Source organism: Parasteatoda tepidariorum, chromosome 2 (genome assembly GCF_043381705.1).
Source record: "Parasteatoda tepidariorum isolate YZ-2023 chromosome 2, CAS_Ptep_4.0, whole genome shotgun sequence".
NCBI lineage: Eukaryota > Metazoa > Arthropoda > Arachnida > Araneae > Theridiidae > Parasteatoda > Parasteatoda tepidariorum.
Genome location: NC_092205.1, coordinates 46,133,052 through 46,203,599, shown reverse-complemented (window position 1 = coordinate 46,203,599; position 70,548 = coordinate 46,133,052). Strand labels below are relative to the sequence as shown.

At 28.4% G+C, this 70,548-nt stretch overlaps 1 protein-coding gene and 1 long non-coding RNA gene across 2 annotated transcripts; both read right to left on the bottom strand.

The window, feature by feature from the left end:
• Window positions 1-12,302: 12,302 nt before the first annotated feature.
• Window positions 12,303-22,132, bottom strand: LOC107437291 (PWWP domain-containing protein 2B). Its single transcript, XM_016049230.3, has 2 exons — window positions 21,688-22,132; window positions 12,303-16,728 (listed from the first exon to the last, which is right to left on the bottom strand). The coding sequence occupies exons 1-2, from the start codon at window positions 21,861-21,863 to the stop codon at window positions 14,913-14,915; spliced, it is 1,992 nt and encodes a 663-aa protein (XP_015904716.1). The 5' UTR covers window positions 21,864-22,132; the 3' UTR covers window positions 12,303-14,912.
• Window positions 22,133-52,352: 30,220 nt separating this feature from the next.
• Window positions 52,353-54,875, bottom strand: LOC139424996 (uncharacterized). Its single transcript, XR_011636148.1, has 3 exons — window positions 54,736-54,875; window positions 54,523-54,633; window positions 52,353-52,704 (listed from the first exon to the last, which is right to left on the bottom strand). It is a non-coding gene; the product is annotated as an uncharacterized lncRNA (long non-coding RNA).
• Between the last annotated feature and the right edge of the window lie 15,673 nt (window positions 54,876-70,548).

Here is a 70,548-nt window from a genome sequence, read left to right as displayed (position 1 = left end):
GAGCATGTCTGGGATATAATTTTACATACTTAATTAGGTATGTCTGATTTGCGTATTGAGAACTGTTTTTTTTTTCTCGACCCACAATTGACCCTTCCGATTCGGATAAACCCCTATTCACCCCCCTGTCTCAGATCGACCCCCGCTTTTGTTAAATAGACCCCTGGGGGTCTATATAGACCACTTTGGCGACCTCTGATCTAGAGTAAGGAAAGATATAATAGCAGATGGTAAAGTGAAGTAAGTGACGGAAAAAGAATTCACTGTTTGCGTTTGGCGTGCATTAAGGGTTGTCTCAACTTTAAGCGCGGAGATGTTTCTCCTCTTACACTCGCGCTGAAATAAAGTCTGGGTCCGAGGAGGTGGAGCCAAGTGCCAACTCTTGATGAACGAACTATAGTTATAAATTGTTAACAGTTAAAGGCACAATGAAAACGCGCTAACATTGGACTTTTCGGAAGCGAAAATATTTAACGAATGGCATAAAATCGAGTGATCTTGGTGTAAATTTTTTATATTTTCGGTGTTTAGAGATTCCATATACCGTTTAAATTATGTATAAAAGCTTGATTTGGTGTTAACCCGAAAAAAAGTGTTCTTTTAATCACTTTTAAGGTTGGTCAACATAGAATTCGGCGAGATATTATACTCCAGATTTTAAAGTTTATAATTATTATATAAATAAGGTAAAATTGCAATGATAACTGATAAAAATTATAAGGTTTAAATTTTATCAATAGAATTGTAAACTAAATCTGTGAAACATAATTAGTTTCTGGTGGAATTAAATCAAATCTAAACTAAATCTGTAGAACCAATCTGAAGAACCAAATCAAAGATGAAACTAAATCTGAGGAACCAAATTAGAGTCAATACAAAGAAGAAAAGGATTCTTCAATTCAAAAAGTTTCAATTTGAAGTAACATATGATCAAGAAGCAAAAATCATTGATTCATTGTGGATTAATAATGTGGGTTGGTGAGCAAAACGAGCAGGAGTCTGGGCAACTTAGTATTTTAAAAACATGAATCATTGTCGTATTTATATGAATATCATTTTCAAACGTTTGCAAAAATCATACATTTCTTTGAAATAATATTTTGACAAGCATTAAGTTTCATTCATGCTTCAAAAAGGTAAATGGCAAAATCTGTTTTCAAATTTTTCAATACACCAAGCGAAAGATAAAATGCTTTTATATTGAAAAACTTGCTATCGTGAAATTTCAGAACCAATAACATTTCCTGTTTTTCATATAACTCTTCACGTAAACATATTAAATAAACAGGAATGAAAAAACAGTTTTCACATGGTAAACGTAACCACGGAAACACTTTTATTATTGAGCTCTGAAAATTTAATTCAAAAATTTCCTGCGTGTTCTGAGACCGCATATTCGAACAAAAATGTCAAATACATCTGGAGAGGTTTCATATGCCGTAGGTTTTCATATTTTCTTAAAAATTATTTTCCACGCAAGATACAACTCACATATTTGAATGTGAACAAAAATTTAAATATATTTTGAAAGGAATAAATTTGCATATAAGCGGAGGAAGAAATTCGAATTTATTCTGTACAAACGTTTTCTCTAAATATTGAAATTTTTATTATTCTGATTGGTCAAAGTTTTCTGTTCTGCTGATAAAAATTTTGTGCATGATAAAAATATTTATCCTTTAAACTATCTAATACTGTAAAACGAATTAATCTCCGTTGCTTGCAAGTTAAGAAAAGAACATTGAGGTATAGGATTTAAGTAATCATTCGCGACAGCATATAGTTCCGTTTTATTTAGCTATCAAATTATATAATTATACTTTCAAAACAATATAAAAGCTTTTAAAAGTTAAACTCGTCGAACAGAAACAGATTCGTGGTATTTTTTTATAAACTAAATGAAGGCCGTACTACGTCGTTTCAAGATTTGCGATGTTGATATTCGTTCGCGCTTGGATCTTGGCATCTATTTAGCGTGCACTTAGATGCAAACAGGCTCTCACCATAGGAATTAACTAATTTTTCTTCACTTGCAACAGATTATAGGAAGAGTTATAATTGTCTTTCAAAGAATCGTGAATACAAGGCTAATTCATAATGAAAGATGTTTAACATTGTGGTAATAAATCTTCGAATTGTTTGATTTTAAAGAAAAATTTTCGAATTGTGACATTGACCTTGACTTTAACGTAGAAATGCCTTTTTTCGCATAAAATCAAGTTTAGAAAATAGACCTTATTTAGGTTAAGAATGATGTATACTTGCAACGGAGATTAACTAATCATCATAGTTTTATGTATTAATATGCGATTTTCGTGGTTTGAGATGTCTATGTTAAACAACTGCTTACGAAAATTTAAATTACAGCATCAGGCATGAAAACGCACTTTCTGTGAATAAATATATTTATTGAGTTGTTCGAAAAGTTCAATCCGACTTTCAGTTGACAGCTTTTGGACATCCCTGAAAGCTGATGGTAGGACAGAACTCTCAAGTAGCCGGAAAGGTGCGAAAGGTTGTGGAACGGAATAGCACCTGTATATGAATAAAATCAAAATTTAAATAGGCTGCGTTTTTCCCCAAAACTGAACTTTCTTTCAAAATAACGTAATGTTTTTTTTTTCTTCCCCGCGGCAGATTTGGATTTTATACGATTAAAATATACGCACGTAGCCAAGTTCTTGAAAATTCAGTAAAATACGTCCTTCAATATCGTTTTTATATTTTGTGTATTTCGCTTTATTTATTATTCTCGAAGAAGCTTTATAACTCAGTTGTTTCGAATTTTTTTACTATTCTGATTTAGCCGCTATCTGGAAAACTGGGACCATATTTTTCCGAGCACCCACCCTACATCTCTAAAAATAAAAATTACACTCTATAACAAAAAAATCGAAGCACCAAGAACGCACTAAGACGCGCAAAATCGACGCTCGATCAGGCTGATGATGCCAACTGTGGGCGTTTAGTCTTTAGCGACGAATCCCGCTTCCAACTGTGTCCTGACGATCATCGAAGACGTGTTTGGAGACGCACAGGGCAGAGGGGGGATCCTGCCTTCACTATTGCACGCCACACCGGCCCTCAACAAGGCATTATGGTCTGGGGTGCCATTTCCTTTGACAGCCGGACCCCTTTGGTCGTCATTAGAGGTACACTTACTGCACAGCGGTACGTCGACGACATCCTAAGACCTGTTTTGCTACCGTTCCTTTTGCAGCGCCCTGGGCTGGTTTTTCAGCAGGACAATGCCAGACCACATACGGCACGTGTTGCTATGAACTGTCTGCAAGCTTGTCAAACTCTTCCTTGGCCTGCCAGATCACCAGATCTCTCTCCCATCGAGCATGTCTGGGATATGATGGGAAGGCGATTGCATCTGGCACGGAATGTTGATGACCTCGTTCGACAATTGGATCGAATTTGGCAGGAAATACCGCAAGAGACCATCCGGGAGCTTTATCGGTCTATGCCACGCCGTGTGGCAGCTTGTATCCAGGCTAGAGGCGGGTCAACACCTTATTGAACTTGTTACTGTAACTCTGCAATAAATTATTCAATTGTTCTGAAATTTTAATCATTTACTATTCTGTACATTGTCTTCCTATCCACCATTTTTCGTTTCAATCGGACAACTCCTTCTTGGTGCGTCGATTTTTTTGTTATAGAGTGTATTTAATTGAAAGATCCCATCATTTTTTGTTATCTTACATACATAGGTTTAGTTCCATAGATTTACTCACAAAATAAGTATAATTTATTTACCGTTTAAAAGCTGAAAAACAGTAGCTATCATTATTTTTATATTAAAAAAATATTATCCTTAACGACATAAAGTGTTGCATATAAGGTAATATGTCATGCAATTACTTTTTAATGAAGGAAAAACACTTAATAAAGGAATAACACTATTAATTTCGAATAATAAAAATTAAAAACAGGGCAACAGAGGATAATATTACGAAGGAGTGATAGATAAATATAACTGGTAAATACTGTTATGAAATAAATCAATTAATCACTTAACTATAGAACTGTGTATTGATTTTATGCTGACAACAGTCAAAGATACCTGTAGCATTTTTCACTTGTGATCATATTATGGGAATCTTTTTGTTCAATCACAGTGAAATAAATGGTAAAATGCCAATATTCTTTTTATGATATATAGAGACACGTAATCAAATTCTGAAAACATTGAAGCGTAGGAATTTTTTATACCTCTAATTTTGAGTTGCTCATTAGTTTCAAAACTAAGCTTTTTACCAAACTTTTAACGCTTATAAAATATTCATAAATAGAGATTTAAAAAAACTACTTAAGTTCCATAATCAAAAAATTCTTGGATTGTGAAGCGATTGATTACAGGAAACGGCAATGAAAAAGTAAAAAATGCTTTAAACCATGTATCAATCTAGTTTTTTTCGTCAATACCTTCACATGGAAGATATTATTTTGTTTTGTGTTAAGCAACTGACCCAATTCTGAGTTTCCGACAATCAATGCTCAACTCAACGGAGCCTTGTAACTTGGAGCCAAACTCAGAAGACAAGGAAATTCTTGAATCAGACATTGGGATAAGCTAGTCTTTGTGGAGGACTTTTAGATGCAATTAAGAAGCATTTATCTTACCTGGAGAGGAAAACCTCGCGTGGTTAGCCCGATGGCAAAGAGATTCTAACCTATGATCCGTCTACCACTGAGGATATTTTACATCAGCACTGTGGGCGATGCGAGCCGGGAGCAAGATTTGCCTTAATCAGTCACTGTTGGGATTCGAACCTGGGAAACCTCATTGGGAGACGAATGCTCTATCTATCTCCTGAGCCATGGTGACTCTCACAGGACAAAATTCCATCTAGCATCAAATATAAAATGTTTTAATTTAGAGTCTTAGTTTTTAAGATTGCTAACTGACTACCACAGTGAGGCAATAGAGGTAAAAGCAGTCAACGTTTAACTAGAGAAAATCGCAGATATTTTCTATAAAAAAAAACAAAAAACAGTACAATGGTTTTATTAGTGAAATATTGGGCAATTTTTTTCAAAATAAATAAAATTTATGTAAAAGTGAACCTATAATTAGAAACAAATTCGAAAATGAATTAACTGAAATCTTTAGGGAATTTAAGATAGCTGTAATGAAGACATTCTGAGAGCCTATGAAAAAATAATTTTACGTTATCAAATTATTTGAAACAAGATGGTGAAACACGCGTGTTTATACGAACATCAATTCAAAAAATCACTTCTTTCTTCTTTGGCATTATCGATAATAACAGGGAAGGAAACGCACGCATCTTTTGTTGCGCTTGAATTTTATAAACTTCTGCGTTTTTATCATCGAGAAACAATGTAACTATTTTCCTCACTCGATATTGATACTTTCTATCCTTGAAACATTTTATATAACTATAGTAATCGAGAGAAAGGAAATAAATAAATATTTTTTTAGTCAAATTAAATAATAAATATTATGAGTAATTGAAGCTTGTATCCTTTTGTTTTTCTTTTACGGGTATGTGTTTTTGATGATAACACAATATTTTAAAATTTTTACTAGACTTAAACGAATTACTTTTTAACTATTGTCAGAAAAACTACTTTATTACAAATGTAGTTAACTACAACTTAAACTATACTTTTCAAGCTACTTTCGAATTGTAGTCACCACTTCACAACTTTCAGTCGACAAACTTTGCAGAACTTAATTCACACCCATGCTCACAGTGGTTTTGAATTTTAAAAAAAAAAATTAAATTATTTGGCTTACTTAAACATGAGGAATTATTTAGAAATATTTATTTATATTTATCCGAGCCAATTTTTCAGTCTAAACCATTTTTTTTTTAACCAATTCGTTCTATCAACCTTAAATTTTTATACCTCTCTCGACTACGAATATCGAATTTAAAAAAATACTCAGAAAACATAAAATATTTTGTGTTCGCTGTTTTTTCTCCTCTAAGAAATTTAACTATTTGTTCTAGTGACTTGTGTATAGTTTCATTCGATTCAACAAGAGAAAATACCTAGAAAACAATGCCTCACTTGTTTAGGCAGCAATTTCAGTTGCGCAATTAGTACTTTTTCTAAATAAAACCCTTAAATCTTATAAATTGTTCCTTGGATAGTTTCAAGATTGGTCAATTGGTTAGGATATAAAATTAAATGCAAACTTAAATTTAAAAAAAAAACATAATTGTTTATTTATTTAAAATAGTTCTATCATTCATAATTGGTAAATTTTTTTACACATAATTTTATAAGTAAAGGTCATTTTTATTAACCCTAAATTTTACTCATCGATCCGGTTTTCATGACGCCAATACAAGTGTCATTTCCGCACCAAGAAAATGAGACTGAGTAAAATTGAAATAGCTTAAGCGCTAGTGTTCAAGCAATAAATTTTTATTTAAAAATTAGCATATTTACGGAAAATTAAATATTTTAATTACCAGTATTCTATCAAAAAATACTTGGTTGAAAAAAAAATACTTTTTCTAAATAATTTTCTCTTTTATCAATAACTGATTCAGCAAATATATATACATATGTGAAAAGCGATTATTCAAATTCGAAAATCACACATCCTACAATCGTATTAAAAATTACGTTTTTTAAAATCCTTCAGAATTTCGTAGTAAAAACCATTGAAAAGACGATGGAGATACAAAATAGACTTACAATGGAAATTGTGCAAATTGAGAGCATTAAAAAGTGATAACTCAAATTTGCAATAACATTTTTTTTATTGTTTTAAGAAAACAAAAATCATGTGTTCAGGATTATCAACCCAATTTATGCTAAAAAAAAATCATTAGAAGCACAGAAAAGTCTCCCAATAGTCTCTTTTTCCTGAAAATAGTTGCTCTAACCTTTTCAGGCAAAAAAAGTTGTCATAGTTGCATTTCAGTCACCTGTGACAACCCTGCTTTTGACGTCATTGATAAGTGAATGTTAATTTTAATAAGGAGTTGTAACTTAAGGAAATACGCCAGCATAATAGATAAGTAAGCAACAAAAGGCGCATTCTTTTAAAATGTTCTGCAGGAATTTAAAAATAGCAATAGAATTTTTCCTTAGTTGGTAGAAGATAACTTACCAGATGATCGTACACGCATTGCTTTATTAAAATAATGTGTTAAGTTAGAAACACAAATTAAGTAAAGTTTGAAAGATACGATTTTTGTATTGATAGTATTGTGACGACTAGAAAATTTGTCGTAATAGCGGATTTATCGTAATATGCCGCACTCGTTATATCGAGCTTTTCTGTTTGTTTATATATAGTCTTGTAGAGTTTAATCAGCTCAATTTAAAGTTTGCCTCTTGATTCATTGAGGTAGCATCATAGTGCGTAAAAATCCGATCTTAAGGTCAAAAAATATTTAGGATATTCTATTTTTCATTTTGTTAGAAACTTTTATATCTCTTAATTTTTTAAAATTCCCAGTTTCCGTGATAAAGCGCCCAGAGTCAGTTGTAAAAGTCTTCAATTTTCGTATGCGACAGCTAAATTTAATATATATATATATTTTAATTTAAAAATATACCGCTGCAAAAACTGAAATGCTAATTAAAAAATATTTTACACGTGAAACCAAAACCAAATGGAAGAAAATTTGCCCGACACTTTTGAGCATTTTGTTTATAAAGTGAAAACTAATGATTCCAATAAATTTATTTAAGTTATAACTTTATACTTACAATTGAAAGTAATGTTAATAAATATTTGAACTCATTACACAGTAAAGATTTTGTATCATTTTATTAAAACTAACGCAAAACTCGTAACTTAGTACAAGAAAATCCAGTTATTATATTGAAAATTAATCAGGCTGTTTGATTTCTATTTTGTCAACTACAGATATTCTAAACCTAGAATCACGGAAATACTAATGCAAATAACACGAGACTTGGGCCCTTTTTTGCGAATATTTTTTATTTAATTGAGTTAAAAAATATTCAGCGAGAAAAAACGCTTTTCCTTATTTCAATAAACATTTTGCCCTACCATCAGATTGCATAAAATTAGGTAATTGCATACTTCCAAAGAATTATTTACCTACCAACATATATTAGATAGATATTTTCTAATTTAATAGTATGAATTCTAGAGACTAAAAGGTTAATTAAAAAAAAAAAAATCTTAAAGCAATTTTATTGAGGCGGGGTCTAAAAAAACGAAATCCAACTTTTTTATTTTCGGATTAAAAAAAAAGTGATGAAAAAGAAATTTATTTACTATCAAGAAGATAGATATTTTCCGAAGAAAAAAAAATGCTGACTCAATAAGTTTTTTCCTTCAACTTTTTTAGGCAAAATTCTTCAGCTAAAAATTTATTTAACCCGGCATTGAAGTGGTATTTTCAGGCGTTTCAAAGATTAAAACTTACAGTTTCTCTAACAAATTGAAATTCTTTCTAAATTTCAAGAAGATTTGGTCTGAAATCACCCCAAATGTATTACAGTACAGAACCCGTTATCCGGAAATCAGAAAACCAAAAAACCGGGACAAAATTCCAAAAATTTTCCCGCCACTTAAAAAAAATTTTCTCATAAGATTTTAGAATTCTTCTTTCTTTTTTGAAAGATGTTTACCTTACCATCGTTTTGGACAGCGTTTTTTTCTTATTTTTAAGATTATTTCCAAATATTTTTTTTTTAGTTTTTAACAATAAAAAAACGGCTTTTTGTAGCGATTCAGAAAACCGGAAAAACCAGTTATCCGGAATAGCGATGGTCCCGATCGTTCAGGATAATCGGTTCCCTACTACTACAAAATAATGTACTAAAATAAGCTCAATAAATATAGTTGTATAAGTTTCAATAAAATTTATTCACAAAAGCAATATTGAAATTTCAAAATATTTTGCAACAAAGGTACTAATGGAGAAAAACAAAAGTTGACTTAATGATTGCTCGTAAATGTAGTATGATTAAAGACTGAGGTAACAATAATGAAAATTTAACAAAAATTACAGTTTTATTAAAAGAGAATGAAGAATCCAATGAAGTTGAAACAACATTAACGATTGGAATAAAAATTATACTAGCTATTAATACACTAGGAACCACTGTACAACCAGTGGGATCAAGTACAAAATAATGCCCATGAAAAATAGAGCACTGTGAATTAGAAAATTTATTTTACAAAATGTACAGTAATATGTAATTCTTTCAAAGATAATATAATCATCTCTGTACAATTGTCCTTGAAACAAACAATTTGTGCTATATATATACACATTTATAAAAGAACAAAAATAGGGTTCAAGCCAGCCAAGAACAGAGTAAATAGAATGCTATTTATTTTATTGAAAAATACAGTATAATGAACTTACCATACATAAAAATATCCCAATAAGTATTTTTCATTTGTACTTTTCACGTCAATATTACTGATGTGGAAAATATCTTTAAATGACCGGAAAAATTTTTTGAAGCCAAGACCTGATTATTTTACAGACGAATGGGGTACTCACATAAGTTATCAGATTTCAGAGCACCACTAATTTCATTATTAGCCAAGAATTTAACAGTATTAGCACTTAAAATACTTTTAAAATATTAGCTCATAATGAACACTTTGTAAATTGATGTTTACTTAAAAAGGCCATGGCATGGCAATTTAATCAGGCCCTGGTTAATATGAAAAAAATTGCTGGACAAGACTGATCAAAATTTCCGAAAAAAATAATAAAAAATTAAAGCATTTAGAGCAATCATTGTAAACTTTTAATAGTTAAAAATTATTTTTAAATGCTTAAAAAATTATTAAAATGTAGAAATAAAAAGTGTATCAACACTCGACTTGCGACAAATTTATTCAAAAAATATTTTGATGCTTCTCTAGTATGAAGAAAAACACGTACTCAATCACTGTTATACATAATGATAAAGTGAAAACTTAAAACAAAGATTTTGTTCCATAAATAATAAATTGCTCTCATGAGAAATGATTTAATTATTATACCTCTTAAAGAAATACCAATATTTAAATCAAACAATCAAAGCGATTTACTTGGGAGATACAAATGAAAAAGATGTATTATGAAAATGAAAAGAAATGTAGGTCAGAATATACTGTGATATGCATACACACACATATATATATATGCATACACATATATATATGCAAAAAATAATAAATATAAAATGACTAGCAGATTCTAATAATTACTTAATAATGAATATTTTTACAATGAAAAATGAGGGGGTTAAGTGAAAGCGTTATATTATAATTTAATGGAAAAAAAATTAAGTTTTTAAAACTTCAAAAATTACGATTCCAGTCAACCAAATAAGCTGGAAGTGAAAATCAAGTTTGCCTTGGTTGGAATAAAATATGTTTTCCCTGGCAGAGTTAGATAAATATAGACACATGCATATACACATTTGCAGTTTTAAAAATTTTGCAGTTACTTTTTTAAAAACAACTATATTTTAATACAATTAAATAATTTCATTTGGTACTATTTTTACTTTTGTGCTGTTAATATTTATTTTCCTAGTATATAAATTTCATTTTTATGGGTACCTGAGGTACTTAAAAAAATTTTCAATTTTGAAGTCATTTTTGGAATGTGTGGATAAATAGCCTTCTTTTTTCCTAAATTTTCTTTATCTTTCTATGAATTCTATACTGTTGCAAGTTAAGAGGAAACCATTATCCTGATGGAGTGAGCCTGTTTGCATCCAAGTGCACGCCAACTGGATACTAAGCTCCTGGTGCCATCATCGCAAACTCATGAAACGTTGCATTGCCTTCTTTTTGCTTGCTTTCTTAAATCAAGTGAAATGATATCAAAAAATCATAACAAATATGCATCTTTCTGTGCATATTTAAAGAATATGAATGATGAATATTCAATATTACTCTCATTCCTTGCAGACCATTTTCTTCAGCGAAACAAAAATTCTTTATCTCGCTTTTGATTTGTTAAAGAAATTTCAGCATAAGATGTGCCATTTTAAGTGATCCAATCAAACCCAATGCTCTTGCAACGTTATATAGTTGTTTCTTATTCCAAAAACGATTGTTTTTATTTATCCAAATGTGTTGTCAAATCTAGGATTTCAGTAAGGCTACAAAACTCTCTTTTTTTGTAATTCTATGATATATATCATAAAAGATAGCACAAATTAAATTTCTGATCGATGAGTTCAATTTCTAAATCTTTTATATTGTTTTAAACGCACACTAAAATAATTTAATAACTAAATAAAAAGGAACTATGTGTAGCACAGATGATTACTAAAATCCTATATCGTAAAATCTTTTAGTTACTTGCAACGGAGTATTGGTAATAGCATAGTTGAGGATATGAAATAGTGAGCTTACAAAATAAAAAATGCATAGGGAAACAATATATGAATAAAATGTACTTAATGTAAATCCTCAGGGAGTTTTTTTAAAAATCCAACTTTTTGAATTTGTACAAATTATTTCGACTGTAACTGAATGTAGATACATATTTTTTAGTTTTCATGGGAAAAAAAGAAAACATTTTAAAATTACAATTTTCTAAACTAATTTTTTAAAAACATATTTTCACCAAAATTTAAGCTATGATATGATTAAAAATTGTCTTTCCAAAACAAATGGAATATTTTAAATTTAAAAAATATATTAAACCTTGAATGTACAACACATTACATGACACATATACAATATCAATGAATAACAACAAATCTATTTAATGCACAAAAATATAAATTGATAAACTCCTTTAATATATTTCTCTTTATGAATCGAAAAATAGGGTGTGAATAAATTTCTATATCACATGTATATGATATCAATATCATGTTTTTTTTCTGGCAAGAACCCTACTACAGAGCCAGTCTACTCTTTCGCACATCAGCTTTGCAATTTGTAGTTATGACAATATATATCGGATGAACATCAATAATGTACAACAGAAGATAAATTCCAATAACTCCTAAGCTCATCAATGGTGACAAATACAAGAATAGATAGTTCTTGCATGAACACTTGCATAGTATTTATTTATATATTAAGAAATGCTCTGTTACTTTGTATAATTTTTAAGGGAAAAAACAGAGAAAATGAAGGGAAATTGATTACTGGCTCTGTACTTGATCTTTTATGCATTTTTAAATAATAATTTAAATGAATAAAATATAAATTTATTGTGTTATGAACATTTTTCATTTACAAAATCACACAGTTTCTTTGTTTTTTTTATGATGGTAAAACAATTAAGTTTTATTAGAAAGAAATAGTGAAAAAAAAAAAAACTTTTATAAGTGACAGGAAAAAATATTTTTTAAAGGCAGCCTACAAAAAACACATCGTTTTTACACAATCAATATTATCAAGTGTGAATCCAAGGCTAAATACCAAATATTCAGCAATTACACCAATTATAGAATGTTAGATTAGAACTGATTTCATTATGTGATTCAAATGCGAGCAACAAAATAATCATTATTTATTAAGTATAAAAAAAATTGCTTAATCAAACTAGAATTTTTTTTAAAAATAACTGCTTAAAAAATATAATTTAAAAGACAATATGGTCTAAGACAAATTTTAACCTTTTTTCTATTTTAATACATTCAGCGGCATTTGTTTAGTAAATTAACTTTTAGTAGTAGAATATTAAATAAAGTATTACACGTATTTTCAGGAACCAACTAATTCCATAAAGTCAGCCAGACGAATAAAAAAAAATTTTTTTTTCAACATATTTTTCTGTAACTTATGTTTCAACCATTATAAGCAGGAGGATGAGGATTTATTAAGCAAAGAAATCAAAATTGATTGCTTTCAATTTGGCAGAAAATTGTATCAAATTATAGATTTTTAACACTATAACTAAGGCAATGTTTAAATTTATATACAATACAATGTTTGTATTAAAGGAAACAATATTAATTTACCAACTGCTTTAATGTTTATTTTATAGTTTGTATTATTTATTTATAGAAATTACAACTTAAAAGATTTATTTCCTTAAAATTATTGCTGAATTTGATCTTTTAATTTAATATGTTACTCCTTGACATTGAAAAGATACAGATTTTTAAACTAAGTTATACACTTTTAAGTTTGCAAATATGGCAATCTTAAATGGTGGAATTGCTAATTAGTAAAAAATTAGGAGCTTAGTAAACCTGTTGCTGTAACATGAATAAGTAAAAAGGAAAATTAGAGATTTTTTCACATGTAAATACACATTACTAATTGTGTAAGTTGAAATAATAATAAATAAAGATTTAAAGATAATAAACAAATTCTTTATAACAAATTGAAGCTAGTTAGAATTAATGCAAAAACATAAGTATATATTTATTTTTCTTAACAGATTTCGTTTTTCACTGACTGGATATATTTTAAAAGGAAGTATGTAATTTCTAAACTAAAGAATAAAATTTCAAAATATGATTATAGAACATTACATAACAGAATTAGCAGTTACATTAAAAGCCAATATGAACTGTGCTAAAAAGAAAATTAGTGCATTTTTTTGGAACACATGAGATTTAGCTAGCACAAGAAACAAGCATGATAGAGCAGAACTAAATAAACTCTCAAAATCAACAAAACAGAAAATCCAACCATTTATCAAATTGAAGAAAAAAATAGGAACATTTTTTTAATCTAGCACTGTTAATACAAATATTGGATATTAAAAAAAAAAATTATGACATAATTGTGAATATACGAGTGCAATCATTTTCAAGAATAAAATGAGTATAATTTATGTTTTTACACTATTATACAAAAGAAAATAGAAGTTCAATCAATGTAAATATTAAAAAATTAGTATGAAATTAAAAGAGAAAGCAATGCAATTAGCACAAACAAAATAATTTGGAGCAGTGATAGTTAATTATTTTATTTGTGCTTAGATTGCTTTCAGTTTCAATTACCTTAGGTCAATTCAGCAATTTACAAACGTCATATTTAAAGACTAACTCAGTTATGACATTAATACTCATTCTAATAAAAATTATATTAGAGCTGCTTAATTTTTTAAAACTGAATTAAATACTTTTTAAGTCTTCAAATATAACATTTCTAAATGGTGAAATTGCTAATATCTTTCATAATGCATGCAAGATTTCAAGAGTTACTAGTAAGGCTGAAGATCTCACATATGTGAGGTTGATTTTATTAGTCCACTCAATTTAATACAAGTAAAATAAACATTTTGAAGGACTTGGCAGTCAATGGCTTAAGTTTGAGATTATTAAATATACACATTTGGTATTTTAAGGAGAGTGAAATTTTAATTTAATTATTTATGACAATTACTTTTACATAAATTGAAAAAAGAATGTTAAACAATTTTTTTTTCTCAACAAATAATAAAAAAAAATTCCCAATTATTAAGTATGAAGGTAGTATGACATGAATTTTTTTGAAATTATATAGCAAGTGTAACAAGGGTTTTCTATACAATTAATAAAAAGTTAGTACAGCATATTTTCTAAATGTTTATTGCCTACTAAAAAGCGTGAAGAAAATGCTTATAAAACAAAACAAAGCAGACTTCATCCATTTAATCTCTATGGTGATTAAATAATTTAAGAGCAATTTAGTACTGAGAGTGTTAACATGTATATCAAAAAAAAAAGTTATAAATTAAATTACATATAAGTTTAAAACAATTACTTTCATAGAATTTTTTTAAAATTATTTAATAAAATTTTTGCCAAAATTGTTAGAAAGTGTGTGGTCCATAAAGGACAGAAAAATATTCACAATTAAAGAGCAACATAGAACAATATCTCTTGACAAGATTCGTGACTGCAATAAAATATAATTTTGAGTCAAGCAAATAATGATCCTATGGAGTAATGGTGAGAATTGCACTAAAGCTATTATTGGCATCAAAAATTGATGTAAATTACAAAAAACTAAACAAAAGCTTATGCTAAGAAGGCATAAGCCCTAATTCACTAATATCACTATGAGGTTTCTGAGCCTCTGAAATAGCTTGTTTTATAGCTTCCTTGTAAGGACCTCTCTTCTTTTTATTGAACCTAATTTTAAAATCGTCCAAAAATGGTGTTAATTGATTACAAGGCATAAAGGAGGATGTTGAAGAACCAAACCAAGTCACGTGCGCTTGCTGATTAACAGGTGCACCATTGTAACTTTGAGAAACAGTAAGAGCTAGCACTTTTCCAGGCCACCAAGGAAAACCATGAATTTTACCCCATACAATATCACCTACTGTCATTTCACGACCAATGTCTAGAATACACTTTTTAACACTTTGAGTTCTTATCCTCATTGTTAATGATTTAACTTTGTCATTGTCCCTGAGTGGTGATGAATGCTTCGGAAAATCTGGAACATCACCATAATCACTCCCAGAACCAGAACAAACACTATTATTGCTAGCACTGCTAACATCACTAGCAACTGAGTCTTCTTCAATAGAATATTTGGGACTACATCTCATATAAGCTTTGGCGTTCAGACGTTTTAAGCTAATTGATAGTTTTTTATAACATTTGCTTTTGACTTCATCAAACACACTGGTCTTGTTCAATTCGGCAGAAACAATGTCTCCTGGAAAAGAGGTTCTTAGACACCAGCCATCGTTTCCATTTGCATTGAAAACATTTCGCGTATCTGTATTTTCTAAATCACACTTTTCAGTTTCAGTCTCGCCATTTTTATGTTTCCGCTTTCGTTTCACTTTATGCTTATGGTGATGGTGTTTTTCTTTGTCAGCAGCATGAGTATCTCCATTTTCATTACTGGGGCTCAAGACTGCTGTTGTTGGAGAGTTCGCTGTAGTCACTGCCCGTTTCTGAGCTTCTTTCTTAGCTCGTTTAAGAGCTTTTTTAGCAGCTTTTGCACTAGAAAAGTTTTTGGTGCTGTAATCAGAATTTTCTTGCAAAGACCAATTGCTGTCTTCTTCCGTATCACTAGCATTTTTGATTCTGGCAGGAATTTTTAGAACAGATTCTTTGCCTTGAGGATTAGCAAAAGAAATTTTGATCACAGGACTGGTTTTAGCAAGACCTTGCTTAGATGTTGCATTATTGCCTCCAGTAGTAACAGAACCAGAATCAACTTCTTCACTTTTTACTAAATCGATTCGTTTAAGTTTTTCTGGTGGTGCAGCACAACAAGAAGGTTCAGTATTTTCTATGTCCGTAGATTTTCTTTTACGCAACACCATTTTTTCAGATCTATTTAATTTCAAGTCTCCTGTTTTTGATTCACTATCATGAACACAGTCATTTTTTGTATCACTAGATGACACTGTATTTATAGAGGCACTATCACATTTATCTGAAGAGTCAATTTTTGTACTTCTGGTAGATATTCTTTGATTTGAATTTACTACACTACCCGTATTAGCACCACTTTTGGAGTTATTGACAGCACCACCTTGTTGCAGTATTTTATTAGCAGAATTTCTAGTAACGACCCCTGGAAATTTCTTTTTATTGGGATCATTTTCAGCAACAACTTTTTGACACTGAGAACAGAGAACCTTACGAGGTCGAAGTCTTCTCATACGGACATTTTTATCTTTAGCATTTCGTGCAAATCGATAACCAAAGAAAAATGGAGTTGCACCAGGGGTAACTTGGTAGTAGGTGTGTCTTTGCTTTAGTGCATATAATTTATCCACTTTTTCTTCGGTAGTGTCTGCAGTAGTACTGGTAGGCCCATTTTCATCTTTAGGGACTTCTGGAGCAGGAGGTACTATTCCATACGGTGCATTTCTAAAAGAAAGTAAAAAACATATATTTCTTCAACTTTAGTGAAATTAACATTTAAACAGTATTTTTTATTTAAGGTTCCAAATCAAATGTTCCATTGTATAGGAAAAGTGTTTCAGTAGATCTATCCTAAGTATTTGAAGTTCAAGGTTTTGATATCCAAAAAATTTTTGATCACCTAGAACATTAATTTATTACAAAGCTGGTGAAATTAAAAAATGATGTGTGGTACAACACCTTGCAAAGGCTTATGACACACTTCATGCATCAGAATACAGTTGTATATTTTAAGAACTCATTTTATGAAGAAAAAAAAAAGCATTTTTTTTTTTACGCATTAAATTAAGAAAACGTATATCGCAGATATATTATATAGAGTATAGAAGTTGTGGGCTTGTATCCAAAAATAGTTGCAGTGGTATTGTGGGAACTTATAATTTCTGATAGCATTTATTGCAACAAGAATCATGACTTACTACTAAGTACTAAGATTCAAATAATTAAGTAAAATTAAGGTTCTTTTTTCTGTTAGCTGGTTACTAGAATATTTGACCCTCCTAAGATTTAATTTTAATTTGGAACAATTTTTGAGTGGGTTCTGATTATATCAACCGCAATCGACAAGTCACCATAACAATTGCTCAATTCGTTAACTTGCTATAAATTCTAGTATAATAATGGCTTGCCCAGTGGTGCCTCAGAATTTTTCCATGAGTTAGTATAAATATTTTTTTTCAGTTAGTTACTTACTCTTTTGCCACAGCAAGGTTCTTACAAAATATCAGAAACTATTATGATTCAAGATCCAATACGGATTTTTGCTCGTTACTCAGCTAATGCAATAGTACCAAAATTTTATATTTCTAATTATTGCTTTTAAAATGATAAAATTTTGAATAAACTGTATATAATAAATAAACTTCCACTTTAACATTTCTGTTACTATATATGTTTAAAAAAACAAAGTAAAAATTCTTTCAAGGCACTATTAACCTACAAGTGGCAACAAATGATATGACATGACTGTTGATAACAATAGATTTGGAATTTTCCACAAATTTCCCAAGAAAAAAAAATTTTTTTTTTACGTGAGCATTACACAGAAATTAAACTAAATCAAAAATCATGAAGTTAGATAGTTGATGCTGGGATTAGATTTGAAACTCTCTGTACTCCAAGGTCATTTTTCAGTTTTGTATGAATAAGATCGAAATTTGAAATGATTCTTTCAATTAAATGCTGAGCTACATAGACTAGAATGCATACATATTAAACTATTATAATAATAAGATAACATTTAACCAAGAAATTTATTCTAACAACTGCAATAAATAATAGTAATTTAATTAAGCCCTTGAAGTGATTGAAATTATTTACTCATTTAAACAAACATTTACATTTTTTGTAAATTATAATTAGTTCACTAGTTGGGTAATATATTAGAGTCGAGATTTATTGGAAATATTCATGTATACATATAAGCAGGATAGCAGAAAATTCTCAAAACCTAATATTCCCTATGAACAAATTTTCTTTTTGGTTCACAATTTCCCCGAAAATTTTAGTTTTTTTTAAAAGTACAATAACTTTTTCAAAAATATAGTTTAAATAAGAGAAAAATTCATTTGATTTTACATGATTCTTGAAATCAAATCATATTGAAATAGTACCTAATAATTTATCAAATTAAATTTAAGGTCCTAATTATAAACTTAAGTAATTCAAACTAATAATTACACAAATAGGCATGTTGAGAGTCAATAAAAAAAAATATAAGTTGAGATCAGAAAGTTATTGGCAAACCCTTTATTTTACTTCATCTGAAAAGTCTGCTTAAATTGCAACATGAAAGAATTAAAACCAATATTTAGATTGATAATAATTAATAACTCATAATAATTATCAGTACTAATATAAACCAAATACTAATTATAATGTGGGTCTTAAAGTATTAAGAATTAGAAAAACTATTTAATAGATTCACTAATTTTGGCTATATCTTTTCTATATGATAGATAAATAATATAAAAGATATTTATTATAGTATATAATGCAAGTATTGTGCATGATTTAGTATCGAATAAAATGTCTCCTGACAGAAATAAATGAAAAAAAGCTCAAAAATTATTATTAATTTAACAGTCCAAAGATCAAATGAAAATTACTTTGGAAAACCATCTTTTCTTGTAGCATCAAAAAATGGCTTGCTTCAAACAATATTCAATGATTTTGAAAAATCACCCACTTTTAGCCTAGACATTTATATATAAAATATAAAAGCTAAAAAAGTATCAGAAAAAATCCAGTTTAAAGACATTCTCAGAGTATCATATTGCAATAATTTTGATGTATGAATTTTGTTTAAAACAATGGGTTGGTTTTAGCAAATTTTTTTTTTTATAAATTAGTAAAAAAAAAAAAAGAAAATCCTTAAGTGGAAAAGAAATTAAAAAGAAAATTTCTAAAAAATGGGCAGATGAATTAAAAAATATATGCACCTTATTTCAAAATTACAACAATCATCACCTTCATCTTATGCTATATTAGTAACAAATTACATTTTCTCAATAACAGTATAAGTAACTTCTTTAGGATAATTTAAGTTTATTTCTTATTGTTTTATTCATTTTTTTTATAACTATTATTAATTAGTCATAATGATATGCTTTTTTCTCTAGTAATTTTCATTTTTAGACTTACTTGAATTTAATATTTTTATTTATTTATTTCATCAATTATCCTAACATTACTTTCAAATATAATATAAATGTGTCTTGCATTTTTAAGATTAGCTAATATTACTCCCAATATTATATTGAGATATTTTTAGCCTCCCTCCAGCACATTAAATGATCATTCAAATTAAATGTGATTTTATCAAAGAGTTTTATGTAAATTTTAAACCTATACTCAAAATAATTAAATTTATTACTATTTTTTTTAAAAATAATTTACACTAGTACTAAAAAGATTTTTTCATTTATTTACTCAAATTTATATTAAAAAATTATCATTGAATTCAATTATAATTTTAAAACTTTTAATTTTTTCTAAACTTCTATCAAGAGGAAAAGTTATTTAAGTAACAATTTGATTTATGTTAAATAAAATGCAAAACTTAAAAAAAAAAATTAATAAATAAATATTCAAGCAATACGTATTGATTAGTACTTATATACTATCATAATTATTTTCTTCATTATTCAACAATATTTATAAAAAAATAATTGAACTAGTTATAAAATATTTAATTGAACTACTAAATTTACAAATTTCAACTCAAAACAAAAACAATTATTTTAAGTTCTTAACTGTAGGTAAAATCTAATTTAATTTAATATGGAACCTCAATTTTTTAACAATGACTTTCTAAACATTTTAATGATGTGTTTGCATACACTTCTCCTAACCTTAACAAAATCCAAAGCAGTAGTGAAAAGTGAATATAATAACTATTTTACATGTATTTGTTATAAGCAATATATTGCTAAAGAACATTAAAAAAAATCTTTTAGAACAAAATAAGCAAGCTTTATTTTTTGATATACCATTTGTGAAACACTAATTATCACATTTTCACACATGTGGCTAAAACTAAACTAGGGGTTAATTAATAGTATATAATCATTAAAATATACTATTGAAAAGTAATCTAGAAAGATTTCCAATGTTAAGGAATAATTCAGAAATTAATGATTCTTAGAAATTTTATATTGGCTACTATTTACATGATATATTTTTTAAAAAAATACTTTTATGAGAATGCAAAACAAAACTTGAATACAATAATAGCTGGTGTAAAGTAGATGATAAGAGTATGAAATTAAAGAAATAAATATGTAAACAAATGATGTATAGATACAAAGAATCTAGGTAAACAATGTATTTTAGAAATTGTTAAAATGGAGAACCAAAACATTATAAATTTAATAAGATGAATATAGAATAATTTATGGTTACTAATATACTTAGAAAAGCTATAAAAAATATCTAATTAAAGAAATTAACAATAATAAATTACAAGAAGCTTTCCATTCTATTAATTTATTTTGGGTACTATTATAGGTACTTACAATGCAAGTTCACTTGTAAGTAATTTTTAGGCACTTTTTAATAGCTAATTAAATTGGTCCTAACATAAATAAAAGTTTAAATAACGTTAAAAGAAAAAAATATATAAATTATAGCTCTTTAAAATAAGAATATGCTTGACAATGACGCAAATGTAAAGAAGCGTCATTGTGAAGAAGTATTTACATGTACATAAATATAACGCATAAATTTATTGAAACAAAATAAAAATCAATCACTTTCATAAAGAATCATGCAGGATAAATAGTTTCATTAAAAATATGTTACAAATAGAATCGGCAACATTGAACAAAATAATTTCAAGGGCGTTGCACAATGATATTATTATCAAAATTTAACTAGTAATATAAACAATAACTTAAACAAAATTGATAAATAAAACATTTTAATGATTATATTACGTAAAATAAGTTCTAAAGAATTAAAAAACTTGATATTGGCTAACTTAGAACACTAAGAAGAATCCATTAGCATATGGAAATTCCATAACTGAAACAGATATTTTTATTTTAAAAAATATGTATGATATTTCTAAGTAATTTGAAAGAATATACAGATAGACTTTATAAAAATACATATATTTCCAAAACCATTAGGCAGAAATAAGCTTTTATTTACACTAAAAAATAAAATTTTTCTGTTCATATGATCATGATTTTCACAACTGATACAAAACTTCTAATTTCTTAAATATTGAAAAAAATAGCAAGTATTATATATCAATAGGTTCGTAAAAATGTATATTTTTTAGATATACTATTTAATTTTTATTTTATTCCATCAAATTTGAGAAAAAGAGAGCAACAGCTTGCACACCTTTGTGTGTTCTTGTGTTAATGAAATTATTTGAATTAACTTATTTTTACTTACTTTTTCGTGATGTCCAGCAATGCTCCTTGGTATATTTTGGTCCCTACATTAAATGACACGACTAAAACATCAATAAGAGCATCTTCCACTAATACTAAAATTTTTGTCCCCTTCAATTTTGTGACATCAGAGTCCGTATCGGTCGCCATTTCTGATATGCTAGGCTTACCCTCCATGGCTTTGGAAGGCAAACGGAGACGAAGAGGCTAACTGCGCTTGCGCAAAAGCAAATCTTCTTAAAGCTTTTTCTAAGCTTTATAAACATGTAAAACTTTTAATATTATCTTCCAATTCTTTTACAAAATGTTTCTATAAACATTAAGCTTTATGAATTTTAAGTTCATAAAGCATAATACATATTTTATCTTTACAAATTAAACGAAAATACCAATCATCCCCCCAAAGGGCCACGTTCCCAATCTACGATTCGTTACGGGAGACAAGTGAATATTTTTAACCCACTATAGTTGGGGCAAGGCCTAAGTGATTTCTTAGTAATTTTATGTCTATCTATTTTAATTATGTACTTGTGTTTCACATTTAAAATTAATTTAGAACAATTTTATTGGGTAGGAAGAATCATTTTTATGTTTTTTGAATTACAATTAAGTGATTTTTATAAAAGAATGAACTTCCAACTACATGATACCATAACCTTATTTCGCGTGGTAAAACAATGAGAAATCTTTATATTTGTTAGACGCCATTTTGAGTGATCTTTCGAGCTGTAAATAAGTAGAAGGCCTACTAAATAACTATTTTTTAGCTACACATGATAATTATTTTTGCTTGACATTCAATCATTTATTTCCCTGATTATTTAGTAGTTATTTCGGCCGACAATACAGACTGAAAAATACATTATGATACTATATAATGAAACTAAATTATAGTAAAAATATATAAAGATACATAACAAATATTTTATTCACAGCAATTTAAGCTAAAAAATAATAGTATTCATTCGTCCATATACATAATAGTTTATATATTTTATTCATATTATTTTATTGCTAAAAAGCTAGGAATTAAAAGTTCAGAACAATAAATATAAACAAATGAATTTCCTCTACTTATAAGTGCGTGTTAAAAATAAAAATCTTTCTTTTACGGTATAATGTAAGGAATATCTTAACTAGACAAACAAACACACATTAATCCTTCATATAAATAAATTAATATGAGAATGATTGATTAATTTATTTGGACTAACTGTTTACAAGGAAAGAATTCCACGACATCTCAATGAAATATAAAATTTACACATTAAAAGTTTTGATCTTTATATTAACTTGAAATGTTTTGATAATAATGAATGAGTGCATCTTTTATTATTGGATATTTTTCAGATAAATAACAATAATAGTAAGAATAAAGTAAACCAAATTCACTTTGTAATTGATTGATTGAGTATTTTATTTGAAATCGAGATAATGACAATTATGGATGGTTAAAGGAAATTTCATTTGTTGCTTAAAGTCACTATATAAATGTTAAAAAAATATTTAACATCAGCCACTGGTAAAAAAAGAAGGTTTAATTAATTTTAACTATGCAATTTTGTTAAAATTTAAGCTTTTACCCATACGAATGGGAAGAATCATTTTTATATTTCAGATAAACTTTTGCTACGACAACGACTTTAATAAACTTTCTATCTTTGCGAAGTTAAGTTTATTTATGCAACTGCAATTTAGTTAAAATTGCGTTTAATGTAACTAACCAATAATTTTATTTTTGCTTTTATTATTCACTTTTTTTATTAGATGCAAAGTATTCCGTAATAGTCGCCTTTATTTCATATTTTTGGAATTCTTGTCAAAAATGAAGCCAAAATAAATAAATAAAAGCATTAGAGTTCACAAATTAATATTTATTCGAGGAAAAAAAAGAAAATCTCATTTAAATTATCTAATGTTATCTAATCTTAACGAATCACTCGAGAGGAACACGTGAGAGAAAAATCAAAACCTGTTTGATTGCTGGAAGAGACAAGAGATTAGAATGGTGATTATTAGAGATACTTCGTCTGACAATCAAACTGGTTTTGATGTTTTTCATGTCGTTTTCCTCGTTAGCGATTCGACATATTTTAATGGTGTTTTGTTTTTTACTAATTTACATATTAATCTGGGTCCCTTTATGTTTATTTTTTTTTACGTATTTTTTTTACAAGAAATTTATAAATAAATATTAAGGTAGTCATTTTGGGACAATCTGTATATGTGCTAATTTTATAGCAAAGGTTTGTATTCTTTGTTCTCCACACTGTGTCCAAAATTATGACTGGTGTTTTGCGTCGGAATTACATATTATTACATTGATTAAATTAAAAATATGAAGAATTCCTTTTTTGTATCATAGAATATTTTTTCTCGGGAATTACTACAATAATTACAATGCAATTATGCAATCGTTCTTCTTAATTTAATATTTAGCAACTCATTTAGCATCCTTATTAAAAAAATAAGTCGGAATACAATAATTGCCAAAAATATGATTATGTAATGTATGAACGACCCCTAGGGTAAACTAACCAGTGAAGGAACACTTAAGCTTCGCTTGCCTTTTAAAAAATCATATTAATTTCAAAATTCGTAATTTTAGTTAAATGACAGTGTCAACATATTTGTTACTAATTGCAAATTATGTAAAAAAATTGTAGAGAACTTACATAATATTGTTTTAAAGTTTTGGAGGTTCAAATAACAAGTAGTAAGAAGACCAAGTGAAGGAACAGCTCTTACCAGTGAATGAACACCCAGTAAAGGAACACTTAATTTTGGTTATTTTTTAATGCTCTTTATGAATTTATAAGCCATACAAATATTTAAAAACAAGCCTATTCTTGAAATTATAACATATAAATACTTGGAAAATGTTAACTTTTTTTTGTAATCATGAATTGAAAATTAAAGTGTCAACATATTAACACATACTGTTCATTCACTGGGAAATCTATGCCCAGTAAAGGAACATGCCTGTTCCCTCACTGGTTAGAAGTTGTTTTTCGTATTTTTAACATACTTTTGATGCGGAACATCACTAAAGGTACAAGAAAATTAAAGTTTATCTTTTATTTTCATTAACTTAGAAAAAAAACCAGTAAAGGAACACTTGTTCCTTCACTGGTTTTTCATCGTTTGGTGATCCAGTGAATAAACACCCCCTTATCTCAGTACTTTATTATGCTATGATGCTTAAAAAAAATAAAACGTAACTTCAATAACTATATTTTGAATTCTCTTTTTCACAGTGAGAAAAATAAAACTATTACATGCAATTAATTCCACTTCAAACATATAAATACAAACACTCACCTTATAATTTTTTCAAAGAAACAAGGTGTTGCAGAGATAATAACAAATTCAAAAATTTTTCCAGAGAAGTCTATTTGACCAGGTAATCCAAAACATTGCTAGATGACTTCCTATTGTTTGGCAGTAAGCTATTGTTACCAATCAATCTAAAGAAAAACTTTCAAATTCTTATTTTTAATGAATATATATGAAATGTTCCTTCACTGGGTAGCGTTCCTTCACTGGTTGGTTTACCCTATATATCTGATTGATTACTGTAACAATTTATACTCATAAAAAAAAAGTATATATTTTTTTAAAAAAGTTATATTTTAAATGATATTTACTTTTTTTTATCATGCTAACAATTTACTTTTTAATTTTTATTATATTACTCAAATTTTAGTTCAGTAAAAATAGTTCATTTTGAAAGCTGTAATTTTCTTCTGTTGTAATTCAAGCATTTTTCTTCCTTTTTTTCCACTCTAAAATAAATATTAAAAATACATATATATATTCCTCTTTGAATACCTTCTCGAAGTTTTAAAAAGCGTAATAAGGAAAACAATGTCATGTAACTCAAATGGCCAATGGAAGAATTGGAAAAGAAATTCGTAGTTTTAATTTTCCTTTCGCAACGAACTGAATTTCGGTGTTACTCTTGTGTTATACTTACGAAATACTTATACTTACTTATGAAAAACTCAAATCGAAATGTTAAGTTGATATCTATTATGCATATATATTATGTATAGCTATTATGTATATCTATTATTAACGAGCCACATGTAATCAAATCAAATACAGAGTGCGTAACTAAATTTTTCAACAAAAAATAAGCACCTTTTAAGCCCTTTTCAAGCACTTAAAAATATTTTCCAGCACTTATAAAAAATATAATTAGCCAGGGTAGGGCCAATTTTTGACAATTGACGGTTTAATCGTCACGTCAAAAAAAAAAAAAATGTCTGTATAGTTTTTGACAATTGTTAAATATCATGAAATTTTGAATTATAAAACGAATGGCGTTTTCATACGCTGCGGACCGACGGTACGCCGAAATAGATTGGGGTTGAATTAATTGCGAAAACGTCGAACAGAACAATACGAACAGTGTCTTTTTGCATAATACATGGCAAAATCAACAGGGTAAAGGAAAAATTAAGCACTTTTTACAAACACCCAATGAAAGAAGCACCTTTAAGAGCTTTTAAAAAACGAAAATCGAAAATACGCACCTTTAGCGCATTTTAAGAACTCTTACGCACCCTGAAATAGGAATATATTATTTGTATTACTTTTTTGTTCATCATATACAGTTGAAAGGGATATTTTTAAAAGTTTTCACTAAATTACATTACGTGGCCCGGAAAAAAATATTTGATGCAAAATAACTTAACTAAAACTTATTTTACAGGCTAAGCTTTCTGTTCGATCGTTCTATCAGAGTTCACTTTGTTCGCTTATTTCGTCTGTCCTTAAATTTGAATAACCTAAATATGCTTAAAATTTCATTACAAAATTACGGTTACTGTGGTTAACTGTATGAAGCTAAACATGTTGGGTGGCTGAAGAAAATTAAAGTGCTTTCCGGGTTGCTATTTTCGATGAATTTTCGCACCAAAAATTGATAGTTTACGTTACAAATTTCAAGGTCGTATTGATATATTGCATGCTTATTCATTCTGACTTTTTAAACATTGAGATGCACAAATAAAGAGTAGAAAATAAAATAATTTCAGATAGATATAATTCAATATTGAAACAAATAAATAGTCAAAATGAGCTATATTGCTTAAAATATAACAATTCATTGATTTATTTATTGATTGTTTCGAATAATTTTTAGTTCAATTTAAGTCTCGCGATCTCAATAAATAAAGATGTCCAAGCCAGAAGCTGAACTATATCACTGAACGGAATAAATCAATCAATTTTCATAATTTTGTAGCCGTGTATGCCAAATAGTTGTTCACACTATTCCTACTGATCGTATTCCCATTCCAATAGAAACGTATTCCTATTGGTCAATCATGAATTCATTGATGGATTGCTAGTTGACCAGTAAGTGAAGTGATATCAGCTTAGACATTTCTATATATAAAACTAGGAAATGTCTTTTAAATATCCTACAAATTAAGCTTTTAGATTTTATTGACTTCTCATTATAGGTCAATATAGATCCGATCAATCGGTTAGTGGAAATACGCTGAGATCTCCACAATATCTAGCATCTTTTAAACATTGATATTAGTTTAAAACATAAATTCAAATATATTTATTATTATTTATATTCAAATGTTCAGTTCCACTAAGGTTTATAATAACAATAAGATGTCTGTAACAACAGTTTTGATATCAGAGTAATTCCTTGGAGTTATGAACACTGAAACAAGAGCAGAAATATTCTTTTTCATACTTTTGGTGTAAAGTAGTTACCACCATTTTTCTGGTGCTCAGTTGCACTGAAATTTATTATGACAACAAGATGTCAGTATGAAAAGAGTCAGGATATCAGAGTCGGTAAAAGTATTTTTGCGATACAATTTAAAATAAGATTAGTTTAGTTGAGGAAGCATGCGCTCACTAATTCTTAAAGCAAAATGAATTTGTAAATCAAACATACGCATGCACACAGAGAGAATATTAAGACGAATTCGAATTATGCTTATTAGATTAGAAGCAGATAGAAATTATATTATAAAATCATTTAATATAATTGATAAAAATTTGAGACGTAAATACAATTTTTCTTACAACACAACTAAAAATCCGTTTTTTAACGGCGAACTTTAGATTCAGTTGATGTATAGTAGCAAGTAGCGTGCAGAAAACAACAATGCCATTTTGTACTTGATTGTACAGTGCGGCTTTGAGGAGAACTCCTCCAGACTGAAAGTCTGGGGCTGTCTGCTGCTATAGTAACAAGCGAGAGCACATTTCTAATGGGGGTAAAATAGAGGAAAGAAGGTGTCGATTGGTTTACTCACGACGACCTACTTTAAGATTAAAAGAAAACTATTCACCCCACACCCCTATTCGAAGTGACCTTTCCTCGTAATCATAGTACCCGCCACGACGCGAGACGGGTGTCTGGAGGAGTTCTCCTGAAAGCCGCACTATAATTAATCTTTAAATGATATCCTAATACCCTCAGTTTTAGACGGATCATGGGTTAGATTTCCCTTGCCGTCAGACAAACCATGGGAGGTTTTGTGGTTTTCCTCTCCGTGTAACGCAAATGCGGGTTAGTTCCATTAAAAAGTCTTCCACGAAGGCAAATTTCTCCCAATACTTCCCTTGTCTTCTGGATTGGGTTCTAAATTACAAGGCTACGGAGTTGAACATTAGTAGTCGTAAACCCAAAAAATTGGGTCGGCTGTTCAACGACGGTTATAAAATAAAATAAGATATTCCAATTACTCTTAAATTGGTGTTTTTTAAAGTGAAAATAATTTCTGAATGGTGAGAATGTGTGTAAATTTGGAGCAAAGCATTCTCTATTATTCGTGTTAAGATTTAACTTAACAAACTTTAAAGTATATATACGAATGTATCATTTGATGTAAACTTGAAATTATGTATTCCTTCACACATTGTCTGGGTTGTTGAATTCCAAAGTAGGAGAGTTACCACTCCTCAGTTTTTACAGTGAATCTTTTAAAGAAAACGAGGTTTTTAAATAAAAATATGGTTTGTAAACATATCTCTGTAGTTTCTAGACGCTTTAAAGCTGATTTTCACAAATTGACTCAAATATTTCTTAACATATTCTTTCTGTAAGCTCTTCACTAGCATTTCGTTTTTCCTTTTTAGTATTATAATGAGTTTTGTACAATTTTAACTCGAAACTCCTTATTCTATTCAATCTTTTTTAAGCAATATATCAAATTATTATTATTTTAGTTTTGGACTATTATAGTGCTTGCATACATATCTTGTTGAGCTCTGATTTTCACAAATTCTTGTAGATCTCGAGTCTTCAAAATTGAGAAAGCATAGCAAGCAGAAGGACTTTATCGTATAAGCATAGCCGTGTAACTTGCCCTTGATCTCATGTTATTATTGGGATTATTAAGAGTTGATTTGATACTTTTTTTGATGCCATCGTATATAGCAGTTGTTTCCAACTTACTAGTGTGCAATTATAACAATTGAGACTCGCAATGTAATCAGGTCCATACACAGCAAATTTATTTATCATTATTACTTTTGGGGGGGGGGTGCTACCATCTTGATCAGAAATGGCTAACTTCCATCAAGTTATGAAAAAAAGTAAGCATTGAGTTGCAAGGCAAGTAAGATGTGTGTTTGTGTGTATTTTAACAGACGGTGCGAGTCCGTGCGGGAACTGCAACACAAATAAATAATGTGTATTTTGACATTTTTTATTGCATATTAATAAGTTCTTGAGAAGAGTAATTTTTGATAGAATTGTTTTAAAATGTGTGTGCAACCGTAAAAAAGAAAACTGACTACAAAATGGGTAATGCACAGAGCTCAAAAAAATTAAGCGAATTACCCTGAATAACTATTGATCTAATGATCAATAGATCAAAGATTTTCACGTACTAGGACTCAATTTTAATAGTTCGATGTGGTGACCTCAAATATGCTAATTAGTTAGTGCAGACGATATTTTAAGTTAGTAAATTAGACACAATATTGTACTTTCTCTGTATAAACAGACCTTTTTTTTTGGATTATGATTGCTAATCTCCTAAATATAGGGGTAGCAGGAAATATGGTCTCCATTGTGCATTTTCCAACCTGAGAAATATGTTGAAGAAACTTTTTTTTCCCTCACAATTATAAGTCCGTTTATTCAAAGACCAATAAAAAAAAATTCGAATGTAAAAAATATTTGCATAAATATTCCAATGCAATTTCCATGCAAAATATCATTTTTAATAATTATTTTTATATTTTTTATTATTTTATTCATTGATGGTCGAAAAAAAATTGAATTGTAAGGTATAAATTTTTTTTCTTCTTTTTAAAGAATGCAACTTTATAGAACGAATGCAAAATTTGAGCGAAATAGGTCTAATAGTATCTGAGAAATCGAATTTTAAATATTTAACTTTTCAAAGTTCTATTTTTCAGGAAATATTGAACTGGTTTCGTTCAAATTTTGCATTTTGCCATGTAAAGTTATATGCCTTAAAATGTTGTAAAAAAATTTATTTCTTTTAAATAAATTTTTTTTATTATCTTTAAATAAAACGGAAAAATAATAAATGACTTTATAAATATTTGTAAAGATTTTTTAATTCAGTTATAAGTTCTCGAGATATGGCGAAATACGCAAAAAGTTAAGCATTAAGGAATTTAAACTTTCGACCGCTATCTTTGACCAAACTATTGAAATTGTATTTCCCCGATTGAGGCCACATTCTATATTTTGAGGTCAGAAATCATAATCCGTAGAGAAAAAAAAAAGTTATGTTCATTCAGCGAAAATATGTTTTTGTGTCTAATTTCGTAACTTAAAATACCCCTGCACTAACTAATTAGCATATTTCAGATGATCCCCTCAAATCAGTAAGATTGAGTCCCCAGTATGTGAAAATCCAATCATTAGATCAAAAGTTATTTAGGATTATTCTTTTTTTTCTTTGCATTGTGTACATAAAAGCTAACATATGGTTCAATAGAGAATTGAAGACTGTCTCTCCATGTAACACAAATGCAGGTTAGTTCCATCAAAAAGTCCTTCACGAAGGCAAATTTTTCCAATACTTGATGAAGGAGTTCCCTTGTCTTCTGGATTGGGTTCTTAATTATAAGGCTACGGAGTTGAACATAAGTAGTCGTAAACCCAAAACATTGGGTCATCTGTTATAAAATGTCATCTGTTATCTGATCAACGAAGGTTATAAAATAAAATATACTTTATTGTTGTATTGGACTATTGGCGACCCCAACCGATTATTGGCGACGATCTGGGAAACATCCCTGAGGATGGCTGATCGGAAGATATGCCATTACAATTTTGATCCTCTGCTGAGGGATTAGCTCATCCGTTTCGGTAGTACTACGACCTGCACGAGGGAAATTGAGCACTTTAAGGCGGATCTATACCGCATACCCTCGGCCCCATCGCAGGCTAATCAAAGTGGTTACCCACCCTTTCAATGACCTCTGATCTAGTAAGAACTTTGTCTTTACGATCTGTGGGACAAGGATACATGAAGTTAGTATTTAATATACATAAAAATTTATAAATCGTTTAGCTTGTATCAGAAATTTATTTGCACTTTTTAGCTCAGCATTGTTATTATAGTAGTTTTGTTGTTAAAATTTTTCGTCTGTTTTTTTGAAAAGTTTCTAACGATGACAAAAAAATGTTGTAATACCCACTTAACGATTTTAAAGCAGGACGGCGTAATGATTTTCGGAAGAAGTAGACACATTTGTGCCCTAGCTGCTTTCCTAAATATCACTTCCTAATTAAAGGTTGATTCATTCTGAAACATAAACACGCCGTTAAGTAAAGAGTATTATTTGAAAAGCTTAAACTAATTAAATTTTCGTTTATTTTTCTTTCTCTTTTATAAAGAAGCCCTGAATACAATTTTAAGTTAATATTTTGCTATGTTTGTTTAATAACACTGAGAATCAATTTTTTTGTTGCATTTATACGAATACTTGATGATGCCTAATTGGAGTGGGAAATTATCAAATCTGAGATTAGTTTTACTCTTAAAGTTACAGATTTTTTTAAAATAATATTTTTAGTCTATTTCTGTTGAAATGTTTAAGTTTAAGGAATTTGTATACAACAAGGTGTCGTGTAAATGCTGCGTTCTTCTAGGGGAGTTATGCACATCATCAGAATTAAAATTGCATAGCAATCTATGCCCTGAAATACTACATACCCCTAACGGCATATGACGACATTTCCGTTAGGCATGAATTATTATGCAATTTTAATTCTGATAGTGCAGTCTTAGAAGTTTGTCGCAACGTTTATGTAATCTCTTGTTACACATAACGTTTTCAAACTATAGTTCATTTCGACAAAAAACAGACTTAAAATATACAGATTGCAGATTCGAAATCAATAAAACGAAAATTTCTAAAATCTGTTAAAAATCTCATGGAACAGAAGAAGAAAAAAATTCTCCCCCAGGTAATTTAAAGGGACATTAAAAATGTAAAATCAAAGCTGGATTTTCTGCAAAATAAATAAATTTCTGATCTAAATTCGAAGTATGTTTATAAGTCTAAGCTAAGGTTAAATTTGACATTTGCTGTAGTAAAAAACACTGGCAATTGATTGCTGGTTGTTGATTTGATTATATTTATAAATGACATCACTTATTTCACGTTTTTTTTTAAAAAATAATATTCAATTATTTATTTAAATTGCCTAGCGATGTGTTACATTTATTTTGCTGTGAAGAAAAATTTTACACATCAGTTAGTTTCGTTAAAATTAGCATAAAAACTGTTTTTAATGTAAGTACATTTTAATAACATGAAGGCTGGCTATAGAATAGTGTCATAACAAAAAGATTAAAAGTAAAAAAATTTGTTGTTATTATTAATATTTTTTTCTTCTTTTTAGCAATGGGGGATGTTGAAAATTTTTGACGTGCGAAGCTGTTGGTGATCCAAAAAAGGTTGTGAACCTATGGCGTAGCACAAGTACGTACTTCCGAATAATAATGTGAATTTCTGTTCCATATATCTTGCAGATTTGAAAACTTTCCTTTCGTTAATGAATGAAAAAAATTTCCCTCGTTTGGGTAATGATGAAATAGTTCATAAATGGATGCATTAATTTTCATAGAAATGTTTGTAAAAAGTCAGGGAGAAGGGTTGAATTGTGGAACCGATGAAGATCTCCACAAGAACAAATATTTTAATAAATATAGTTTACTTCGCGTGGCATAGAAATGTCACTGGTAGTGAGATTGAAGGAGATAAAAAGAAACAAGATTGTTTATTTTATTTGTTAACATCAATTCAAAGCTACTAATTACTATTATTCGTTCATAAAAATTTAACATTTATTGTAATGAATCACTCCTAAATATTGTGAGTTATATGTACAATATTTTCTAGATTACTGGTTACAAGCAAAATTATAATACTATTACGTTTAGAAGTAATATTTTAAATATAATATTTGAAGTAAAAATATTACTCTTAAGTGTAATAGGAATAGTACATTTAGGAGTAATATTTTAAATATAAAGTAAAAATCTTACTCCTAAATGTAATAGTTTTATTATTGTACACGGTATTCATAAACTACAAAACGTTAATCTTAATTATCGTAATTTTTATTCACTATTAATAATTAGAATTTCCTCTTACAACTATGAACTTTTGTTCACGTTAGTGTAATATCTACTTTTAACGACTTTTAAATCTAATTTTAATATTCTTCACGAATCATTAAAATAATAAAAATGTATTGAATTATGAAATACACAATTTATTATCAAATAACTTCTCGTCTGTTTTTATAGCAGAATAAATTAAGTAAGTTTTAAAAAAAATAATACGAAAAAAAAGATGATTAGTTACAATCAAATGCAACTTTTTTTTTAACGTATTTAAAACGGCATGTATTTTTTTAACGAAATAAATAAATAAATAAATATAATAAATAATAAATAAATATAATAAATAATAAATAAATATAATAAATAATAAAATTTTAATATTCTTCACGGATCATTAAAATAATAAAAATGTATTGAATTATGAAACATACAATTTATTATCAAATAATTTCTCGTCTGTTTTTATAGCAAAATAAATTAAATAAGTTAAAAAAAAAATCGGAAAAGAAGATAATAAGTTACAATCAAATGCAACTTGTTTTTTTTAACGTATTTAAAACGGCATGTATTTTTTAACGAATGAAATAAATAAATAATAGGAATGAAAAAAAAACTATGGTAATGATCTACATTTAAAAATACCTCTTCAAATACTTGAATAAATTAAATTTCGTTATTTTTTTTTAAATGAAAACATAAGCAAAACAGTTAACTATGCCGCTATTCCAAAGAAGAAAAAAAACCTTGCAATTTTGGATTTAAAATCTCCCCGTTTTAAAAACAATTATCTAACATTTTTTCAACATAACAATACCCTCCCTTCTTTCATTTCAATAACATAACAAAAACACTCATTAATAGAAGGAGATCTCCCGTTTTGAAATGATGTTAAAACATTTCTTCTTCTTGCATCAGATTTTTTTTCTTCTTTCAGCTGTGTTTCTAGTATTCTATCACTTGTCTCATTGAGTGGTTGCAGGGAAAAAGAAGGGGGAGGAGAAAATGGTGAAAATGAGAATGTATGGTTCAATGGTAACTTTTTTGACTCTTCAGACAGCTGTGCAGGATACCTCCTGGAGTTTCTCAGACGAAGGGGTCGTAGTCATATTTCACCATTTATATTAACACCTTGTATTTTTTTTTTTTTTAAATTTATATATGTGAATAATTTGATTAGTATATTTTGTATAATTAATATTAACGGTTGTGTTCAATATTCGAATTGAAGTTTAACTTACTTATCATAAAATAGGTAAAACATTAAGGGAAAGAGCGGCTCTAAAACAGCTAATAGACTGGAGACCTTGCCAAAATTGTGAGACACATTTTTCCGATTTAATCACTAAGTTTTTGGATTGAATAAGAATGTTACTATAAATGAATAAACTATAAATAAGTAAATTATAAATTATACAATAATAAATTACACAGACAAATTAGTTTCTGGATTGAATACGAATGTAATTATAAATGAATAAATTATAAATGAGTAAATTATAAATTATACACACAAATTAGTTAGACTATAAATATATTTATATTTTACTTGATTAAAAACTTCATTCGCTTCACAAATATATAAATTAGAAAGAGCGGTCAACATGTTTCAAACGCTCAAAAACAAACACCCGTTTTTTTTTTTTTCTTTAATTCTATTTTAAAGTTCGACAAGTCCTCAAAAATGGATTCTTGTTCTAGAGTGCTTGAAGCACGCCGACTGTTATTTCTAATTAGCATATTTTTGAAGCAAATGAAGTTTTTTTTTTATCCTAACGTTTCAGTTTCTTGGGATAACATTAGTTAATATAGTTAATAATTTATTCGTAAATTAAAGATTTTTTTTCATTAAACTACGACAATTTCATTATTACAAATGAAAAAATATATAGTTAAAAAGGCCCTGATACATTATGAATGAGATTATCTACGTGGTCTATTTATGCATCAAACACTGCGAAATTGCCAAGCCAAAGTGTCGATGAAAATTTTTCGGTATAAATACAAATAATTTTCTTATCAATTACAATAACTTGATACATTTTGTATCAAAAATTTGTCAACAAAATTTTGAAACTGAAGTATTGTATTTTTTAAGCCTATTTATCGTTGTCCCTTATGAATCGTTTTTATTTTTAATAGTGATTTACTGTTGCTTACAGAACTCTTTAATCAATTAAATATTTGAATAGTTAATTATAGTTTAATCTTAAGAAGATTATTAGAAATTTTAACTCAGACAAATCTAACCAAAATAATTAAATAAAAATTACTGAGTTTTTGAATACGTTGTGGATGCAAGATCATTGAGTAAAAATTATAATTTTTGATAGTTATTATCCGTCAAATTAAAAAAAAAAAAAGATTGCCTGCAAAATATGATTGCGATTGAATTTTTCGTAATGTTCATTAGGTTAAATCCAAAAAAATAATACATCGAAAGAAATTTAATTTAGATGAGATAATTGCCTAAATATTGTTATTCACGCCTTAATAACTAACGAATCATTTTCAGCATCTTTTTTGCCGGTTAACTTAATTTTATTAAATGCATTCATCCAGGTCATAAAAATATATGTCATATCATCCGTTGTATAAGTCAACTTTTCAAACTCCCAAAATTTTACAAAAATCAGTGGGTCGATTTATACATCCATAATAATTTATGTTTTTTTTTTCTCTCGTTGAAATAATACTTTACATTACGTTCAGAAGGAAAATTAAGAAAATTTAAGATAATTTATTCGAGAGTCTTTTAAAAAATATACTATAATGTAAACTTTTAAAATATACCATGAATCTACATATTTAAAGATTCCCGAACAACGTTTGTGTCGGAATCAGTAAAGTTAACGTTATACCTATCCCTCTTCACAATGGATTCTACTTCATCTTCATCTGTTGAGTCACAAAAAAAATCGTACCAGAATCGCATCAGAACAACATCCGTACCGAACCACAGTGTCGGAATCACTACCGAACAACATCTGTGTCGGAATCAATAAAGTTAACATCATACCGATCCCACTTCACAATGGATTCTACTTCATCTTCATCTGTTGAGTCATCGAAAAAATCACACCAGAATCGCATCAGAACAACATCCGTACCGAACAACATCTGTGTCGGAAACAATAAAGTTAACATCATACCGATCCCACTTCAATGGATTCTACTTCATCTTCATCTGCTGAGTCCCATAAAAAAATCGTACCAGAATCGCATCAGAACAACATCCGTACCGAACAACATCTGTGTCGGAATCAATAAAGTTAACATCATACCGATCCAACTTCACAATGGATTCTACTTCATCTTCATCTGTTGACTCATCGAAAAAATCGTACCAGAATCGCATCAGAACAACATCTGTGTCGGAATCAATAAAGTTAACATCATACCGATCCCACTTCACAATGGATTCTACTTCATCTTCATTTACTGAGTCCCATAAAAACGTATCAGAATCGCATCAGAACAACATCCATACCGAACAACATCTGTGTCGGAACCAATAAAGTTAACATCATACCGATCCCTCTTCACAATGGATTCGACTTCATCTTGATCTACTGAGTCCCATAGAAAATCGTATCAGAATCGCATCAGAACAACAACCATATCGAACAACATCTGAGTCGGAACCAATAAAGTCAACATCATACCGATCCCACTTCACAATGGATTCTACTTCATCTTCATCTGCTGATTCCCATAAAAAAATCGTATCAGAATCGTGTCAGAATAGAACTCAGAATTCCACACTTTTTAAAAATTATTACTATAACATTTGAATCTTTATTTTGCAACACACCCTGAATCATTTGATTCATGACATGACGTCTTTAATTGAGGGCAAATGTGTCATATTCGAGAGAAATTGTGAAACATTTTTAACTTAACAAAATTTCTCGTAATCAAAAATCGGGAATCGACATCTATACCGGAATATACGGTATCTTTAAATTATATATTTATAATATGCATTTATTTGTTACATATATGTAGTCTTAAGACATATAACTCATAAATTTATTAATAATTATATTCTATTAATAGTTTAAAAATCTGTATTTGGAAATGAAATAAATCAGAAAATTTTAATTTCTCTTTGAATTACGGTGGAGACTAACCATAGAAATAATCAGTTCAGTTTAAACAAAATTTGGTTCAACTATAGATTACTACTAACGAATACTGATTCCTAATGCAACTAACTGATAATGAAGGCCAATGTAATAAATGGAAATGATACAAGTTGATATATTACAGTAAAAGTAGGGTTTAAAATAGACACCTAATCAAATAAAATTTTAACCTGGGATAAAATGGAGGTACCCTCCTCATAGTCAGTGGTAAAAAGCTACAAAGTCTTGCTTTTTTTTGCGAAGGAGGGAAAAAGGAGTATAAAAGGGAAGAAACTCGCATACAACATTTTTAACTTACAAAGTATTGTAGTCTTGTAGTGTTTCACTCTGAATCGAAAGAGACCAATTCCAAGATGATGGAATTAATTTTGGATTCTTTTCCAAGGGAATGGAATTAATTTTGGAAGATGGAAGATTGAATTTAGTTTGGAAGTTGCAAGGATTTTTATGTCTATAAAGGAATTAATTTTGGATTCTATTCCAAGATAATGGAATTAATTTTGGAAGATGGAATTGAGATGGAAGATTGAATTTAGTTGGGAAGTTGCAAGGATTTTTATGTCTATAAAAAATGTTACTTTCAACCTGTTCACGCTTATGACATTGTTATCAAGACGAGTAAAGTATAACATTCCATGTATTTAAGCTGAATTAACTGAGACAAACCCCTTGTTGCTTGAGCAAATTAAATATGAGTGAATATTGCATCATAATAAACTTAATTTTTTTCATGATATTGTTTTGTTCTTTCAACAGCAATTTTTTCTAGCCTCTTCTATTGGTGGATAAATTTCTTCTGATAAAGGATGATTCAATGCGACAGAGCCAAACATTAAGTAAGCTGGTGGAAATTTAGTCACCGAATGTGGAGTTAAATTATATTCTTCAGTTACTTCTTTTAATAATTTAGGCCAAGGAATATTTGTAGAAGAATCATCAATTTTACATTTTAAACGTGTTACAATGGTTTGTCCTAAACGTTCAACCTTTCCATTAGTTTCGGGTCCATGGGCTGTGTTTAATAATTATTTGATTTTGCTATGTTTAAGAAAGTTTTTAAAATGGGAAGAAGTAATTGCTGCTTTTCTATCACTCAAGATACTTTTAGGAGTTTGAATTTGAAGAATTTAGTGTGTGCCCCAATATATTTTTGGAGTCTTGAGGACTATTTCTTTGATCTCCAATCGAAACGAATCTTTGTAAATGGTACAATATAAGATGTTACCGGCAAAATATGACGGTATTCTATATAATTTTTACACAAACTGCTAGACAGCTTCCCACAAGAGCTTCGCAAGTATGAAATATTGCGAAGTTCTTGTACAAACCTCAATGAGTATCTGGCAAATTCTGAGCCGAGGCTCGTGTTAAAATCACGTGCCTTACTATTTGTTATTCAGAACGAATTTGAAGTGTATTTCTTGCTTTGCTGATTTCTCATTTTGTAAAGAACTATTGCCCGGTATTCAATATACTGACATTTTTCATAATATATTTTAAAAGTAAAATTTACAACCTCCTCTGAAAGTAAATTAAAATAAAAACCTCATCTCTGGGCTATTTAAAAACTGAATTAATCCAATAATATGAAATAAATTAGAAAAAAAAAACATTACAAAACGTGACCAATTCGAAGCGTTAAAATGCATTTGACTAAATTTAGCCACTAGTAAGATTTTATTTTTTGCAATATTTTATTTTCAATTTCCAAATTTTGAAATCGAAAATAAATTCCATCTGCTGTTTTTAGCTCGGAGAAAAAAATGCTTACATGCACTCCCTACCTTTCCTCTCTTGCCAAACGAATGGAATAACCCACTACCTTAGGGAAGAAGCTTATTACTGAAGGTCTAGGCTAATCATTCAAATCACAAAATCAAATCACTATTCGAATCAAGTGATTCAGATCAGTGATTCGAATCGAGTGATTTAAATCACCATTTGTATCAAATGAATTGGATCACTGATTCTAATCAAGTGATTCAAATCACTAATTCAAATCATGAGATTAGGATCACTGATTCAAATCAGGAGATTCGGATCACTGATTCGAATCAAGTGATTCAGATCACTAATTCAAATCATGAGATTCGGATCAGTGATTGGAATTTAGTCTTAATTATGAGTTTTGTATATATTGAAGTTCAGTTTTGGTTTAACATAACAGTTATTTCAAATGTAAAATAAATATAGTAAAACAATCGTACATTAAAAATAATTTTTTAAATATTTTATTTAGCATCTTTTTACTGACACTCGTTTTGAAAACTGTTGTAGATGTTACAATTTTCAATCCAAATAAGATCAGAGTAAACATTGATTCAATCTTTCTTTTACCGTATTTATTTTTCTTTTGAACGTAAAATTTGTCTAGCCATTTTGAATAAATCATAAAAATTCTCTGCAACTGTCACTTCCTTATGGCATATGAAGTCTTTTGTGAATTTATTTATGGAGTCGAATTTTAGAATCTTTTTGAAATTTACTGTCAAACATGTTTAAATAGAATAGTTAAGTTAAACTGACATTATTTGAAAACTGTTTATGGAAATTTTGCTATGTTATTTGACATTACGTTTTATGGAGTGGCGAATAGAATTTATGAATATTAATGTGTTTGACAAACTTTATCATTAAAATTAATATGCTAAACGTTTATCAGAACAGCAAAGCTGCTTAACATACTCCACTTTTATACAGAATAAGATTTTATAATTTCCTTTCATATATGGGTTATATTACATGTTTTATCTGATTAAGTTTCATTAAAGTATTTTGTGATAAGAATAATAACGAAACAAGTTGAAAGCGATTAATAATCCCAAGAAACTGAAACGGTAAGATATTAATTGATTAAAAACTTCATTCGTTTCAAAGTTGGAATAACAGTAGACATGTTTCAAGCGTCAAAAAACAGGCGCCCATTTTCAAGACTTGCCAGACGTGAAAGAAAAGTGATTTAAAATGTAAAAAAGTGAAGCTTCCAATGAAATAAAAGTAAGAAACAAAACTAGAAAAACCACAGTAACCGAGAGAGAGAGAAAATATGGAAAACAGTGCAAGAAAAACAACTGTGCCCGAGAGGAGCAAATCAGGGTAGAATGCATTTCCATGCGCTATGGAGAGGTGGTGAGGAACTAATGTAGTTAACTAGGGAATCAGCATTCATATGAATAAAACAAGATTTCAAGGTATCAAGATAAGCTGATGTGACTTGTCTGGAAATAATTTTTGGCACTGTCGAAATTGAATTTATGCCCAAGATTCCAACGATGTGCAGCAATTCATGATTTTTCGAATTCTTGATAACGGACATATCTATAGTAGTGATTCTCAACCTTTTTTTTTTGTTGCGGCACACTTTTAACGATTTCGAAATTTGACGGTACACAATGAAAAAAATTAGATTAAAAGTTGTTTAATTACCTATTTTATACTGTGTTAAATAGTTTGTGATAATAATTTTGAATGTGAAATAAAATAATATGTACTATAAAAGCACATTTATTAAGGGATTAATTATTTCTTTCGATCAATTTCTTATTAGTTAGTAACCGTTATTTATTTTTTTACTAGTTTTTAATTGTTAGCTTGTTTTCTATAGTTATTAACTGTTAGTTTTTTTATATTAACTGTTATTTTTTTGTGATTTCTTCTTAACTAGTATTTTTGCTAATTATTAATTGTTAGCTTAATTTTTGTGAGTTATCCTTTGCTAATTCATTTTTTATATATTTGTTTTCTTAGTTATCCTTTGTTAATTTGTTTATTAATTGCATAGCTTACTTTAATGATTAGCTCTTATAACATTTTTTAAAATTGTGTGTCATATGCAATTTAAACACTTCCATCTTATTTTAAGATTGTCAGAGACAACACAATCGCCGACAAAGATGTCCACGCTAAGTGCCTCGGCGCATTGGTTGAGAATCACTGATCTATAGTGTTTCTTAAGTCTTAACTTCAAACCGAGTCTAGTTCGTCCAATGTATCCAAGGAATGTGGTAAATGCCCCTGCGATTATCAAAACTAATAGGATTTTTAAGAAACTAAAACTTAATTTTGAAGAGTATGATGTTTTTAGTCTAGTAAGCGTATAGTAAACCAAATAGACATGGTTAGTGATAACGTAGATCATGATGTCAAACATCATCCCCACCATCAAGACAACGTTTCAAAAGTGTCTTGAACTGAATCCTTAATATGGCGTTTCTCATTAAATGTAAAAGAATGTATGTTTCTCGTCAAATTTTTATAACTAAATAGTTCTTTTAATTACACTAAGAAGCTGATTTGGATAGAAAATGATAGATTTGATGCAATAGAATAGTTTAGTTTGCAATACGCCAATTTAGTTTGCAATAGCATCATTGATGCAATAGCATCATTGAGTTTTAGTTCATTTAGAATGTAATTGGGGGGGAAAAAGAACGCTTTCTGTAACTTATCACATTTTAAAACGATCTTACTATAACTGAATAATGTTTTTATATCAAACCAATTATTTTCTATCCAAAACAGACCCGCAAATATATTTAAATGAACTATTTTGTTTTAAAATTCAACGAAAAAAATATGTCACTTCAGTTTCAACAGGAAATGCCATGTTAAACTTCGCTTCCATCTTACTATTGGAAAATTTGGGGGGGGGGTTGCTGATGACGTCGTGAAGTGACGTCGGTCAAACCTTGTCTATAGTATGATGAGGCATGTAAAACTAAATAGAAAATAAAATTTGTTTGTAGCCAATCGTAGCCCCTAGCGAAGAAAACAGAATGGAAGAAGATTCTAAGGAAGGCATTGGCCCACAAAGGGCTGTAGAATCAGTAACGAAGTATAATACATAAGAAGTTATAATTAATTTTTATTTTAATGTTTTCTGCATTTCAGTTTCTTATGTGTTTGTTTGTGGCGGAAAATGGTAAAAATTTCTATTCCTACTCTTTTATAATTCTCTTGCTGATTTGAAGCCCAGGGTAGCTGATATAAAATTCTGATATGCTAACCAAAAAATTCGGAGATTAGGGTCTTTTTAGTGTGTCTTCTTATAATTTTATCTGGTTAAACTTTTGATGAATGTTTTGTTAACTTTATGTTTTGTTTATTTCGTGTGAATATGTTTTTTACTTACACACGTTCTTCTTACATTTTTCCGAGTTTTGTAAAAATTCTTAATAACGATATTTAGTGGTCTTACAATTATAGTTGTCGTTAGTTGTATCTTGACAGATAATTTATAATAGTTATTGGTGAAGCTAGATGGCGTACCTCTAATATGTAATAGAACAAGGCAAGGGTGCTCAGGTTGTAAAGCAATCCGAAACGAAATGCTAAGTCTGTTCCGAAGGCTGTCGAGCGACTGCTAGCGGGGAACAGTACAACCTTATTACTAGAAATAATTTATCTTATAAAGCATTTAAAGATCCTAAGTAGAAAATTCTAAATTTATGATTTTTTTTCTTAAAAATGAAGTGAGTAAAATTATTTTTCACTGGTTCTTTATGATATTTGTGAAAAGTGTTTTCACACACCCTCTAAAAAATTCTGCATCAAGTAACCGTAAAAAGAGCCCAGAGTGCCGGTGCCGGTACATTTTACCGCAAAATCAATTTTTACCATAAATTTTTACGGAACAAAGAAAAAATATTTGATTTACTCTAATTTTTATTCAGTAATATTTACTGTAAAATCATTGAATCACTATAATTAAATAAATAATACAGTAAACATTGCGGTACAAAATTTACGGTAAAAATGGATTTTGCGGTAAAATGGATTTTAGGGATGCTGCATTTAGGCAATCATTAATTTTTATCCTGATTTGATCCGTAGTTTTTTTACAGTGTAACTAAATTCACCACTACCACTATGCTTAGATTACTTTTAAGGCCTGAACATATGGTAAAGTTAAAATCTTTTTTTAGAATAAGTAATTTGAAAACTTCAAGCACACTAGTTTTAAGGTCATAACTTACTAGCGGATAGAAACTTTCTCACATTTACTTTTCTAATATTCGAAACCTAAGAAGGAAATAGATTTAGTGAGCGAAATGAATTTATTTATCTCATACGAAAAGATATTTTTGATTCAGATTTAGATAAATCAACAAGGTTTTATCGAAAAAAAGAACTTCAAAATCTGATATCTAGATAAGAAAAAAAAAAGAAAGCATACGTATTTGAGAGTCTCCCATCCATCCTTGCCGCGCCCTTTCAACATTAATCGCGCATGGCGAAAATCCGACTATTAGTATCCGGGGCACGTCCTAGACTTTTATGTTTCCAACTGTATTATAAGGTCCATGAAAGGAATTCTAAATGCTCGTTGATATAAAGTCGGCAAAGTTTATTACGAAGTTTAATCTTTTGGGATATTCAAGCTCAACCACGCATAGAATATAGCCGAAGATGTTGCACAAGATTTGTTGTATTTATACGGAGTTTAATGAATAATATTATACGAATAATTTTAGATTCAGATGTCAAAATATTCCTTACAATGTACGAGAGATTTAGTAGCTAAAATTGTTTTGAAAATCTTTTTTGACGATTTTCAAAAAATATATATTTTTTGTTATATAATATTTTTAAGCGTAAAAGCGTTTCTGTATTTACGAGTAGTTTTATGAATATTACAATAAAAATAATTTTACTTCTAGAGGTTAAAATATTCGTTGCGTTATTATGCAAAGAATAAAGCCGAAGATTTTCCCCAAGATTTGTTGTATTTATACGCAATTTAATGAATAATATTATAAGAACTATTTTAGATTCAGATGTCAAAATATTCCTTACAATATACGAGAGATTTAGTAGCTACAAATGTTTTGAGAATCTTTCTTGACGATTTTCAAAAAATATATTTTATTTTGCTATAATATTTTTATGCGTAAAAGCGTTTCTGTATTTACGAGTAGTTTTATGAATAATATAATAAGAATAATTTTAGTTCTAGACGTTAAAATATTTGTTGCGTTATTACTGATAATATTATACAGAAAATTTCTGTTCTATGAGCCAAAATATTCTTAACGGTTAAACAGAGTACAATTCAATTAGATTTGATAGTTAAAACTTTGTACAAAACGCATTGAATATCATTTTGGAGTATTTTAAAAATATATATTTTCTTTTTTAATGATTAGAAAAAATAAAGCAGTACATACTATGCATTTGACTAAAAATATTACAATAATAATTGTTGTTTTAGATTTCAAAGTATGTGTTAATGGAGCGCAGATTGAAATCAAATTTAGGTAGCAGTTAATACTTTGTCTAAATCGCACTGAATATTTTTTAATAACTTAGGAAATGCTAATAATAATTTTCTTTTTAATGTTAAAAAAAGGGTTTCTCAAAATTGAGAAAAAATTTGTCTAAATAACTAATAAATTTTAAATTTAATCTAATTTTAAAACCTCATGCATACAAAACTGAAACAGCATATACTAATTTTTGAGAAAAAAGCTCGTGGAAGGAGAACAGCGTGAGAGAGATGTTTGTTGAACGCCGGCAGGATTCGAACTAAAGACCTCCCGGATTGTAGCATAAGGCTCTAACAGTCATAGTTGTACACTCCAGTCCAAGAACAGTTCGAAAACTTTATAAAGTGGCCTCCACAATACCACATCATGACATACATTAGATTAGCTTATAAGTTTTTAAGATGTAGTGAATTAAGCAAAAAGGGAAATTAAAATCACCGATCCTCTGACTATGCTAATTGGGACTATATTTTACAAATAATAATCCCTTATACCACTTAAATTAAAGATTAGTTTGTCACGATGTGTCATTGAGGCGGTCGTTGTATACAAGCTTCCTAACTCTCCTTGATTGAGATATACAACTATGCTGATAAGAGCAACCTCTTACGAATCTGGAGGTCCTTGGTTCGAGTCTTGCCGGGAGCTAACGAACATCTCTCTCACATGTTGCTCTCTCTCTACATCACTTTTGAGGCTATGACGTTTGCTCAATATTTAGTATATGGTGTTTAAATTTTGAATACCCGGGGTTTTCAAATTCGACTCTATTTGTTTTGGAGATATTTCCACACATTTTCGTTAAATTTTTAGAAACCATTTTTACAGTGTAAAGCAGTTTTTACTCGTTTTTCAATTAATAATGTAACAAAATTTTAGTTATAGATGTCAAAATACGCTTGAAACAGTGATAATATTAATGTTGAGTAAATTAAAATCAAATATTGTTGGTGTTGCTTCGAATAACACTTGCCTGCTAACCAGTTATCCTGTTTGGTAAAACCACACTAATTTAAAGTTGAGGGTGAGCTTCTTGTTGTTCAGTAGCGCCAATTATGTCCAAGATTAAGTCTTCAGTCACACACACGCGTCATAGCCTGTTTTTAAAGAGCGGATCCATTCATATATTCATTCATTCATCCACAGATCGTAATTTTTACCTGAACCATAGAACAATCAATCTCCAATTCAGTACCCCAAGAGCAGTATTTCCCAAAGTGTGGTACGCGTACCACCAGGGGTACTGGAACAGTTTAACGGGTGTATGTGTTCTTATGGGAAATATCTTGCAACAAACGAAAATTTCAAGCAATTTTATTTAAAAACAAAGCTAGGCATGAAAATTTACGATTACGTATTTTTCTATTGGCCATTTTAGAGTTAACAGTTAATAATTAGTGGTGTCAACAGTCAGTTGTGATTTTTAACTTTTGTGCAATTTTTTATAGTAAAGGTTTGTAATAAGTTCTATTTATTTTGATTAATTTCATAAAATACAATTTTTATCTCTATAACTGTTATCTCAGCAAAAACAATATCATCCTTCTCACGGATGCAAATAAACTTATTAACAAATTGTACCAAAAAAGAAAAATAAACATTTTTAAAAAAAGTACATTCATTTTTTTATTAGTGGTACACTGCTTCACGAAAAATTTAGAAATGGTACACAAAAGTCATAAGTTTGGGAAACACTGACCTAGAGGTATTGATTTGTTGTGGGAACTTAGAGGAATTTATGACCCGACAGATTTAAGGTGCACCACTCACCATTTACTACACGGGGAAACTTCGAACGGCAGAGATCGAACACACCTGTTGGATATAGGCCAAACGCCCTCCGAACCAGGCTATTCCGGCAGGAAAATCAAACGTAGTAATATACACTTTGTGTAAAACACGTTTGTTATTTTTTACATATTTATTATTTTTCATATTTATTTATGACATATTTGTTATTCTTTACATCTAACATATTTGTTTATATTTACTTTGCTATATAAGATTGAAAAAATAAGCCTGTTTCTACTTGTTTAATAAATAATATTGTAAGAAACCTTTAGTTCTAGACATCAAAATAGGTTTGAAGTAGTGATAACATAATAAGAGCTATTCTTGTTTATGACGACAAAACATTTATTACAGCAAAACAACTATCTCAGATTAAGTATTTTAAACTTTGTGCAAAAGTTTTTGTAAATCTTTTCAAATATATTTATTTATTTTCAGAGAGTAAAAAAATTGTACCGCCGTACTAACGTATTGAATAATATTATAATAATAACTTCAGCTCAAGGCGTTAAAACCTACCTTTTACTTAGTCAGAGAGACAATATTATTAGATTTTAAACTTTCTTCACGTTGAAACAGGGTAGTTCATTCAGATTAAGTTCTTGAAATTTTTTACCAAGTTCCTTGAAAATCTTCATAGAAAACATAAAAACATATTTCTTAAAAACTTCTTTAAGAACATATTTCATTTCTTTTTAAAGACAAGAAAAGAAAAGATTGGGAATAAATAACAGGGTGAGAGAGAGAATAATAATAGGGAATACAAAAATGTAAAAATAACTCATTGAGATTACTTTTTACTCTCCATTTTTTCCTTTCAAACGTCTCTGGAGGCATAGTTCATAATAGGATAGATATAAACACAATATTCATTCTTGAGAATTTAGCTCACTTTTATGATGAGATTTTTTTCGACATGACCAGCAATTTTATTCGTATTAGTTATTACATTTTTTTATATGTAGTTGTTTTTATTATGGGTTTAAAAGTATGGGATTTTTAAGGGGATTTATGAAGGTAATACTTAAAATATTTTACTACACTTAGAGCTGAAAAATCGTGAAGAAGAAGATTTAATGTGAACACCATTGTGAATTTACAAAACCATATTGCATTTCTAATTACTACATATATTAAAGCAGTCGAAAATTGAAACAATAATGAATGAATTTATAACTTTTAATATTACTAATTTAAATCATTCAAATAATAATTATTGAATTAATACATATTGCGTAATTATTTTTGTATACATTATGTTGTAAAAGTACAACGTAAAAAAATATTGGTGCATCCTACTTAAACTGGTGGTAACTGCAAAAATTGTAATGTTGACAAATAATGTCAAATAATTAGGTCGGTGGCAAGAAATTACTGATTTTCCATACATTATTAATTGATAGTGTCTATAAACGAACAAATAAGATTGATAAATGAATATGCATTATTGATAAACTAAATAACAACAGGGTGATTTATTAATCATGTCCATTTACAAAAATGCAATATTTATTTTTAAGGCCTCGGTAGGCATGTGCCTCTTTAAGACATCCCTATAGAATATAGGAGATTGTTGTGCTTTGGACTAGTTTTATTCAAATAATAAAAGGGTCATTACTTAATTTAAAACTTCATTCTATCAAAAATATACAAATTGAAAATAACAGTCATTATGTTTCAAGAGGTCAAAAACAGGCACCCATTTTCAAGACGTGAATGAGAAGAAAGAAAAGTGATTTTAATTACTTTTGTTTTTTCGCATTCACGCCTGGCAAGTTTTGAAAATGAAAGCCTGTTTTTGAGTGCTTGAAACATGTCTACTGTTATTTTCAATTTGTGCATTTTTGAAGCGAATGAAGTTTTTAATCAAGTACTATCTTACCTCTTTAAGTTCTTGAGATTATGTATTTAATAAATGGATCACTTAATTATGTTGGTAAACCAATAGATGTGAAATTAGCAAACTTATAGGTATACGTATAGGATAATACAATCTTTCACCAAACAAAGTGATAAGTAATGTGTGACGAAAGTAAACTAAATAAAATAAAGAAAAACTAATTGTTAAAATCTTAATCAATTTGTTCACTCTGTCATTAACTATAATTACGTAATAGTTAATAACGTTCTTAAAAGAAGAAAAAAGTAAATTGGATTTTAACTTTAAAACAAATAGTTCAAAGAATAAACGTATTAAGCCTTGTCTACGTTTTTGAAGACAAAATTAAATAACTTAACAACGTCAACATAAATTAGTTAATTTCCAAACGAATATTAAAAAACTTAAAATTTACTCTGTGGAATTTTAAATATGTAAATAAATAAATAAAATATTTAAATTCAGAATGAAAAAATTTAATTCATTTTAAATTCAAAATGAACATTCTTAAAAATAATCACTTTATTAACACACGCGTGAATAAATCTGAAATCATGACCTCGCGTAAATTTATTATATTCGTTTGTCATAGTAACGAAAGATCGAATTTTACATTGGATTGCTATATCTTTAGGCTAATATAGTTTATAAATAACAATATATTTCTCGTATTTCTTCCTAATCTTTCTTTCCGAAATTTTTCAAGCAAATGCCCTTTTTTTTTGTAACTTACGTTAAAACTCAGAAAGTAAAAAGAAACAAACAACAAGCTCACAAGTTAAAAATATACATAAAAATATAACAAATTACAAATTCATCTCTTATTTTAAACTGCAGCATTTTTTATTCAATAAAAGATTTTGAAAATATTTGTCTTGCGTCATAAAATACACAAAATGTTATACAAAATATTTTTTGTCCACTTTTTATTAGAAAAGGGATAAACGCGTCTGCTATTAATCATTTGAAAAACAGGAGAGAAAAAGCGAAATGTGGGTACTTTTATTTTATTTATCAAGACAAGATCTGACAAGCATTTTAAAAAAGATATGAAAATAAATCATGTGTACGTGTAAATCATCTTACAAACATACTCGAAAAAGTTGACGGAAAAAACAAGCGTTTTTAGGAAATAAAATGGGTAACATGTTTATAAAATATTTATAATATTTTTTATGATCAGCAGTCAGTAAGAGCTTTATAATAGAAAGAATTCCTAAAAGAAAAAAATACATATGCTAGTAAATTTTTTAATTTTAAATTTCAAACTTATATTTTGTAACTTTAATTCCTGAAAATATCTGATAAATATTTACTTTGCAATGATACGTTTTTGTCTGGCGTTTATACAAAGGTATCATGCTAATGTTTCATAAAATTTGCTGATTGATATGCGGCAATAATAATAATTTTAAAACAATATCATAACATAAAAGAATCATATAAGTTATGTATGTTTATTTGTGGTGTTTTGATTCAGGTGGTCCAAATTGATGTTATGGACGAAATTTGTTGCATTTCAGATAGTGGGGATAAGTACTCGCTTAGCATATTCTCGTTTGAGGAGAAGGTTTCATATTTGATGATGCAAACTAGTTAGGTTTCAAAATAAATTTCAAAAGATAATTTATATATAAAATAAAATGCAATATAGTATTTTATATTAAAATATTCCTTTATTTTTCAGTAGTCGGGGATAATAGTTTTTAAATTTTTTATTTTTATTTTCTCCTACGATAGATTAAAACGAAATCTAAGATAAATCAGTGTTATACAATACAGGTTATTATTATTGATATGTTTATTATTTATAATTGATTGTAATAAAAATTGGATTAATGGGATGAGTAACAAGGCAAGAATATGTGTGCCATTGCCCGGTATTCTCTACCGGGATGCTTTTATAATACTGAAGGATATTGTCCGGTATTCCCCACTGATTTTTTTTAAGGTTTAGTGACATTGCCAAGTATTCTCTTTACTGACTGTATTTCATATTATATCTTAATCGCGCGTTGTTATTATAAACATTGATTATTATAAAACAGCTAAATAAGATCATTAAAGAAAAACTCGTGTTTATTATAAAAAAATATTTATTGGGTAAAGAAAATATTTTTCTCTACTCATCAACTTAGTACCGATTTTTTAGAAAGAAAATGAGTGCTCATAAACCAATTATAGAAATCTCGAAACCTTTCGCCTAAAATGAGATGAAACAACAATCCTCTTCGCCGATATTGCCTGAAATGGAACGATTTTCAACTATAGTTTCAAATAAGAATGCTTCAACCAGCACTAGTCCGTTTTATTATTTGTAGAAATACATCGCTTTTTTTTTTTTTTTTTTTTTTTTTTTTTTTTTTTTTAATTGTGTAGCTTTATTTTTGGTTGAGATTATTTCCAATGTACGATTTAAAAAAAAATTAACATAGGTTATTTATTTACACACACGGGTTAGTAACTTAGCGGTCCCAACTCCGAGTAGAAGCCCGAACCATGAAATAATGAGAAAGGTATTTAAAACTTTTTTTTTTATTGTATATCTATGTAATAAAATGAAGTGCTTGTGTGTATGTGCTTCATAATCCGGAACTGAGATTTAGACAACGTGTTCAAACAGAAAATTTTAGCTTCCGAACCTAAAAATCATTTAAAAATTGCTATTAGTTTTTTGAAAAGAGACGTTTCAAAAATGAATTTTTCTCATTAGTTTTTATAAATTAGACAGTAAACGGTTCTTTTTTTCTATTATTTAAAAGATACAGGACTCAGTGATATTATCGTTTAAGGCACCATTAACTCGCGTTAATTTGCAACATATTTATTATTCATTGCGTTAGGTTGTCTTTAGTAATTGGTAAGAGAATCTACTAGAAAGTGCAATATTCTTTCGTTCTCTTCTAAAAACTACTGCTTACTAAAATAAAATTTTTCGGACTTCATTTTCACAAAAAACAAGAAACATAACACTTTTATTTAACACAAAAAATTTGTTCTATAATATCGCCATAGCAATCGATGATACAAACTCTAACTTACAGCTTACATGTACTCAAATAACAAATAAATTAAACAAAACAATTTTTAATTTATTTAAAATTTCTTAATTGAAATTTTTTTTGTGTTAAATAAAAGTGTTAAAGGAAACATAACACTTTTATTTAACACAAAAATAATTTGTTCTATATATCACCATAGCAACCGATGATGTAAGCTCTAACTTACAGCTAATATATATNCGGACTTCATTTTCACAAAAAACAAGAAACATAACACTTTTATTTAACACAAAAAATTTGTTCTATAATATCGCCATAGCAACCGATGATGTAAGCTCTAACTTACAGCTAATATATATTCAAATAACAAATAAATTAAAATCTAGCTTACAACTTACATGTACTCAAATAGCAAATAAATAAAATCTAGTACTTTTAACAGTAATAATTTAAGTAGTGTTAAAAAATCAGTTTTACGTTAAGTATTTATTTAGATATTTTGTTAGGCCAAAGAACTTATACCCTTCGCGTAAAGAAGGGAAACTTCCTATACTATCAATGTTAAGTCGTAAGGATCTTTCCCCCAACTTGGGCGCTGAAGGTGTAATGCAGGAAAGCCACCGTTAAGAGCGATTGAAGAACGGGCGCAGATCATTTGATTTTCACCCAATGCACTCATATTTTCTCCGTTAATTATTATCGGATTCGATTTTGCTTTTAAATTTTTTTCAGTTCACAAATTTAGCAGGATTATAATTTATTTTAAAGTAGTAAATATTTATTTAACTAAAGTAATTTATATTAAAAAATAAAAATTCATTAAAACTTTAAAAAATTGAGTAAAACTTATTTCCCCTTGAAAAAAAAAACTTTTTCGCTTTGTTAATTTTTCCATGTGTGTATATGTATAAGAAATGTGCTATATATAAATAAAAATTTTCAATTATATATATACTTAGAGTTTTAAAAAAATAAACAAGACACTTGTTGCAGAATTTGTTTTATCTTTATTAAACTTATCTAAAAATATTCTTTTTGGTTATATATTTTAAGAATATACTTTTCAATAAAATAAAAATTACACAAATAAAATTGTATACATTTTATACAATAAATAAATATTTGAGCAAGTTTATGAAATAAAATAACATAAAATTAAAAAGATGCAATATTGGTTCATTGGAACTGCACTAGGAACAAGTCTGCATTATTTTTGATACATAATCTTTAATTTTAGAATGTCTTGAACACAATCTACATCTGTTGTGTAGTCAGTCTGTCAGTATCAACATTCCGTAACGATACAATTTTGCTGGCCTCTAATCATTTCTTGCACCTAATATTATAAAAAAAAAATCACACAGTAAGATTAAAGTGCTAATATGACATAAGAATGCTGTCTAATTCGAGAACGGAACTTAAAATGTATGGCATTAATAAATTATATGTATTATTTTTCTTAAGTATTAATATTTTATTAAATAGTTTTAAAAAAGCAGGCAGTGTTTAAGGAAAATATTTAGAAAGGAAATTTAATAACAAAACAATTCATTGGGTGATTAAATAACAAAATCAATTAAATTTATGTTTTACTGGCAGTATCATCTTCATAGCATGCAGGGGCCCAGGGCACAAAAATATTTTAGACCTATAATGTGTCGTAATGCTTAAAAACAAACTAAAAAACTTCACATACAAAAAATAAATCATTTTTAAGATACAGTCCCTGGCCAAATTATTAGACGCACTTTAAGATTCTATGTAAAATTATAATTATCAGGTAATACTATACAGCTTTATTGTTTTTACGTAGCTGAAACCGGTTTTCACTTCTTTACGTTAGTGTATCAGTTGGTTAACAATGAAATGAAATACGTTAAAAATAAATACAAATAGGAGGTGAATGAAAAATCTCCTGAATAAAAATCCATTTGTATGTTTAATTATAAAAGTATTAACATGTATATTAATACTTTTATAATTAAATACATTATATTAATAAATTAACGCGTATGTTTAATTATAAAAGTATAGTATGTAAACTCGTGCAAATCATGTCATTATTAAAAAACTACAGTGCGTCTATTAATTTGACCTAATTATTATAATATAATAATATAGTACCTGATACAATAAATAATCTGTATTTTTATTACATTTTGTCGAATTTATATTACATATCGCCTAATTTAACCAATTGATACACAAACGTAAACAAGTACAAACCGGTTTCAGTAGCGTAAATACAATAAAGCTGTGTAGTATCACCTGAGTAATTAAGATTTTACATAGAATCTTATAGTGCGTCTAATAATTTGACCAGGGACTGTATAATGCAATAATTTTAACTAATTTTGATTACCACAAAAACTCAAATAAAGTACTTTTAAACTATGCATAGTTTAAAAAAAATTGATACGCTAACCAGTTGTAATCCTCATATAATAAAATAAGAAAAATAGTTTTCGGTTGACTTTTTAAGTTTTCTTGGTGATAAACTACTCCAATTATTGGTGTTTGATAAGCAATCACCATTTGTAGAAAAAAAATGCATACTCTATAAAAAAAAATTTTTTTTAATATATAAGGTAATGTTTTTAGTCTTAAATTCTTTTTAATGCAATTTTTCAAAAAAGTACGATTCTCTAGGGCCCCCTGAGAAAATGGGGTCCCCGGGCATTGCCCTGTGTGCCTATAAGTACAGACGGTACTGTTTACTGGACATTTAGAGCTAACAGATAAATAAAATATATATATCTACTATAAACCACTCTATAAATATTATATGAATAAAAAGTAACACTTTTTACACTTAACACTATTTAAATAATTTCATATATGTAATGAACTTTCAAAAATTTAAAATGTCAGATTTATAGATCTTTTTCACATTTCTTGAAAAACATTTAAATTTTTACTTAGTTATATACATAAATTTCATTTGTAAATATTTAATTCCGACCAAAAAAGATAAACGCACTTATGGAATTATACAGAATTTAAAAACCAAATGAAATTAAATTAAAGTCAGACACTATAAATTAGTCACACATTTAGTTACAATTCTAAGTCAGTCTTATCTAATAGGTTCATATAATCAATCATTGAAAAATAATTTACCGAAATCTTCGAAAATGCTTAACTATTTACTTACATTTCGATATTTTGAGGAAAGCGAAACAATTTCAAATTTGGATAACCCGCTCTATTTACATTGCAGTAAGCACATCTATCATAATTCTTTGCTTTGCGCACAGAAGAATCACTGAAAAATATTGAAAGAAAAAAAGTGGATTACAATCTTTATGAAAAATGAAAACAAGGAGAAAAAAATCAACAGAAGATAGGTTATACAAAGCGCACTTACTTGTTAGGGATAATTGTCAAATTAACGTCCGCCATTGATTGATTTCTCATGTGCTTCTCTCTCCAAACTCTCCTTCCAAAACTAAGGATGATATTGCGCATGCGCTGCAGTGTGCCCCTGGAGACAAATTTCTCCGCCGTACACGAATCGCTGGCATTGTGCCAAATTTTGTTACGACTTTCGCGAGTTTCCCATCTTTACACTTATACAATCTTTGGTTAGGCTTAGACATTTCGTTACGTTACGTTGTCTTAAATAGTTATTTAAGTAGTGTTGAATAGTGAGTTATAAATCATGTATTTATTTAGAACAATTATGTATTTTGTAGAAATAAAAACTTAATTTCGAAGTAATTATATAGATTTATTTTTTATCCTTTCTATAAATGGTCAAATATATTCCATGACTGTAGACATTTTAAGCATAAATGGTGCTATAGTGCCGCATATTTTCAAATTAATTATTAGCGACGGCGCTTGCCTGTTTCAAGCAATAGCATTTATAGATCATACGATACTCAAGTTAGGGCTCGAGAGGTGTTTGGAAGGAAGGAGTACCTTACGTAATGTAGCATTGAGTATTCTAATTATCTCACAATCTTCTCACAATTACCTCAAATTCCTCTATCTTATCTCACAACAGAGATGGAGATAACTGCTGCCTACTATGATGAAATGTGTCAAACTCATACTTACGGCGGTTTGTGTGATTTAATGGCTGCCGGACTGATTTTAAATTATTACTAAAATTCAATACATAAAGAACGTTGATAATATCGCGGACATCTCTTAACAATATGAAGCCACGGATAAAGCCACGGGCAACAATCAGACGGTGTAAATAATTAGTTAATGCAGTGTTTTAAATTGCTAGGATTGAAGAATTAGAATATTTAAATACAGTTGTGCTATGCATTCGGTTGGATTACCATTAAAGTTTATTGGTTGTACAAGTTAATTTTGAAAGATGACCAAGCTGGTCGCCAAAGGCAACTAACATTGTAATTTTCTCTAAGTTATTTATTTTTTTTCGTCTATATAATGGGTAATGCATAAAATATTATTTACTCTTACATTACTATTGTTTCCATTTTGTTTCGTGTTTGGTAAATTCCCTTGCAGAAACTGAAGGTATTTTAGAGGTTGATCTGAGGTGTCAAGGAGGTGATTTGAGGTTTATTCTAAATTGATTTCAGAAACAAATTTAAAAGATCAACCTTCCTAGGTGAATAATCAAGGAGTATGAAGTTGTTTTATTCAAACTTGAGGTTGTTTTGAGATTGATTGAAATCTACTTTGGTGCAACCCGGTATAAAAAGGTAGTTTTTGAGGTGTAAGGATTATTTTTTAACACTTCTAGCAAATACGTATATTCGAGATAAAACTAATGTCCCCCGTTCTAAACTGAAATTATTTCTGAGTTATATATGAGCTTGATTTCGTGAGGTGTAAATGAGGATGAAATTGAAGTTTATCAATGAGGTTATTTTTGGGCTGAATTAGGGATCAATAAGGTAAAATATAACCTCATTTTCTACCTCAGGTGCATTTTTTACATCCCTCAACCTCAAAATAACCTCGTTTTTGTAAGGGTTGCTGCAAACGTAGAAATACTACTTGCGGAGAGAGAAGTTACACTTTATGAGTCTCGGTTTTTCCTGCAATTTTATTAAATATCTCTAAAAAAAATTTAGAAATTCGCCACAAAACCCGAAATTTTTAATTCCAACCATTCATAAAAAAAAATGATCATTTTCATTTTTTTCCTCCAACATTTGAGCATAAAATTTTTCTTTTTGCTTACGAATAACAATAAAAGAATTAGAAATAAAAAGTGGAAAGACAGAAGGAAAAAAAAACTAGATGAACCCTTTGCATTTTTTTTTCTCTCTCAAAAGGAAACAAAAACGACCATGAAAAAAAATTGATGAAGACATTAAAGCTATAAAGAGAAATAAAAAGAGTTATTACTCCAATCGAAACAAAACTTAATCTACATCTTGCATGCGCCAGATTTACTTCAAGATGAGGGGGGCCCCCATAACTCGAGAAGGCGTTGGGTTGCGAGACGAAAAATCAATAAAATGGTTGCTGTACACTCTTTTAGTCTAGGATGGGATTTTGTATAGTAGGCTTTCCTACTTCAAATTCACACTGAATGTCTCTTTTTATTTGTTTCTTATCTCTTAAAGAAAATAAAAACGTTTTCATGGGGCCTGCTACGCTTTATCTTTATTATTTTTTTTATTTTTCCTAACAGAGGTTAAACACTTGTCCTTGAATGTATATTAAAAATTCAGATTCTTTGTATTTTAGAAACGAGAGCGATTAACCATTATTTTTTGGAATATTTTTGAAATCGAACTCATTATTTTTATCTAAATGATTATTTTAATATAGTTAGACTCTTAATATCATAAACATTTCACATTATTAGTGGAATCACTCATAATTTTTTTACTATCTCTTAATCTTTGAAAGAAAATAAAAATGTTTTAATGGGGTCGGTCACGCTTTATATCTCTCTCTCTTTTTATAATTATTTTTTCTTACAGAAGTTAACCACTTGTCTTTGAGTGTATATTGAAAATTTAGATTCTTTGTATTTCATGTATTATAGAAACGAGAGAGATTAACTATTTTTTATTGAAATATTTTTGTATCGACACCTTATTTTTTTATTTTAACATAGTCAGTCTTTAATTTTTATAAACCCCTTACATTATTAAATTGAACCCTCATTATTTTTATTTATTGTTTTTTAAAAAAATGAAAATATTTTCATGGTCACGTTTTATCTCTCTCTCTCTTTTTCATAATTATTATTGGTATTTTTTTCCTGCAGAGATTAACCATTTGGAATTGAATGAATATTAAAATTTCATATACTTATTGTATTTTATGTATTTTAGGTATGATTACTCCTTTTTCTTCAAATAATTTTGAAATCGAACTCATTATTTTTATTTTATTATTCTTTTATTGTCTGCTTTATTTGAGGTTGGATTCCCATTCCATAGTTTTTTATCATATTCTTTTTCACCGTATTTCTTACATTTCATTCTCGATTTGGTATACATTCTATTTCCTTTTTTCATTCTATTCCCTTTTTTCATAAATATTCGAATTCCATTTCCCTTCCGATTGATTCTTTTCAGTTTTTTTTTACAAAAACAAACATGTTTTTTTTTCCATTTCCAATGGTTGATAAAGCAGACAATTCTAAAACAAACTTTAGAAAAAAATATCAAAAGGTAACAGAAGAAACTATACGCTGCTGATACCATTTATGGTACCATCTCTTCCTCCCTTTACAGTAAAGTTTCCAAAAAAAAATACTTGAATGAGAGCGTAAGGCTAAGAAAATGAATCCATAAATTATTGAATGATGCAGAACTCGTAGTATAGATAATCAAATTTTAAATCTCAAATATGTATTCGAAATCTCAAATATGTACAACTAAAGTGTAGAAAAAAATTATTCTGCAGATTATCAAGTGTAGAAATAAGTTATTCTGCACATTATCAAGTGTAGAAATAAGTTATTCTGCAGATTATCAAGTGCAGAAATAAGTTATTCTGCAGATTATCAAGTGTAGAAATAAGTTATTCTGCAGATTATCAAGCGTAGAAATAAGTTATTCCGCAGATTATCAAGTGTAGAAATAAGTAATTCTGCAGATTATCAAGTCAATGTGCAGATTAACTAGGGTGATACTATAAAATGTCAAAACTCGTGAAAGTAAAAATAAGAAACTAGGCACTCGTGAACGTAAAAATAAGAACTTTGCTTGGACAACAGCAACGTTTCTATACCCTTTAACTATCATAATGTTATTTGTTTATCTTTCGCTACCTAAGAAATCAAGTTATTGCAAATCAAACAATCTACACATTCGTTGATAGAATTATGCATCAATCACTCAAAAAACTAAAATGCAAGGAATCAAACGGTTTAAAATATTATTTCAATATAGGAAACTAATGCTATTATATCACATAATTTATTAATTTGTAAACATCTAATGAATCAAATGAATAAATACAATAATCAATTAACAAATTAGTTAATAGAAGGAGACAAACAAACTTTTGAACTCAATCGATACGGAAATCATTAAAGCCCACATTAAATAGTTAAATAGTAGAAATCGCGATACCAACACTTTAACGGATTAATCTAGTTAATTAGCAGATTAGGTACGTAATGTGAATATTAATGGTTCAGTGAGAAATCAGAAAATTATTCAGTTCATGTTATGTTTCATCAGAAAAATTAGTAGTTCATTTCAGAAAAAATTTTAGGTTATGAACAAAATATTGTTTTTTTTCCAATATTTTTTCTTAAACGAGAATATTTTACTGAAAACGTTCTGCTCGCAAAATGTGGATCCATATTCAGCATCCCAAAAAGATAAATATGCAAAAAATAAAAACTCGTGAAAATTTTTCTTGGTAACGTTCATTTTTGAACCTGGATTATATCCCGTATATTCAGAAATGTTTATGAGAGAAAGGGGAAAAATGACCCATTAAAGTACCTATATTGCTTAGTTAAGAAGCAATAATTAATCACTAATTTATATCATTGTCATTAGTTATAGTCGTTATAGTCATAATTCTTATATTTATTATTTTAGAGACACACTTTAGGCATTGAATTTGTAGGAAATTTCTTCTAGTTTTTAAATATACCATTAGAACAAAAAACAAATAAGAATAAAATGGATTATTTTCAGGTTTTTTCCTAGAAAGAAAACATATTTCCCAAAAAAAGTTTTGGTCACCAATTGCAGATCCATGTTTAGCATCCCAAAAACATAAATATGCGAAAAATAAAAACTGAAGTATTTCTTGGTAACATCCATTTTTGAGTCACGTATATTCAGAAATTAAACGACCAGTTAATAATAGAAAGGCGAAAAATGATCCATAAAGTGCCTGTAATGCCTGGCTAAAAAGCAATTTTTAATGCATAATTTACATCATTGTCATTAATTTGAGTCATTATAGCGATAATTCTTATATTTATTACTTTAGAGATACACTCTAGGTATAGAATTTGTAGGAAATTTCCTCTATTTTTTAAATATGCCATTAGACCAAAAAACAAGAAAAAATGGATTATTTTCAGGTTTTTTCACAGAAAAAATATTTCCCAGAAAAAGTTTTGGTCACAAAATGCGGATTCCTGTTTAGCATCCCAAAAAGATAAACATACAAAAAATAAAAACTCGTTAAAATTATTCTGGGTACGTCCATTTTTGAGCCTGGGTTATATCCCGTATATTTAGAAATTAAGCTACCCGCTTATAAGAGAAAGATGGAAAAATAACCGATTAAAGAACTATATTGCCTGGCTGAAATGCAGTCATTAATGCATAATTTACGTCATTGTCATTAATTAAAGTCATTACAGTCATAATTTTTATATTAATTTCTTTAGAGACATACTCTAGGCATAGAATTAGTAGGAAATTTACTCATTTTAAATATGCCATCAGACCAAGGAACCAAAGAAAAAAAAATTGAATTTTTTTCCAATTTTTTTTCTGCAAAGAGAACATATTTTACGAAAAAAGTTTTGGTCTCAAAATCTGGTTCCATGTTCAGCATTCCACAAAGCATAAACATATAAACTTGTGTCAATTTTTCTTTGTAGTTTACATTTTTGAGCTCTATTGCTTGGAAAATATCCCTTTTATTCAAAAATTAAACTACGTTTCGAAGAAAAAACGGGAAAATCTGACCCATTAAAGTATTCATAATGTCTTGGGATCAAAGTAATTATTAATGAATAATTTTCATCGTTTGTCACATTATATCGATTATCATAAAAATTAACAAGTTTTACCGACAGGATAATTAAAACATTCAATTGAAATTCTCTCTCGTTATCAAATATATGTCATCAGAAATTTTCTATCTTAAACCAAAAAAAAAGTTATAAGCAAAAACAATTGTTTTTTTTTCTTGGGTTTTCTCTGAAAAAAAAACATATTACCTGGAAAAAAGTTTAGTTTCAAAATGTGATCCATGTCCAGACCCCTTCCCCCCAAAAAAACATAAGTATACAAAACATAAATCTCGTGCCAATTTTTCCGGGTAACGTCTATCATTTTTGAACTCTATTGCCTGCATTATATCCTGTATATTCGAAAATTAAACTGCCTGTTCAGAAGGTAAGGAAGAAAAAGATGACTCAATAAAGTATTCATAAAGTCTTGCGACAAAAGCAATCATTAATGCAAAATTTACATCATTGGTCACATTATATCGATTGTCACAAAAAATAAAAAGTTTTACCGACACGATAATTAAAACATTCAATCGAAATCGCCAGCCTTCTATTTTTCTGACATTTTGATTTTATATTGAAATGCGCATCCGTCTTTGAGTTGTTTTAGTGCCTTATTTCTTGTGTCACGGAAGCATTTATTTGATGGTAAATGCTGTAAATTACACTTCGTCTGTATTGATTGTAATTCAAAACAGACGCATCTGTCATTTTTTAGCGTGTCATTGCGAATACCAATTGCATTTTTAACCAAAATTAAGTACTTATTCTGTAATTTATTTTAATGTAAAGAGAAAAAGGATATTGCTTAATACCATGAAAGAAACAAAGGTTTAAATAATAGATTCGGATGTTTTTTCTTACCAAAATTATCTTGTCTATTATGTTTCTGGCATATGAAAAAAGAAAATAACTGAAATTTACTGAGAGCATTAGTAAATGTCAAAATATGATCAATAAATAAAATTAAATTTTAATTTGAAAAAAGTAATTAGAATACTGACTAAGCAAAAGCTAAAGAAATTCATTCACTGAAAGAGAAAAACGTATGATGATCACTAACAAATTTTCAAAATACCTATAAAATAAATCTTTTTTTCAAAGCAAGCAGTTTCATTTTTTGTATGCTTATTTTATTTGAATTATGCACATTATTATACAAATTTTATTCTGTTTATAAAAGGTTAATAGCCTCGAGAAAAAAAAGTATGGTCAGAATTTACAGAATATAATAGAATGAACCGTGTTTCTGGCTTTATAATAACACAAAAAAGCACCAGAAATTTTTATCGGAGAGCTTTGGTAATGATTTTTGTAATATTAAAAATGAAATATGTATTAATAAAATGCGTTGAAATTTGATAAATTTGGTAAAATTTGTTAATTTTGCCATGATATCTTAGAANGAAAAAAAAGTATGGTCAGAATTTACAGAATATAATAGAATGAACCGTGTTTCTGGCTTTATAATAACACAAAAAAGCACCAGAAATTTTTATCGGAGAGCTTTGGTAATGATTTTTGTAATATTAAAAATGAAATATGTATTAATAAAATACGTTGAAATTTGATAAATTTGGTAAAATTTGTTAATTTTGCCATGATATCTTAGAACAAGGCATAAAAACCATTTATTCGGTAAAATTTACTTTTCAGTTTTGTATTTTTTACTGAATGTATGGTAATTTCAAAATATAATTTTCAAAACCAGAATTTATATCATATTTGTTCTAAAACATAAATTTAAAAAAATTAATTTACAACCTTTTTCATTTATATTCAAAAATTTATCAATCATTTATTTTGTAAGTTAAGGAAATTTTAACTGTTTCTCTTAGATCTAAATAACTGCAAATAAGTGTCAATTGAAAATGCTCGGAAGAGAGCCGTGCGTAAAAAAAGACACCAGTGCGTAAAAAAAGACGTAAAGACGTATTTAGCGTAAAAAAAGACACCAGTGTATCATCAGCATAAATTACTAAAATGCTAATTATAATATTTTTCACTATTTTGATCTAAATACAAAATAATGAGAAAAGTATGAAAAATATGTTTAATATAAATTCTGCGTCTAAGGGTTAAAAATTTTTCATCTTCTTTCGAAGAATTTATGGGTAGGCTTCTTATAAAAGTAATTTTATAGATAATTTCACGATATTATTGTACCTAATATTTTTGGAAAGTTGTGAATCAGGCATCTATTAAATATAAACGACAAGAAAAAAGTTAAAAAAAAAAAAAAAGAAGCTGAAAAAACAAAGTTTACAATTTAAAGTGACAAATGATTACGGACATAATAGTAATTTCTTGCTTGAAATGATTTATCAAAAACAAACATTCTTTTGATCTTTTTTCAAAATGTTGCATAAAAACATAAGACTTTAGACATTTTTTTTGCTACAAACTATTTTCTTAAGATAGTTCGTAAGTTGTCAAATGTTTTAAAACTAGTCTTCATACGCATTTCATAGTAGAAAATGTTGAGGTTGAATTTATTTTTCCACATTTTAACGTAAGAAGAAAACAGCCAGAGGAATAAGGGGAAAATTCTGCTGCTGTCGATTTTAAAACCGTGACTAATATTGTGTTGTCAAAATGTTCTGGAATAAAAACTTTGAAGTATAGTAGTGATTTTCATTTTTATTTCAACATTGACATACTGTCAGAGACTTACAGGTATAGTCTTTTTTACGTTCTGTTTAAATATATAACGTGATAAATATTAGATATTTTGATATTCTTTTTATTGTTCCATTGTAACTAAATAATTCTTATAACTTCTAAATATAACTAATTTGTACTTAACTTATTACTTATTTAAATATTAAATAACATTAGTAAGAATATTAGTTTCTCACCACCTCTCCATAGAGAGTGGAAATGCATTTTACCCTAATTTGCTCCTTTCTGCTACAGTGATTTTCTTTGTTCTGTTTTTCCTCTTTTTTTATTTTGCTAACGTGTTTTTTTTAGTTTTGTGTTTCGAAACTTTAATTTTACAGTTTTCGTCTGCAACTTTACGTTTTATGTATCATATCACTCTTGTTTCTTCTCTTTTACTTCTGGCAAGTCTTGAAAATGGAAACCTGTTTCTCAGCGCTTGATACATGCTGAGTGTTACTTCCAATTTGCGTATTTTTGAAGCGCATAAAGATTTAAATCAAGTAATATAATATTTATTTATTTTAGAGATCCATCCGTAAAAACTTATTGCCGAAATAACTGTATTAGAACTACAATAAACTTATTGGTTGTTAAAATAAAAGAAATTTAATTTTGTTTTTATTTTTATAAATTATAAATTTTTAATGATAGATATAGGATAACCACCTGCACTCGACTGGTAATGAGCCTGTCAAACCAGCGCCAAAATTGCGTTATAAATATCTGAGCAGTATAAAAACCAATAAAACAGAATTAAATGATTCAAATAACGTTATCTTCTTCTGCCGCGATCCTTTTGCGAGAGTAAAAATTAAGTGAAACAGTTAAAATTCTTTTATTAAAAAAAAAAAAACTTGAATGAAGCTCTTTATTTAAAATGTAGATACATATTTATTTAAAAGATATTCCAAATCTAAAAAAAATATCAAATGTTGCGTCGGGTTTATCTTCATGTTACTGCCTCTAGTCTAAGAAATTTTCAAAAATTAACCCCAACATGTTTTGATTTCTTTTCCTCAAAGACGATAAAACATTTACATTTTTGATACTTTCTCTCAATCATTTCTCATTTACTCCTCCCCAAATGAAAAATGACTCTTGATTTTGATTGAGTTTTCAAAATAATTCAATTTATAGTAAATTCGTATTTTGACTTAAAGGCTTAGATGGAAAAAAATTAATCTAAAATTTGTTAAGATTTGATTTTGACTAAGACTTTTGAAATTTGGCTAATTTTGATATTTGGCTAATTTACTGGCTAGTAATTTGAAGTCCTTAGCTCGAGCCCGTTCATGCATATAATAAGATTTTTATTCTTGTTGCAAAAGTAGGCAGTAGGTAGTAATCGTTAAGTTTGTGACATTGATAAATATTTTATATGCCTTTTACAAATCCACTTTAACTTTTAATTATATTTGCAGTGAAAGTAAATTTATTCCTGTATACAGAGCCTATATTTTTATAATTGTTTGTTGTTGAAAATCTTTCAATCAAGTTCTATAGCAGTTTGGCGAGACTAAGTTATTTTAGCAGTTTCAGGAATAACCTATTCTCACTTATAAATAAGAGTACTCTAATTAATTTTTACAGAATAAGAGTACTCATTACTCTTTTTCACAATGCATGTTTGTACGATACATGTTTGTACGATTTCACTTTACATGTTTGTACGATATACATGCAAGAGAATGGTATATCAAACGGAGAACGATAAAGAGAAGTGTACTCATGATTTGTGAACAAATGTGGACAAGAATGATGACGCGCTTGTGTGTGAATTGAGTTAGTTCTGAATGTAATTTGTGTTGGTGTCTCATTTTGCCATATATTGTTCCTCCACCAATCATGCAATAAGCAGCGTATTGCATAGTCGAAAATTGAAAAATATCGGCAAACAGCGTGTTAATCAAATAAATATTATTTTTTGAATTCCTTTTAAAATGCGTACGGCAACTCTAGTTAAAAATTCTTTATTTTATGCAGAAATATAATTTAAAAAATGAAATGTAAAATTATAAAAAATAATTTGAACTCTTTCAATAACATTCAGTTTCTACAATTTAAAAAAATAAGGCTGTTTCTATGATCAGATTACTCCACCTGATCTTAGTGAATGATTTAGTAGAATTTAACCTTAATTTTGTCTGAAAAAAGTCATTTTTTTAAAAATTTAAAGCCATTAATTAGATTACGTTAAATTAAATAAAATGTAGAAATAAACTAAAGAAAGTCTCTCTGGGACTAATTATACTGAAGAAAAAGGATTACCTAACAGTCTTTTTGCGAAAATGAAACGCATTAAGAGAGATGATAAAAAAGAAAAAAGATTTAAGTACTCAAATTTAATTATACGTTCACAAAAAATAACATTGAAATTCCTATTTAATCATAAAAAGCAAATCCACTGAAATGATAAAATGTATAATTTGCTTAAATAGAGGGTCTCAAACAATTACGTTTTTACATCTAATACTTAAATTTTAGTATTTTTTAATTCTAAATCATTGAAAAAAATTTTATCGTTTGGAATCAAACAACACGATTTTCTGGCAAAAGTTACATAATTTACATGGGCCGGGATAGTTTGGTTAGTAGGGAGCTGGACTCACGTTCGTGAGAATGGGAGTTCGAATCCAGGCGGCCGAAGACTACCCGTTTAGTAAATGATGACTGGTGCATGATAAATCTGTCGGGTCACAAAGTCCTCTTCCGTATCAAATTCTACCTCTGCGAATACTGGATTGGAGATCATTCGGTAGTTTCGGTCAAAATTATGATCTGTTAATGAATGGATGTATGAATAGGTCAGCCATATAACCGGGTGTGACGTTTGCGTGTGGGAAGTCGAATTTTTGGTCATAGATGGCACCACTGGAAAACAAGAAAAATTGCACCATTAGTGCATTAATGTCCTACGACAGCAACATTATGTACCTAAGCAGAGAGGTCTTAGTTGTAAAATTAAAACTAACAGGGGTGTAATCAAAGTGCCATTAATCACTTTTAATGAATTTTAACCTTTAGTTAATTCTAACCTGAAATTTTCCTAATAGAAGAAATTTTTTTTTTACACTTAGTTATGGAAATATGTTATTAATAATCAACGTTTTAAAAAAAATTGTTTAAAACAGATCGCCAACTAGCAGTTAATTCATTATTTGCCGTGCAGTTAATTTAAATGTGAGCATGTCATGAAGTAAGCTAGTTCCACTATAGGGTGTCCAATTTACGCAAAAGCAATTTTGATAAAAGCATAAGTTTTTAAATAAAAATTGTGATTTTTATGGCTTTTTAAGTTAACAGTAAAAAACTGGAGACGAATAGGGCGGAACGGTTTACGGCCAATGATGATTGGATATCATTTGTTTTGAGAATTGTTAAGTTTTGAGAAATTAATTGAGTGAAAAATCAGCTTTCCTCGAGATTGATTACACAGTGAAAATGGGCTTTATTTAGCTGGGCTGTGATTGGGCATTCCTTTGCACGCACAAAATAATTTTTCTCTGAATTAAGTCGTTTTTCCCCCGGGGTCTTCAATTATGTATGAATTAGCACATTGCATAAATGGCCTATGTAGTTTTCAACTTGCATAAATATAGCACAATATCGTTGACAGATCACTCATTACTTTTAACGAAACTTGGGTTATGGGCTCAACGGCAAAAAATTTAGAATTTAAAACAAACCGAAGAAAAGTATTAGACCATTAAATCGCAGCAAATTACGGTAAAAAGTATTGGTACCCCCAGTGCAATATCCGTAAAATCCATTTTTACCGTAAAATTTTATACCGTAACTTTTACAGTAATATTTATTTGATTGCAGTGATTCAGTGCTTTTACAGTAAATATTACTGTAAAAATTACGGGGAATGAAATTTTTTTTCAGTAAAATTTTACTTTTAAAAATGGATTTTATGGTAAAAAGTATTAGCGGAAAGAGATGTAAATGGGGGTGAAACTTAAAGAGGAGTGTTATCTACAGTGTAAAAAGTATCGGCACCCTGGTTGCACCCTGCGTAAAATACCATAAAATTTAATAATAAAATTTTATACCGTATATTTTATAGTAATAAATATTAAACAACGGTGTTTCAGTGATATTACAATAAATATTACTGTAGAAAAATTACGGTTTATTAGATTTTTTTGTACCGTAAATCCTGGGTACTTGACCGTAATTTGATTCAGAATATTTTTTACAGGTTATTTTTTTTTCTTTTGCGATGCATTCTTATAACCTGAAATGAATTACACCATGAGCGAGAGGAAGAGTTTTAACAGTTTAGAAGTTATTATGATTTTATGTAACAAAAATGCCTTGTCTGACTTCTGCTTATTGACGCATTTGAAAGAACATCTGACAGAACAAATTAGGCATTGTTTACTTTCTATTTTTTACGACAATTCTAATGAAACAAATTTAAAGACGATGAGAATAATATTTCTGAAGTTATACTGTAGTTTTATGCATAAAAATTTTTATTTCTTGACTTACATTTCTTCAAAACATCTACACTATGTCAGGTGATAATAAATAGATACAAATCAAACATTGTATTTTTTGCAGTATATGTCGTAAGTATGAAAGTATATATCGTATAATAGTATATATCATATAAAAGTACATATCGTACGCAATACCTTATTTGTTTCGATAGCAATCTATTTGTTTAGATAGCAATCTCGGAGTTTATCTCCTATTTACTAACCCGATGCCTAAGACGCTTAATGAAATATTAGTTCTATCTAGTATTAAGAAAATCAAGTCTTGTGCAAAATGTAAAGTAAAGTATCTAGAATAAAAGACGATAGACGAAGTATTAGTTCTATTGTTAAATACTTGGTGCAATGTAAAACAAAAGTATATATTGAAAATAATACTTCATTTTCTAAGATATTAAAGTTTCTCCCTTATTGACAAACCCGATGCGCAAAACGCCTTATAAAGTATTAGTTCCATCTAGTACAAAAACATGGTATAAAATGTAAAGTAAAGAATTTAAAGTATCTAGTTTAAAAGACGACAGACGAAGTATTAGTTCTATCATCTCGTATTTGGTGTTTTTCTGTCCAAAGCAAAAGTATATATAAAAAATATTCAATTCTTTATCAGCTACGAAAAGATGAATTCTTTACACATAGTTACTGGGTCGAAAGTAGAAATTTTATTTTTAATGTCTGGTTATAAATCTATTTTACTATCATATATGAAGAGCAAGCTACATAGCTTGTCATTTTAAAGATTAATAGAATTCCGTAATTTAATTCCGTAAGTAATTTCGTTTAGATAACTTAAAAAAAATTTGCTGTTTCATCATTTTTAATAAGAGCGTCGCTTTAAGGACAATATGCAGTATAAAAGAATAACTCTTTTTATCAACACTTTTTAAAATACTATAATATAATGCCCTATCATTTGCTTGATTTCGTTTACCTACATCTTCGCAACATTTATATTATTTTACAATAAAATACTCTTACAACAAGAATTTAATTCTTAGAGGAAATACTCTCTTAGCACGAAATTCCAAACTAAACTTTCATTGTTTCAAATGTTATTAGATTTAAGAGGCACGCACTGAAGTATCTACCGAGTTTTGAATAAAATTGTGAATAAATAACTTTTAAGTGAAAATAGCTGATACATACGTTATACTTTCAGATGTAATACTGTCTGTTGATATGTTTCACTTGCTGATTTAATATTGTTCCCTGATACGTTATGAAATGCTAATTTAATATTCATACATGGTTTTTATTTAGAGTATTACAGCATACTTTACTAAACTCATCAAGTAATAGCCTTCGGCTAAGCTCTTTAATCAATTAATTTAAATAGAGATTAGAAGCTTTTTCCCAATTAGTTGTTAAATTACTAAATGAAACAATCCTAAAATAATTGAATATCTCTCCCACAATGATCAATTAATTTTTTTTTAAAAACATTAACTATATCCTATAAATTGATATATTTTTTTGGATTATTGGAACATAATAGTTAGAATCGAGTACTAGAACATATTTATTTCTCGAATATTTGGAATATTGTAACTTAATGTATGGAATACTCTTTATAATTATAAATAGATTTCTTATTAATGATTAAGTAATTGATAAAAAATATAATTAACTTCATGTACTAATATCTTTTTTCTAAAAATTTTTCCGTTAATATAATGATTTAATAATGTTTGCTAAGCATAAATAAAAAAGAATAAGATGTGATAATGAAAAAAATACTGAACTAGGAAGTATTTTTTGCTTACCCGAAAGTAAACAAAGTAACTTAATTTTTCATAATTGAATCATTTTAGGAGAATTAGGAAATTAAATTGAACAGGAAAAATTAATAAAAGGAAAATCTTCTTACGAAAACAAATTAATGACTTTTAACGACTTCCTTTATTACGAGACTTAAGTATTTGGCTATAGTTGATATGATTTTTTCTGATTTTGTAATTTTTTTTTATTTGATTCTTTGCTGTTGAAAACTACTGATTGTGAAAACTCTAGTTGCAAAAGTGAAAATGCTTTAAATTTTCATTATCTGTAATTTATTACTTTTTATTAATTCTTTTATATTGCCTTATTTAGAGAATAGTTTTAATTTTGTACATGGAGAAAAAAAATTCTGATTAAAATACGGTACTGTGAGGTAATGACATACCTGGTAAGAAAAAACCCTGAAATTCTTGTTAATAAAACCAAAATATATTGTATTTAAACCATTTGTTCGGTAATTTTTCCGTTCACATAGTTACAGTTTACAGAAAGTATAGTTTTCGTAATTACAGTTCTTATTACCACGTATTTTGTAAGGAAAAAAAAGACGAATAAATGATTAGGTAGGTAGCATGGTAAAATTACCAAATTTTTCCACGTTTACAAAATTTTAACACACATTACAAAAACAACAGTTCATTGTTAATTTTACCAAAATCATTATCAAAGTGCTAAGGTAAAAATTACCCTGCTCTTTGGTATTCCCATAAAGCCAGAAGCACTACAAATTTTGTCATATTCTGTTAGTCTTGACCATAGTTTTTTTTTCTCTCAGCGTATATTTGGTGTTTAAGTAATGTTTAAGATCAGATGGAAAGTTCAGATTAAAATGTTTTGTTCTGTAAATAGAACAATAATAATATACAGCAAAGATATTTTATAAAGTAATGGTGGTATTTTTTACTTTTATAGTTATGAAAATCGAAACGTTAAGGTACTATTTTTAAACTTTCTGAATAATTTTTACTCAGTTTTTTTGATTTGACCTGATGATAAGACAGATTAGTCTAGAGAGAAAACGACGCTGATCAAAAAGCTATTTGGCTGTCACAAAACAACTTTATGGTAC

Excerpts from the sequence above, each read along its gene's own strand:
- LOC107437291 (XM_016049230.3), bottom strand. The coding sequence starts at position 21,863 with ATGGAGGGTAAGCCTAGCATATCAGAAATGGCGACCGATACGGACTCT. Across the intron at positions 16,729-21,687 it reads TTGCTGGACATCACGAAAAA|AAATGCACCGTATGGAATAG; the intron begins GTAAGTAAAAAT and ends ACTTTCTTTTAG.